Here is a 60,948-nt window from a genome sequence, read left to right on the forward strand (position 1 = left end):
CGCGCCAGTACGCTACAACGCTAGCGTGAACACATCAAACTTCTTTAATTATTCAAAAACCATAAACTCTAGGTAAAAACAAATTTCCTTTTCTTGTTCCTTGTTAAATTTGAAATAGAATCATATATAGTTATCTAGATTTAATGATATTATTTTTTAATAGGAAAAAATTTTAAGCCCGACAAAGTAAGCCCTACAAAATAAGCCCGACTTTCTGTTTTTTACGGTAAATTCAAAAAGTAGAAGCCTAATATAAAAATATACCCCATTTTCGTGATCAGCGATCAATTTCGAATCGGAATAATTTATTTTTAAAGAAATCTAGGATTTGAAGAAAATTGGAAAACTGAGAAGGCTATAGCCTTCTTACTTTTTCAATTTTGGCAAAATTTTTTATTTCGCTTTAAATACATGGTTTCGATGCAGATTTGAACGGGCATCACGAATATGGGGGTTGTTTTCTCGTGGGACTCGTAGTTTTTGAATAAAACGTAAAAAATGGTAAAAGTTGGGTTAAAAAATAAGCCCGGGCTTATATTGTCGGGCTTAAAATTTTTTCCTATTAAAAAATAATAGCATTAAATCTAGATAACTATAGATGATTCTGATTCAAAATTAACGAAGGAACACGAAACTAAAATTTTTTTTTACGTAGAGTTTATAGTTTTGGAGGAATCTAAAATATAAAATTAGTGTGTGTGCGAACCGAAACCATTGCTAGCGCGCCAGTCGGCTACAGCTGTAGCGTGACGCAAACTTCTTTGATTATTCAAAAACCATAAACTCTACGTAGAAACAAATTTCATTTTTGTGTTCCTTGTTAAATTTTTAGTCAGAATCATATCTAGATTTAATGATATTATTGTTTAATAGGAAAAAACTTTAAGCCCGACAATATAAGCCCGATAAAATAAGCCCGACTTTCTGTTTTTTTACGGTTAATTCAAAAAGTTGAAGTCTAATATAAAAGTAAACCCCTTTTTCGTGATCAGCGATCAATTTCCAAACGGAATAATGTATTTTTAATGAAATCTAGGATTTGACGAAAATTGAAAAAGTGAGAAGGCTATAGCCTTCTCATTTTGACGAAAATCATCAAAAAGCGACATCTCTCAGAATTAAATAACAATCACACAATAGTTTCAAAATCGAACGCTTATTCTAACTGGCATGTTAGTTTTGCCTTTACCTATGAAGTTTTTGAATTATGCGCAATCAAAGTTATTATAGCGCAACTACTTTAATATTTTAGATTACTCAAAAGCCACAAATTTCGCGCCAAATCAAATATCGTTTTCGTTATTCTCGTTAAATTTTGAATCTAAATCGTATATGTTATTGATTATTGTGTTTTAAAAATTTTTAAAGGAAAAGTCGGGCTTGTTTTGTCGGGTTTATTTTGTTGGGCTTAAAAATTTTCCCTATTAAAAAATAATATCATTAAATCTAGATAACTATACATGCTTCTGATTCAAAATTAACCAAGGAACGCGAAAATGGAACTTGTTTTCCCGTAGAGTTTATAGCCTTTGAATGATCTAAAATATAATATTAGTGTGTGTGGGAATCGAAACCATTACTAGCGCGCCAGTACGCTACAGCGCTAGCGTGAACACATCAAACTTCTTTGATACTCAAAAACCATAAACTCTACGTAAAAAAAAATTTTATTTTCTTGTTCCTTGTTAATTTTTGAATTAGAATCATATATAGTTATCTAGATTTACTCACAAAGCAATGCAACATAATGCACAACAAAGCAAAGCACAGCTAAACAAATAAGTTAAGCTAACAAAGCAGAATATCGCTCTAAAACAAGTTTTTTTAAATAGGAAAGATCATTGCGTCTCCAACCATTTCTTTTAGATGATGTAGATAATGCTTTTTATTGTCTACATGCATACAATATACCGTAGCATACTGGCGCAACTGCTGAATCACAAATGATTTTGGGCACTTTATTGCCTTTTCCTTATTTTCTGTGCTGATTCCATGCCCTATACACTGCCCTTTATATGTTTAATCAGTTACAGTGTGAATTTTGTTTCAATTTATTATTTGCTCGTCCGTTTTTCTTTTATGCGGTTTTTGCATTGGCACTAGAAGTTTGCTAAGGCCTTTAACTAAATAGTCGCCATCTTGCTGCCATCTAGTGACAAAGAAAACATGTAAACCGTAATTCTTTCTTCAATTACTTGTCAATTTGTAACTGATTTTCCCTAAATCATAGAAACGCAACATCCTTCTCTATCAGTATCTTCTAAAGAACTGTATATCTTCTGAGAACAAAATGACTTTGGAACCAGCAATATCTTAACCTACTTATCGAGATTGGAAGATTAATTGCCGTAAAATTCGCTGAAAGATAGTTGTTACGTTTCTTTTCATTCAAATGCAAGTCACTTCGCCGCAAAAACAAAAGAAAATGATTCTTTTGATAGCCGTCCTAGCAATACTCGTTAGAAAGGGCTAAACCAATCCACAATTAAATCAATTCTAGTGATTGACCTGGTTGGATTTTCACGTACCTTCCTGGCACAGTCCTTATAACCGTTAACCTATAGTCTGGTAATTCGGGGAACCTTTGCGATTCTTGCTCCGATGACCAATAGCTAATTTAACGATAAAGTTTAATCCACTTCTATTCTCTGACTAAAATGTAAATAAAATGAGTGTTGTAGGGTACATACACAGCACACGCACAAGCAAAGGAAAGCAAAAGTACAAAACTACATCAGGTACTACAGTAAGAAAAAACACTAAAAAAAATTACAGTACCGAAAGCAAAAAGGCGGAATAACAAAGAACATAAAGTAAAGAAATAAGGATAAGGACGAAAATAAAACAGGGAATAATATTCGAAGGCACCGTCAACGGTTGTTGTTGCTTTCTATTGATATGTAAAACTACAAATAACGATTCTTTTGTATTATAATATTATTTGGTAAATTTTGAAGTTATTTTTTTTTTCAATTAAAGAGATAAAGCCCACAAATTTCCCCTAAAATGTGACACGTAGAAAACGTTTAAGAATTTTTAAAAAACACAACCAAAGGATCCCTGGTACCTTTTTTTTTTTTGCTGTAAAAGTGTGTTGATGTTGCATCTGTTTTAATTTTCTAAATTAAATGATGGACGTTGTTTGGATGCACACAAAAATTAATTAAAATAAAACACAGCTACCTGGTGAAGTAGAAAAAAAAAGCATTTAGTAAAAACCTGTCATTAGCTGTGGAATGAATTGAAATAAAACTCAGGCGCTGGGCTTCGATTAAGTCCGACGGATAGTTTCGCAAAAACATAGCGAGAATACGGGATGCGACACACGAATACTATGGTCTAAGAAAAAAAAAACGAAGGAGTGACTGGGGGGCAAAGCGTGTGCATATGTATGTGTGTGTGTACGGCACTTGGGAAACGTGCAGTATACGACAAAAGTTGGCTGACCTAAAAGTCGTAATCCCAGCCGCTCATATCGTCAGGCGGCGAAACGTCCATGTCAGGGGGGTATTCATCAAAATTGGAGGTGTCTATTGTACTGCGGATCTGTGGGATGATTGGAGGAGCCTTTGTGCGTGTACGCAGACCCTCCCAGTTGAAACCATCAAACCATCTAGAAGCAGAAAAAACAAAAAAACAAGCGTGATTGGATAGGCAGACTAAGCAATCATTTTGACATTGAGTTTCCATCACGTACTTGTGCTTTTCAATGTCACGTTCACCCTTTTGGTATCCCAATCGTTCGGCTGGATTATCACTACAAGAGAAATACATTTAGATGAAAGAAGTATAGTACCCTGTGGAGCCGGTGTTACAATCCTGGCAGAATGGGACTTTAGTGAGAGTTATTGAATTAACATACCGACAGAGTTTTTTAATGAGCGCAGCTGCGTTGCGTTTGATGTTGCGTGGAAAGTCGACAGCGTCAATGCCTTTAATGATGAGGTTGTAGGTTTTCATAGGATCTGAACCACTGAATGGAGGCGTGCCCGATAAAAACTCGAATATCAACACTCCCAGAGACCAATAGTCAGCGCTGATATCATGTCCTTTGTTCAAAATTACTTCAGGAGCTACGTATTCAGGAGTACCGCAAAATGTCCATGTTTTCCGTCCGGCCTGGTCCGTCAGAGATAAAGATTGCATTATTGAATGCTAACAAAATAATAGAAATGAAACGCGTTGTCATTATCTGACAGACGCGGGTAAAGGGCGAACCGGCAATCTTTTGGCGAAACCGAAATCAACCAGTTTGACGTAGCCATGCTTATCGAGCAACAGGTTTTCGGGTTTTAGATCACGATAAATGATGCTGCGGCTATGAAGATAGTCAAAGGCCTCGATGACGCACGCCGTGTAGAAGCGGGTGGTCATTTCGTCGAAGAACCCGCGATCGCGTAAGATAGTCCACAGTTCTCCGCCAAGACATACCTCCATGAGCATATACAAATACTTACGATCTTTGAAAGTTTTATACAATTTGATGATGAAATCGCAATTAGTTTCCTCCATAATTTGTTTCTCCGAAAGAATGTGTTGCTGCTGCCGTGTCTCTACAATCTAGACAATATTGGGAGCAGAAATGGATAGGTAAAGATTCGATACTACGATTCGTGTGATTATTATGATTCTTCTTTACCTGACTTTTCTTCAATTGCTTCAGCGCGTACGATTGAGACATGTCGTCACTGACGTGAACTAGTTCAACTCGACCAAATCCTCCTACTCCGAGTGTGGCTACGAGGCGAAGGTCACTCAATTTAACATGGGCAAAGGCGTCGTAAATCCTGCTATTTAAGGAAAAAAAAAACATAGTAAGAAACGTGATCTAAGTAATTAATTTGATCCAAACAGATCAACATCTCCCAAAAACCTACTTGCGACTGATATTTGCATTGTCGATGTATTTAGTTCGGACCTCTTCCAGTCCATTGATGAACTGATTAAACGAATCTCGGTCAATCACCAAACAGCTCACGCCATCGGAATCGTCTGCAATGATATTGGCCGTTCGTACATCTTCGCTGCAAAGCCCAAATAAAAGTAAATCGGGAAATCACAAGAAATAAAAGTATGATTAGTAACAACGAATGTAGCTCAGAGTATAATACTACTATTACCCTTGAAGGGCCTTTTCACCGAAGAAATCTCCTCGTTTCAGCGAACGAATGTATAGCTCCTGGGATGTGGCGCGATCCTTAATGGTGACTTTAACCTAAAGCAAATAAAAACAAGCAAGTTAAACGGTACCAAAAAGGCTTCTTAGTTAGCACACTCACTTGTCCTTTGCGGATAATGAAAAAAGTGTCACCTGGCGCTCCTTGGCGAATGATGTAGACTCCTTGCTTGTAGGAACACTTTTAAAAACAAAAAACACAGAAGAACTATAAAGAGCTAGCTTATAATATAAATGCGTTAATAAGAAAGAAAAAAAAACATTTGACGCAGACTTCCCGTGACATAGCACACTCGACATAGCATAGTAAACATAGCTTCACTCTACTAAAGCAGAATACTTGTCGAGCCAATAAAAGCAAGAGAGCTAAAATAACGGTCTTTTTTATATGGAATTTTAAAAAAATCTAACTATATTGAATGGATCTATAAGTGTAAATGAATTAAGATACTGTATGATTGAATACCTCTTCAAGTGTGTCGGCGATCTTGAGGAGCTTATCTTCTTGAAGGTTTTTAAATGTTGGCACACTGTAGAGGGAAGATCCCAAATAAAGAATTCGAAATTATCTTGTGCACAAGAAATTAAATTTACTATATTTCTAAAGTGCAACGTATGATTCCTAGGAAAGGATAATCAAGCCCTGACACGAGACATGACAAATAAAAATCGTGAAATTCGGAAAAAGGGGTGTAACAAAGGACTGAACAAATTGTAGGTTCATTTCCAACCTTTTTCATCATCACAAAATTTCATAAGGACAGCAAGAAGTTTAATAAAAATTATAAAAGGAAAAGAAAAAAAGATTGTGCTGAAGCATTCGCATTTATACCTTTTAAGGAAAGCGGTATATTCGTCTTGGCGAATCAGGCCACTTCGCATCATGATAGACTGGAAAACGTGACGTTCGATTGCCCACAGCTTGCTGTCATTGGCCGCTTAAGTATGTGATAAAAAGAGAAATGAGAAACGTTTAAATAGTTGAATGACGTAATGGGAAAAAAAAATAAGGTGAACTGAGTTATCGTTAACTATCCGAGGTGATAGTACGAAAAGGAATTTGCAGAATATTTTTCTCGTACCTTTAATAGTAGCGGTTCTTTTGCAGTTATAGAGGATGGCTAACTCGCCCATGACTTTTCCCAGTTCCATTGTGCTGAGATATTTTCCTTCTCTCGACGCCTCCACTTTACCCTCTGTGAATGATTCAACAAGGTAATTAAAAAAAAAAAAAAAAAAGATGGTAATTAAGATAAAATTCTTGTGTTTTTTTTGCTTATGCAGTTTTTGTTTTTTTTAAGTTAAAGATAGTTATGCAGAGACTCGCAGCCTGTGCACAGAAGAGAATATGGATTCATGAAAATTCTAAAACAGCAAACCGAGGAAATGTGCATGCAAATATTTTGTTTTTCCTCCTTTTCAACATCTTACCAATCCACGGATCAAGTTTGGCCAAAGGATTTTTCGTTGATGCATTTGTTTGTTTTATTACGCACCTTCTAAGACGTACATGATGGAGCCGATGTCGCCCTCTTTAATTATGATGCTACCACGTTGATAATTCACCGGGTACATGCAATCGATGATCTCATTTATTTGATTAATATCCAAATTCTTGAGGAAATCATTGCTCAGTATCGCCGCTTTTATCAATTCTCGCGATCTACGAAAAGAGGTATTGTACGTTAAATACCATTCGAAAACTTAGGTGAAAACAAACATGAGAAAAGAGTTTCTACTGCAGACTCTTGCCTTTCACACTAATTTTGAAGCATGACGGGACTGATACCCAGCAGAATTCTGAACCACTACGAAATAATGCTGTCCAACTATCTCAGTAAATTCTTTTCGAGCCACAATGTAAAACAAGAAACAATGACGGCCAATAGTTGCTACTTGAATGATGATATACCTAGGCCCTTTGGGGTGATCCTTAAATTTTCGGTAATTGATGTCTTGTGTTGTCTGCAAGCTCTGTGGTTCGGCAGATATACCTTGAGCTCTGACCTTCCTGGGCTCACGAGTCCGCGTGACCGATGTTAAGCTTGTGGGCTGGCCACCAAATGGAAGTACACTTTGGAACTTATCTAGGTGGGACCGTAGCTGCTGAATTTCTTCCTCTCTTTGCTGAAGCTGACTTTTCTTTAATTGCAGGTATGAATTAAGGTTTCTTATCTCCTCATCCTGTTTAAGTAAGGAGTACTGCAGCTCTTCTGTTGCTTCTGCCATAGCTATATAGGTACTAGTTTGTGCCCGTGGCAGGGTATTTCTCCTGTGTTGCTTGTATCGTGTAGGTGTTGCTGTCTTCATTTTTTGTTTTTTTATTTAAGGCCGCTCAACTATTGAATGCTATATACTTCTCTCAACACCATGTGTGGCAATCTCTAGAGAAATATAAAAATAAGGATATAAATATAGCTAAAAATATTAACTGTTACTTTCAACTGCATGTATCTGACACTATAGCTGTGGAAGAGATTTCTTTGTTTTATAGACAGATATGCACATATGAACATACACATACATTCAGACATGCATGTATACACACAATAGACATAGATAAACAAATAGTTACCACTTCAGTTAGCGAATAAGCGGCTTTTCAGGAATACGTCACACCAAAATGGGCAGTCGACATTAACTACACCTAATGGGTCAGTATGTAATTTTCAGAGAAGATATTGATCAGGCTAGAAAATAGCAAATCTTATTGAGAAATATCGCCTGAATTTTGAAGCATACACGGGAATACAATTACAAATTCATCTGAAAAATAAAATTGCTTTCGTACATCTACAGGTGCTACTGAACCAGTTACAACACACGACAAGGTCAGGAAAACGAATACGCCTACCGCTAAAACGCAAAACAAGGTCATGGGACTCACCGTTATGCTTTCTGCACACACAATTACGCAAACTACCTCTTCTTATTTCAGACGAACTGAAGACCCATCTATTGTGATTTAGGAGAATGTCAAACCTACAATCTCTCGGTACTTTTCTTCCCATTTGAAATAAACAGATAATGATATAATGCTGTAATTTGAATTATTATTGATAAGTACTCAAAATTATATCAAATAGTTATTATATTTCTTTTACGCAGGGAGTAAGTATGGAGTACAATACTGAGAATTCCTTCGAATGAGTAATTAATAGATTTTATTTCATTACAGGACAAAATTAGACCTAAGTTATGTTTGTAAAAATTCTAAAAGGGTTTGTATTTCAACAAAACGTTAAGCAGATTTGAAAAAAAAAAATATTTGTTTGTTAATTCCATTTGTCTTCTAGTTTGACTACTAGATGGCAGCTGGCTCCAAAAATGGTTCGTATTCCCCTCTAGTGCTCAAGTTTTCTACTAGGTGCCGCTCTTAAACTTAATGGAAAAGGAGGCATAAATTCAAATTTTTCACTGACGCATCTTTAAGGCACTTTTTAACTAGACTGAAGAACTAAAATAACTAATTAATTTCTTCAAAACACGAGGTATACTTTCCCAAAGAAACAAATTATAGAGCGCCTAACTTTAACCATTGTCAGGAGGACGTTTTCAAGAATATGGAAGACAGTAAGGGAGAATCGACTAAGACGACGTACCAGTATAGGCTGTTTTATTTGCAATGGGTATTGTGCTAGACGGGATGTTAGCCTCACTCTTAAGAGCCGACGTCATAACCAAACGAACGCTATTCATGGGAAAATGAAAAGCACAATGCAATTCATTGGAGCTCTAGTAGCGAAACTTGAAAATGGGAGGGAACAGGTTGCTGTGAGCTTTTAAAGTGAATGGATTCCCGTCGTACACGAATATATACAAGACCTGTAACAGAAAAAGGTGGACTTGAATTTCGTGTCAATGTATGGGTTTGCTCGATATCAAAATCAAGCGATGCGAGTAAGTTAGGTTGTCGTGTAAGGGAGAAAGAGCTCGAAGAAGAAAAGAGAAAAAAGAAAAACACCATCACTCGAAGATGATGGAGAACCTGAGAAACATTCCGACAGAAGTTGCCGGACGGGGACAGATAAGACTTCACGGTGGCGGCTCGGCTATTTCATCACAAAGAGACTCGGAATCTTTTTTCTATCGTCTTTTGGTCGTCTTTTCATTTCTTCTTCGTTACTGGTCACAACAGGTGAAAGAAAAAAGATGAGAGATGGGAATCATCACGGACAGCAGGGTCTCCCTTGGTTACAGTGGCGCATTGACAGTGTCTCGTCTACGCTCCGACTCCCCTCTCCATTTTTTTGAAACCTGCTTCTTCACATTTCAATTTCTTAGAAATAAACAATTGGCCCACCCTGCTTTTCATCTGGAGAACAAGAGCTTGATGGTACACCCCTCTTTCTATGATCAAATGCGTGGAGACGCATGCACCGTCAACGCGTATTGGCTCTTTGTTTCCCGTTTTCCACATGTATACGCCATGCTCTGCATTGTTCCTCATTGTCTTTTACATTTCTTTTTTTTCTTTATCCACCTTTCGCCATGCGGAATGGGAGGAACAACATCTCCGTTCAGTTCGTAGAGCAACACATCCGCACGTTACAAACACGCTGCTTCTAAACACTGCACTTTTCTTAATGAACGTTTTTTGTTTTATACAGTACGTTAAACCACGAAAGTACATACAATACAACATTGAGACTTGAATAAAAAATGAGTAGGTCTAGCCTTCTGATGAAATGTTAGATTGGTCCTCTTTGTTGTGCGTTCCCATTTGGGATGACTATAGCGTGAATCATTCGAAAGAATGACAAAAAAAAAATGTGTCTCCCGTTCACCGACCGCATCGTTCGTGAAAAGCTAGTCCGTATAAGCACCGTCTTTTGTGAACCCTGCTGATGATTTCTCTAACGGAAGACGACAAACAAACAAGTCATCCTACGCCAATCCTAATGCGACCTATCAAAAGATCTTACACAGTGCTTACGCTGAAGCATTCTTTCAGTCTATACGATGAATGAACAGGTAAATATAAACGTAGAAATTTGCATATTTAGCGGAACATAGGGTCTGCGACCCGTTATCACGCCCTATTCATTTTTCATTCCTCCCGCTCAGCCAACTGTGTGCCTTTTTTTTTTTTTTTTTTTTTTTTTTTTCTCTTTTCCTTTTTCTTCCTTCATTTTTTTATTTCCAAATTGTTATTTATTGAGTTTTCCCTGCATGCCAATGGTGAACGCTGTGCTGGCAAATCTATCGTGATCACCTACGCAATTTTTATTGGAATGATATAAAACTGCAAGCCGATGTTTACGTGCGGTACTTGGCTCGTATAACTTCCAGAAATGTCCATGTACATCACACACACACATTTGGATATCCCTTACGCGGAAAAGCTGGCCATACGAGCTCTTACTTCAATCGCAAACGAAAGATGGGTAGCCGGTCATGCAGCGGTCCCCCTGTCGCGAAGGCTAGCTCTTTTTGGCTTACACGAGGGACGGCGCTGAGTTAAACACAAACCATCCTGAGTTTCTAGATGGTTAAAGGCTCTATAGTCTTATACGAACACATCCTTTACTGGTTGGTGTCTAGGGTTCCCTGATATGAGCGGACGATTATGGACCTCGAACGTATAGGTGTATATTTTTGTTTTGTTTTGAGGAAGACCCATGCATACCCCCCCCCCCCCCCCCCCTCGTCCAAAAATGAAAAAGAAGAAAAAAAAAAGCTGGGAAAGCCAAAGTTGATGGAAGATGTGGCGGGTTGCTTTGTCGGCGGTTGCCGACAACACGCGAACTTCATCACAGGATTAGTCCAATAGACTCCAGAAAAAAAAAAAAAAAAAAAAAAAAACGACACAGAGTTGAAGTTGTTTTAGGTCTTCGAGAGTGCCTTTCCTGGACGAACGCGATGTAACCAGCCTGTATAGCCATACATGTTTTTGTATGTTTTAATTTTTAGTTCACATGTACAGGCTAAATGTGGTATAAATTTCCGCAGTTTCCACGCCCCGTTGTGCAGTGAATCTTGGCAAGCGATGGTTAATTCAGTTATTAAAACGCGGAGTGTAACGCATCGTCTCTTCAATCAGGCGAAAATTCAAAACGACAGCAGGTATTCCATTGGCTGAATATGGGCACACCGAAAATGCAAGTTGGGTTTTCTTTTTTTTTTTTTTTTTTTTTTCTTTTTAGCACCTGCTTGCAACTTAAGACCTTCAATAACGCAGATCTGAAAACACCCTTTAGATCATACAGAAAATTTTTTCCTCTTCATTTTTAAAAGCATCGTCTGTTTTTTAAGTCTGCAATCTCATCGTGATGAAAAATGTTACAGACGTGTAGCTATATAGATGTGTTCCGGGAAGCAATTCTGGACGCAAATTTAATGCGCATATGTTTTAAGCGGATGGACAGAAACGAGACAGCTGGCGACAAAATGAAGAGAGGTAGGAAAAAATAAAAATAAAAAAAAAATAGGACGAAAAAATTCAATCGACAGAAGTGCTGCTCCTGCTGGTGCCCTATTTGTAAGATGGTTTGAAGTGGATGAGCAAAGCACTCGACGGCGTTGAGTTCTCTTTATACATACATACATGTATAGGGTAAAGCTTTTTTTTTTTTTTTTTTTTTTTTGAAGCCAATAGTTCCCCAATTAGCCGGCTGGGGATTTTCTCTATGTCGGATGTAGATGCCACATTGATCATATGGTATATCCTATACATATCCATTCTTATATTCCTATATTTATTCTATAAGGCCTATTCAGTGAAAAATACGCGCTCGCTGTGTTGTCGCTTATCATTTAGGTCAAAGGATAGATATATATATACGTTTTGTGTGTTTCTTTTTAATCCGTTTGACAGCAGCAATGACGAGTCTGAATCTGCCATATAGGCCTACACTGGACACACACACACACACACACACCCCATTTTTGTCTCTTTCCGGTTGAGGGGGAGGATGATCACTCTTCACTTCTTTTTGCTAATGTGTATACACTAACCAATTCTTTCAATATAGGCGAAATGTCACAGACTTCGTATCTGCCGAGCACATAGAACACATCAACTTGTATATTCGAGTGCTTCTTTTTTTTTTCTTTTTCTCTTCTCTTTTAGGTAGATGTATAGAGTCGGCTAGCCTGTCAAACGATAAAAGGCACTGCGACTCGTACTGTTTTTCGAAAATGAAAAGAGAACATAGAGAAAGACTATGGCGCCCCGGATATCTAGCCCTTTAAGCTGCTTTTCTAATTTTTCTTATATACAGTGTCCTCTTCTTTTCTTTATCCATCCATAGGTAGACTATATAGATATGAATAGATTCGCCGCCAGTGTGTGTGTCTGTGTAATTGTTCAATAGGAAGTGCAGTTGGAGTGTACGTATCCATAGCCTGGCATATATGCGGATATCAAAAAAAGGGGGATATGACAGTTGGTTTCACCCCCGCAGTTCCTCCGACGTCCAGTCAGTCCACCGCTGTCATTGTTCCTCATTGTTTTCTGCTTTCTATTCAATTTGTTCTTATTGTTATCCGTTTTTTATTTTTTTTTTTTTTTCCTAGTGCTTTATTTATTTATTTCTGATTTGTTTTATTTTGCCACGTCTCTCTCTCTCTCTCTCTACTCTCCTCTGACTGTTTGTTTGCTGTTGTAGTTTTTTTTTTCTTTTCTTTAGTGGCTGAAAATACCGTCTGGAATCAAAGACGTTCGTTAGACGCCACGTCAATACAGACATCACCAAACATTTTTGAGACAACCCTTTTTTCTCCCAATCTCAGATAGTTGACATGATGCGATAACAATAGACGTTTAAAATCAAAGGGGGAAAAGCTACATGAGACATTGTTTGCGATAGATTGTATACTCTTCTCGTTTTTCTGGGGAAGGGGGGGGGGGATGTTTCAAGAGCGCCATCCAATAGGCATAACGCGTTCGCGCACATACTCGGTAGTTTTATACGTAGGTTTGACAGACTGGACATCAGACGGTTTGCAAAAAAAAAGATTGCAATTATCAGATTATACGACCTTTGCTATTGTGCACCCTTTTTTTTTTTTTTTTTTCTTTCTTGCAGTACCGCGGCAGCAGCGATCTCAGCAGTAGGTCCCGCGGCCAGCACCTTTTGTTTTCCAACCGTTTGGAATCCCCCATTTAATATTTTTTCTTTTTTTTTTTCTGTCATGTCCTGAAAAATATCGATGAGTCGATGAGTGACGTTGCCTATACGGAATTATGGATCGCTTTTTATTGTTTTCGACGTTGTACCAGTATAATTCCAATTTAAAAAATCGAGTCAGCTGGCGATATCGAAGTCCGATAGGGAAAAAAGTCCGTGTCCAGTTGGCATTCGTCTTGAAATGCTAGAAAATCGATGAATACCCATGCGCTTCAAGTATAACTCGTCGTCGTGCATCGCGCGCTTGAGATGCTACTTCATTATTCGATTTGCATGGTGAAATAATAATGATAATAAAAACAAAAATAAACAAATAAAGGAAACCCACCAATCCGCCGGTATAACAGAAAAACAACAACAACAACAACAACAACGAACGAACGAGAAAACCATACAAAATAAGATAAAAAATACAAAAAAAAATATTTAAAAATAAAAATATGAAGACCTCCTGTCAAGGCGACAAAGATCTCGTCCTCTCGTCTCGGGAGCTATCGCTCGGTGCCATCGCAGAAGCTCTCTCTCGTCTCTCTCTACAGTCGGTGGCAGATTTCAACAACACCTCGAGGGTCGCGCTTGACAATTCTCTTTTTTCTTCGGGAAACAACAGATCACTGTTTCACTTCTCTCTTCTTCTTTAAAAAGAAAAATATATATATATTTTTGTTCTCTTGTTTTTTTTTGTTTGTTTTTTTTTCTTACCTTTTTTTTTGTTTTTTTTTTCCTTCTTCGGCTTTTTCACTCACTTTATTCCTACCTGATACAAGAGACATTGACGGCTGGTTTCTCCTGTTTCTCTTTAAAAAGAAAAAAAAAAAAAAATGATGGACAGCTGAAAACTGAAGAAGTAAACCATCTGGGTATAGGTTTCGAAAAGCTCGGCTAATTTTTTTTTTTTTTTTCAAAACCATTCAAAGCTACCAAACTTCAGAAGAAAAAAAAAACACGCAAAAAAAAATAAGAGAAAAACAAAAAATACCTGGGAAATGTGATAGGTATATAATGCACAAGTCCCGCAAACTCTATGGACGTTCTATAAAACATTAAGTTCGCACTGTGATATGCGAACCATCTAAACACATTGAAGGTGATGCACCGTAAGGACGGAGAGGGGATCGGTGGAGCAGATGAGCCACACGAGGCGCATTCCATGCGGATCATGCGGCGTATATTCAAGATAGTTTTATAATGCACCAACGCCCGATGAGTTTGAGCCGTACCAGCTCCGCTCCGACAGTTCGTGTCAATGAAGAGCGCATCATCTCCTTTTTTCTTTTTTTTTTCTTTCCTTCTTCGTTCTCTCTCTCCCCTCCCCCTTTTATTTATTTTTTTTTTTCAATAAGGATGTTATCCATCGACTAGTGCATTATATACGTAAAGGTCCAAGGCAGTGCCATCGTTTGTGTGTGTGGCCGTATATGTATATATGCAGGATATATATATACATACATATTCAATCGAATCCAATCAGCCGTGTTAGATTGGAGTAACAAAAACCTTGATATGAGCCCCCCACGCTGGGGCTTTTTATTCCGAATTGAATGGATAATATCGATGCTATATAGGTAGGTGATTGTCATCCAACCATCAGCTGTCATCGGGCTGTTGAAAACGGGACGAACGTGTATATGTTAGTCCTTTGCTCTTGATGAAAAAGAGGGACGCAAGAGAGAACATGAAAAAAAAAAAAAAAGACGCAACGGATGTTTGGATCGTACACACCTATGAAACCGTGCTCCATCCTCTATCTGCTTTTGTATTATCATAATTCTTTTTTTTTTTTTTTTCATTTGAATTTTGAAAAAAAGAAATTGAAGGGGGGGGGGGTTTATTGGATGAAGGTGGGATGACGCTTGAGGTAAATAAAACGTGTGTATATAAAAGAAGAGGGGGCAGATATACACAACAGGATGCGGTTTGATAAAGGGGAGGATCTTATTCTACGTGACTTGCGAGGCGGACTAAACGTTTCAAACGTGCGGTCTCTTGTATTTATTACGTATATATACGTATATACCTTCTTTTTTTTTTTTTTTATATATATAAACCCATATCAATATCTGTGTATCGACTAGATAGTCCGTGGCTTTATATCATCAATGTTCCCCAGCGACCGGCCGTAGAAATGGTTCACCAAAGCGTGAAGCGGAATAGAGACCTTATATCAAATATAACACGCAGCGCGGACGGCGAGGAGGAGGCATCACAAGAGACTGAGTAATATAACGATATTGAAAAAGAAAAAGAAAAAGAGAATTGATGGTGCGCCATTTATTTTTCTTCTTTTTGATTGGGACATCTTCTTTTTTTCGACTCTCGTTCCATTGTCCTCCTCTGCCCATACGATCACCTGACATTAGAGGAAAACACCCACAAGGCGCTCTCGAAGCCAATAGGAAAAAAGGCGGAGAGATCATTCGAATTGTGGACAAGGCTAAACGTGACTCGCATTGATTCCCTTTTGATTGGAATATCGTAGGCCTATAACGCATGAATTGAAAACGTTCTCATTTTACGATTCCGCGTCGATAGCCAACGTCGGGCTAGCTATAATGCGCATCGAAAATCGAGTTCCAATCAAGGCAAACCTGTTTGAAAAAAAAACAACAAAAAAAAACAACAAAAAAAAACAAAAAAAATAATAAAACAAGAAAAAGACTTTTGCGGTGATACGGTCTCCGTATATAATCCCTTCTCCTCTCATTTTATTCTTTTTGTTTAAATCCTCTGGCGTCTCCTTTCTTTCTTCGCCATAATCTGTTAATGTGTCTCAGGTATTCGAACACGCGGTGGAAAAAAAAAAAAAGAAGAATTATTATAATAGAAAAAAAAGAGGACAATACTCACAGACTCTTATGAGATTGAAAGAGAGTGGGAATTAGCATTGGCGGCAGGTCCATTAGTTTGCTGGATCGTATTTATATAGACACCCCCCCCCCTTCGGTATATAGTGCGCTCTATGTCATACAGAATCCCGCCTCCGCTAAAATCCATTTCTTTTTATTTTTTTTTTTTTTTTTTTTTGCCATTGTCATCTTCTTTTACAGGAGGCCGTGGTTACCTGTTGTTTCCTATATACTCATCGTGGACGTGTTGTTTTATTTTTTTCCGCACACAGACCGTGTTGCTCTCACCCCCCCCATGTCCATAAAGCCGATGGATACATCACGTTATTGTGATGCGTATAGGCAAAAGAAGTCCAGAGACGGTTCGTCCCTTTTTGGGCTAGAAGCTTAATTGGTCGTGTCGTAAATGTATGCACAGCTCCCTTATCGTCATTGCCATCCTTTGTTGATTATGCGCGAAAAAAAAAAAAAAAAAAAAAAAAAGATGCGTTCGTGTTTGTATATAATCCCTGAAGCGGCAGTGCAATAAGAATGCGTCTGTGATGCGCGAAAGATGTGCAATTAACCGATCTGGTTCTATTCGACTTGATTAATATCAGCAAAACGCAAATCAAAAAGAGATCAATTAAAATCATTATAACGTTGTTCGACACTCTGTGCATTCCTGGTCAGTTGGCTTTTTTTTTTTTTTTTTTTTTTTTTTTTTTGTTTTTCAAAAATTATGATCAGCCCCGGAGGCAGGAACTCTGTTGAAGACATCAAAAAGAAGCAGAAGAGAAGTAAAGTGTGTTTTTCATATAAATATAGAACACTATATGCGTATGTGAGGAAAAAAAAAAAGGACAGAAAAGAAGGATAGAAGAAGAAGAAGAAGAAGAAGAAGAAGAAGAAGAAGAAGAAGAAAAAAACAAAACAACCTAGCTGCCGGGTTTCAAAAGACAAGCATTGCGTGATCGTTCAGCTGTGAAACACCAAAAGCAAAGAAAGAAGTCGTCGCTGCTGCGGTTCTCCGATCACCAGACCCGATAAAAAGTTAGAAGCCTATTTTTATTCCTTTTTTTTTCTCTCTCTCTCTCTCTCTCTCTCTCTCTTCATCTTTTGTTTTTTTCCTCTTTCCAAATTTTTTTTTTTTTTTTTTTTCTTTCTTACTCACATCAAAAAACTTTTTTTTTTTTTTTTTTTTAACTTCTTTCTTTGTGTGTTCATTAAGAATGGAAAAAAAAAAGTGCGTTGACATACATGCACTCGTGAACTTTTAATATAGACGCAGGATAAAAAAAAACAAAACAAAAAAAAAAAGAAGTTGGTGGGAAGAAATCAGGGGAACCATAAGGAGAAAGTAGAAATTTTTTGTTTTAAAAGTCTCTTGTGTCTTGTGCTCATCATTTCGGCACAAATAAAAAAAAAGGTTGATGAAGAGTCGGGTGGGAAACTCACTTTGAGGATCTTAGAGTTCATCATTCTAATTGGTCTGTGTGATGCGTCCAGGGAGGCTGAAGGTTGTGAGATGAAAAATAGGGAGCATGTTGGCTGTGAAAAAAAAAAAAAAAAAAAAAAAGAAAAAGAAATATACTCAGTCACCTCCTCATTTGAAAGATGGAGGATGAGAAGATGAATAAAAAGGAAAGAAGAAACCGCAGGATGAAAGGTTCAGGAAGTAATTATATTAATTGGCAAGTTGACGTTATTTTTTTTTTTTTTTTTTCTATAAAAGAAATGAAACCCGTTCGCTTTTTTTTTTTGTGGGGGGGGGGGGGGGGAGTGTCTCATTAAACGAACCGACGGATTATCTACTTTTATGTACCGATAAAAAAAAGGAGTATATACCTGCCATGTCGACTCGAATTTGCCAAACGATGAGGCATTCTTTTTTTTTTTTTTTAATATATTTGGGCTAAAAATAAATGTCCGACGATGTGGCAATGATTGTAGCCCAAGACAATCTCGTGAATTGTAAGATGATGAAACCCCAGCAATAAAGCGCGTATTGAACAGGGTTATACGCAAACATTCGTTTTCCACTTGCATGTTTGGCTTAAAAAAAACAAAAAGACACCTTTACGGCTGAGAGCTTTTCTAAAGCAGATCGCCTTCGTTAGATAAATCAATGGCAAATCTCCCCCTTTTACTTTTGCGTCCTTCACCAGGCTCACATCACGTTCGACCTTCCGCTATAGGATAACAGACGGTGTTTTGTGGCATTTAGATGGTGAAAAATGTCCTGTACGTATACATAGGAATAAAGCCACAATGTTTTGTTTAGATACGCATATAATTAGGTATACATCGTTGACAAAATAATAAAAAGTCCATTTCACACAACTGGTGCCGTGTGTGTGTGTGTGTGTGTGTGTGTGTGTGTGTGTGTGTGTGTGTAGGAGACAAGTGGTATATAATCAGCGAGCGTCATTGATGGATTGTTGCGCATTTTTCTATAGTTTTGGGGGCTTCTTCATTTGCGTTTCTTGCCCTCGCCTCAAAACAGGACAGGCGACAAGTAATGAATAACCGAACGCTCGAATAGTCAGGGGAGACGGGAGGAGGGAACCGTCATCGCCTGCGTTCTGCATATTTCACGCACGAAATGATAGTTGAACCAGTCACAGCCATCAGGACCGCGACGGTAGCTGTTGTGCCTCAAGGAGCAGCAGTGCACATAGACTCGTTGGGGAGAAGGCTTGTCTGACCGGTCATTTATCAAGCCAAACTCTTGCGTATTTTGTGTGTGTGTGTGTGTGTGTTTTCTTTTTTATTTCCTTGTTGAACAAAAATCCCTTTCAAGAGAAAAAAAAAAAAAGGCAGTTGGCCTCGCTTCATTCGGGGATATTCTAAACGACGTTCACACACACACACACACACACACCGAATCGAATTGATTTTGAAATTGAGTTTGTTGTGGGGCTATTTGTCATCGGTATATTACCGGTCCGACACACACACACACACACACACACACACACAGAGACGCGGGAGAGCGAAATCGTGAGTTAATGTCATTTGATACCGCCAGACTGCGCTTGAGGACCTGACGCAATCGAAAACAATAGTCCCCCTTCCCCCTCACCACCCCCTCCCCCCCCAAAAAAAAAGGATGAGAGGGTGGATGAGAGTTGCGTGAGTGGGTGGGGTATTATTTGTTTCTGCTAGCAGGAACGATGCTGCTTGTGCACTGGCGCTGCAAATCGACCAGTCATTGGCTGCGTTCGGCATACTGATGGGCGGGACCATTTCTCCATTTCCTTATCTTTCTCTCTCTCTCTCTCTCTCTCTCTCTCTCTCTCTCTCTTCCTTTCTCCACAAACTGGCCTCCCTCTCTCCTTTCAGCTTATAGACGTGTTTGAACAAGAGAGTAGGGAGGTGGAGGCAGGGGGGGGAACACAAGAACGCGCATCCGCCCGTCTCCATCCCCCTATAGATGTACACGTTTTGTGCCATCAAGGTATCTATCCAGGACTCTTGGAACGAGATGGAAAGGGGGCACGAGAATAGAGAGAGAGAGAGAGAGAGGCCGGAGTCTTGACGGGAAGGGGGAGGAGTGTCTAGATAGAGGAGGGAGTCCCCTTCAGAGTTGCGCGCCAAAGGGCCACGCTCGGCAGACCGTGTGGAACGTGTCCAGTCAGCTATTCAGCCGTGGACCGATATCCCAGGCATATCCCCTCTTAGAGCCGAGTTTCAGTGTCGCCGCCGTGGAGCGAGCAGCCGAGTGCTTAATGAGCGCAGACAAGCGTTGATCATCGCTGTTGAACGCTTTTCTTTTCATTCCGTCCGATTGTCTACCCCACTGAAGCGTCGCGTTTTTAGCCGCGGACACACCGTTCGTCCCGCTCTCCCTCACCTTCCTTTTTTTTTTTTTTTTTTTTTTTTAGCTTCTTCGTTTTTCGCCGTCGTGACAATCGCTAAAAGAGATCCGCTCGTTCTGCTATTCCGATTCGGCTTTTGTACGGTTTTAATTTGCCCGTGCGTTTTTTTTTTTTTTTAATGCGGATCCTTCAGTTCGATGGGTGACCCTCTGTGATCGTTTCGTTCGCCGGCCTATGCGCTTTTTGTGTCGTTCTCGTATAGACGAAACTCATCCGCCGCTTGAACGCAAAAGTTCATCATCCATTTCGAACGCATCGCATTGGAAGAATCGATCAAACGAAGGAGGACTGCATTTTTTTTTTCTTTTTGTGTGTATCAAATTGAGAACTTGAATGTGACATGATCGTTTGATCTGCTATTGCAACACCAGTGAAAACGGAGGAACTGTTTCCCTTCCTTTCTTTTTTTTGTTTTTGTTTTATTTCACTTAAATTGTTTCTTGTGCGAGAACCCAAGTTATTGAAAGGAACACCCGACGAAAAACAGACTGTGCGTGGCCGGGCAAAAGAGAGTGAGCGGAAGAAAGTGATTTGTTACCGTTTGGTGTATAAAGCATCACGGTTGATTGGCGCAGTGATTGACTATTTGTCACCCGGACGATTAGAGTCCACACGCAGAGACAAGCGCGTGCGCGTGCAAAACGCGTCATCGCACCATCACGCTTCAACAGCTGGTGACAAACATCCCGAAATCAGCATCTGCTGTTGAAAGACTCCAAAACCAAATTTATCTACTGGACCGCGGGGGGGAGCCTTTAATTCATCCCCCGTCTCCAATCTTCATTTCAATTGTTTCATTTTTATTTTTGTCATCAAGTAAGAAACAGCTCTTGTCTAATTTCACGACATTTACTTAGACTTAAATGATTGATAAGAACAAAATGAACGGCCTATTATTATTTCTATATTGGCTGCCGTGTTAGTATAATCTTTTTATTTTTATTTTTTTTTTCTAAAAGAGGGTCTGTCTTATCGATATAATAGAGACGTTAAAGAACATATATGCTGGCATAGAATCATTTCAATGGAGTGAATAAATCCCGTGTAAATGGCGACGGTTGACGCAATTAGTCACGGCTTTTAATGGCCTTTTTGTACGCGTACACGGCAGGCCGTTTTTTATGAAAGGGAAACGGAAGAGGGGGGGGAGAGATAGAGGATAAAGAATTGGCCAACTAGATGTACTCAAAAAAAAAAAAAAAAAGAAACGATACGATCTGCGGCAGGCAAAAAGAAGAAAGAAAAGCATTGGGGTAGAGTGTACATTTTAGTATCAATTAGACACGCAGGAAAGCAAGAGGCGCAAATGTAGTGCCTGCACACGAATAAAGATTAACTGTTTTTTTTTATGGGGAGGGGGATATTGCAAGGCCTTGCAAAAATGTTACGTGTTTTTGCGCTGTTTGTGATTATGATTTTAAGAAGCGAAGAAATTGAATGGTGAGGTAGGAAATGGAATATTCAATTGGATTTTAAATGTCCCGCCGCAAAAGGAGTGACACGTGGCCTGTCAATTGAGTTCGACTATATGTTTTATGATGCAATCACAGAGACGTCAGAGTCATATATCGTACGTACTTAACATTGGTAGGGAATGGAGGGGGGGGGATATGAAATAATTCACGTTAATTACGGCTCGGCAATTACGTTGACAAATCACTCGTTCAATCACCGATTGCCGACGTTATAAAAATACTTCAAAGTTCGATGGTGAATTTGAGATCTGATTGCGTAAGAGTTTATACGGCTTTAATAGAATAGTGATAATCATTTGTTTGCGGTAGGCCTAGCTGTAGCGCTTAATATAAAGGCCTAGTGCAGGTGAAGTTGTTGATTCTTCGTTGCTACACGTTGCCCTGCGTTTTATTGTTAGGAAATGATTCGTATGATTGGAGAATTGAATAGCGTCTAATGTCGAAATGTTTTTTCTACTCATCACAGGTCGTACCCCCCCAAAGCCTCCAAAATTCAAGCCTTCAGCGAAGCCAGCATGCCGCACAAAGGTAATTTCTATTTAACTATCCCGATTTTTCTTTGGACTTTTGTCCTATTTCTAAGTCACGCAACATTCAGCCTTGGATTTATTAGCCATTATAGACCTATTCATTTAAGAACCTCTTGTTTCGATAATCTACAATTCGTATTTGATTTCGTTCACCAAGTTTATAATGGGTACAATCAAAATTGCCTTCAAATCGCCGCAATCAAATTCCAAACGTAAAGCAAAGGGGGAGAATAAAACAAAACAAAAAATCAGTTACACACACACACAAGAAAGAGTTTATAAACAAAAGCAGTTTATATAGAAGCCCTCCTCGACGTATATACGTATATATATATATATACACATACACACAACATCTAAAGCAATCGTCGACTTAGAGCTGTGGGAATTTCTGAGGATTTCGTATCGAGCGCCGGGCGCGCGGGACATTAGTTTCCATGGCGACGGCGACTTATCCACTCAAGACCTGTCAAACTACTGCGGAAGAATAAAAAAAAGGGGGGAAACAAACGAAAAAAAAAAAATGCATTTCCGTACGTAGAGTACAAACAGAAAAAAAAAAAAAAACTCAACATACAGATCCAAAATAGAAAGAGGAGGCAAAGACTTTATAAATGTATATACATCCCAACGATTTCGTTTGTTTTGTTGTATGTGTGCTGCTTATTTCTGTTCACTCTCGTTCAATTTTTTTGGGGAAGGGTTTGTTATAAGTCAGTCGCAGAGGGAGGCAAAGGATTAAAAGGGCCGGGCCGAAACAAATCGAAACGCTTTTCGTTTTTGTCTTCTCCCCTCTCTTCGGTTCTTAAGTAACTGTGTATAACTCTCTTTAATGTTACAGTGTAAAATCAAACCCTTCATCTACTGCGGGCATTAGTCTATCGCTTATTTTATGTATTCATATGTGTACGTTAGAGGCTATCAGCTTCCTTCCGTTTTTGTTTTGTTTTCCTGTTGCATATTGGCCGTTCTAAATGATTCAGAGATAATTAAGAGAAGAGCGGGAATGGTGGGTTGTCACGTGGGAGGGTAAAGATTAAAAAAAATGATGAAAAATATATGCGGACATGTCTGGGCTCGAACGAACTACAAATTGCGATTTCCGGGGTACGTGAAATTTGCATGGCGGTTGGGAATGGGGATTAGCGGGGGTGGGGTGAGCGACCGAGACAACATTCTTAAATCTTATGTTTTTCAGCAAAGTGCAGCTCATATGTTCAGTGTAAAAATCAAGTTTTCACGACGGTTTAAGTCTTCCGTCACGTACCGCCGACCGTGTAATCAACGCGGACACGTTTCAAAAACCACCCAACTCCCCCGTAACACGAGGCAAAATATCGTTTGTTTAACTATCAACTTGATTAAGATGTAATACTTAATAGGCCTCGCATTTACACCCGGCGCGTGTGCGGTCCATTCTTCTTTGCGTCTGTCAATCGAAAAGAGCCGATTAACGCAATCAATAGGGCAAAATGAGGGGCGTAACGGATAGGTAGACGCGTTCGGACAATAGAACTGGGCGAGTGGACACAAGTGGGAGACATTAAGAGCCATCTAATCAAGACCGGGAAGAGAAGAAAAAAAAAAGTGTGTTAAAAACAAACATAGAGGGCACGTGATACGGATAGGACCGATATTAAAAGCGTCTAGATCTGGGCAGTGTAAAAAAAAAGGGAGATGGATGAAAGAGATGATTGTGTAGTATCCAACTAGAAGCATAAAAATAAAAAAAATAAGCGACGCCTGAGCATCCGCATCGCAACCGCAGCTAAAAAACATGTAACGTTAGCAAGTGGCTCATCGAATTGATGCGCGTTTCCAAGCAAAGGCTAGGAGAGCGTCGGTTCAATAACAATTGAAAGACGCACGTCGTGTAGCAACCGCCATCATCATCGATAGAGGGGAAATGAAAAAAACAGATATGAACTAAAAGAAGAAGAAGAAGAGTCTATCTTGTGTGGTACGGTGATATGAGATACGTTGATACCTGATGTGTTACGTACAAATAGGTGAAACACCGTGTGGAATCAACCGCAAATGGTGGACTCGGTTCAAAGTCGTGCGTCATTTCATTGGGCACCTCCGCGCAACCGGCGATGACCACACAGAAAGATGACAAGCAAAAAACCCAGAAATTGAGGGTTATGTTAGACGTAATGGTTTTCTTTTTTTTTTTTAAGCCTTTATTGGATGTGGCTTTCCGGCAGTATTCGTAATTTAATGTTTAACAGAAAAAAGGGCTGTTTATACTTTTTTGATTGGCGTGGCTGGTTGCGTTTCAGTTTCTATCGGGTTTTGGTATTGAATTACATATCTTGTGATTTGATTGATGTGTTGATGACAATTAAGCAGCAGAAGATGTGCTTTACGATTGTGGGAATGGCTTGCTTTCGTGGGCACACATGCGAATTTGTGGAAACGCGTTGAAACGACGAGCAGGCCTATGAGTTTACGAGAGATGATTAGAGTTACAATCTTGTTATTCCGTCGGTGATTCTTCATGACTGATAATTGGAAATAATAGATAATATAATTTAGCTGGCAATTTCCAAAATAGATTGAAACCATTCAAATGATCTGTTTGAGTTTTATTCGATTCGAGAATGTTCCAAGTGTTTTCCCGCCAGTTTTGAGCGATCTTCATCATTTGCATAGTATTCTCACTTTTTAGTTTTTGCTTACCCTTCCTTGAAATAGAACATCGTCGTTCTTGGACCTTGTTTTCGTATTTTGACTTAATTTCGAAACCAATTCCCTCGAGAAACATACACACGTTTTGTTTCCCACTTTTTCTGCGTTTCCCTCTCCAAGATGTGGGCGTTTTAGTTTGTTTTCTTACCCTGCCTCTTTCCCCCAATATGACTCATCTTAAGGGCTATATTATTCGAAAATGCGTCAGTGCTTATTCCAAAATCGTGGGGCATGTAGCTGTTCAAAATTTGGTCCAATTCTACACGTTAATCAGGTATACAATTTAATGTAGTAAATTTTTAAGTAACTATTTTTAACTGTATTACTTTCGAAATACCAAAAGACGGCAACGTAAACGAAAAGCAAAAGCTTGTCGAAACGAGGCAAAATGGCGTAAGATAATCGTATGCAAATTGAAGTTTGTTCTCCTTGAAAATTAATTTAGCAAGTGTAAAGACAACGCGAATCAATCCTCTGTAAAAGCAAATTTTTAATTTATTCACTTTCTAATAGATGGTATTGCTACGTAACACGATACGTCGTGGGTGTTGTGAAATCGTTGGTTGATTGGATACGCGTTCATGCATGCTGTGTTTGCTAATGTTTCAACGCAAAGAGAAAATGATGTGCCCGGTGTAATGATGAGTGCTCGGCGCTAGCTGATTTTTGTTTCCACCATTCAGGGCATAGCGGGGTGAACCAGCTGGGGGGCGTCTACGTCAACGGGCGACCGCTGCCGGATTCGACCCGCCAAAAGATCGTGGAGCTGGCCCACTCCGGTGCCCGACCGTGCGACATCTCGCGCATCCTTCAGGTCTCCAACGGATGCGTCTCCAAGATACTCGGAAGGTAAGTATCCGTAAGAAATTGCTATATCATGCAGATTGATGCACGTCTAAATAGCCGATAAAACAATCCGTTTACGCCGACGAAACGTGTTGGCAAGTAAAATTTCGTTTTAAGGTTTTGCTTCGTCACAGCTCGATAGGCCTAATGAGTTCTTTGAGGAGTTCAAAGCTCCAAAGTTGGAGGTGTGGATTGCCTCTAAAGCTATGGATGATAAATAGGCCTTTGTTCTTTGATGGTGACATCTTAAAATTTCCTGAGTAAATTGGTGTGCGGCTTTTAATTTTTCCGTCGCTTTTTTCTGTGTAATTCAGATATTTTCCAAGTTTAAAAATCTTGCAGCTAATGGTTTAATTGCAGAAAAATTAACATTTGTATACCGTTTCTTGTTCAATCCAGAGGCCATAAAACTATTAGATATTGCACCTTTGAAATAATTTCGCCTTTGATATGGCGTCACGTGTGAAATCTATTTTCTTTCCATAATCTTGCAATAGGCCTGCATTAAAGCTAGGCTCTACATGTTAAAACTAATCTCGGAATTATATTGTGCTGATGTGATGGCGATTATTTCAGATACTTAATGTTGATTTGAATTGACGCAGGTATTACGAGACGGGGTCAATCAAGCCTCGTGCCATTGGCGGCTCAAAACCGCGAGTGGCCACATCGTGCGTCGTCACCAAGATCGCCGACTACAAGCGCGAATGCCCATCCATTTTCGCCTGGGAGATCCGCGATCGCCTCCTGTCCGAGGGCGTCTGCAACAACGACACCATCCCCAGCGTAAGTCCGTTCACATTCTCGTTTAATGTCATTTTACATCGCGTTTTTCTTAACAAGATGACGCTCGTATTCGCTCAAGTTTATCAGTAGCTATCGATGAGTTGACGGATGTAGGACAGCAGGCTGGGTTATTGTACGAGGATGATTTCATTACTCATTACACGGATCGTGATTGTGACTGCTGTGATGAGTCGAACCAGCATCCCCGATGACCGTAGCCACAGAGAAAACGCAACGGGGGATGCTTTAAATTGGGGGGGGGGGAGGGTTTGATTCGATTGCGCTAATCTGATAGCCCTCTCAGCTGTGTACAAGAGTGGGGGAGGTTTACACGAAAGGACTGATTTTGAGTATTATGTTTTAAGATCTAAAGGATTCATTTTTTTTGTTCGAGAGGAAAGTGAGTGTGGTGGTGCATTTGCCTCTTCATAAAACTAGAGGATAATGCAGTGCGTAAAGGTGGTGTTTTTATCGAGGCCGGTGAATTTTTACATGAGTTGGTGGCGTAGTGTTTGAAAGGGATGCATAGAGAACACGTCGAGAAGGAGGTCGAGAGATTTTCGTTTGTAGAGAAGGGGGAGGATTGAGGGTGGAGTGATGATGATGGGCGCCAGCTGCGGCACCACAACCTGTCCGCCTTCATTAACTCCGGACCACTGCGCACACGCTGCCCATTGCTGGGGGCGCACGCACAGTTCACTCCATCCATTCTCTCAGCACCGTATTGCTTTCCCCATTTTGCCCCGTGTTTTTTCTTTTTTCATAAAAAAAAGGAATGGTGCAATCCAGACTGTAGGGTGTAGAGTGCAAAGCTCGCACTCTTTTTTTTTTTTTTTAATTCAATATCTTTTTGTGGTCGTGTACTTTCATTTGTATGTCTCTTTTCAATCGGCAGATATCTCTCGCCATTGAGCAACAAACAGCCGGCGCCGGTGTTTGTTGTGGGTTTTCATCGAACACTCCACCCTCTTCCATTATTTAGATTATGGGACTGTCCTATTATGTTGTACAAAAGCTCTGTATAGCTTCTTGTTCCATCACTCGGATGTTCTTCATCCGCGCGCTATTCTATTATGAGGCATATATAATTTTTTTTCGAGTGTAGGCTTCTGGGTTGAGCGTACCTCGTAGGTTGGCAAGGTCTTTTTTCTTTCTTTCGTAAGCCGTAATAGAGTTTGGATTTTATTGGTGATCCCTGAGCTGGCTTTTTTATTTTTAGACATTCGTGTTGCCATCAATAGTTTTCTGTATTGACTCTCCACCATGTTGCAAAGCGAAACAAACGTGGAAAGCTTTGCCGTTGGAAATACTTTGACTTTTTATATTTTGGATTAAATAAAGGAACCACAAAAGAGAAGATTAAAGTGCCACGAAAAAGATCAGTTTTAGGCCTGTACAGTCAACTCAGAGCATGGGGCAGGATTCTGTGTTTTTCACTTACGTAGGCTGAAGGGGGAAGAAAAGAAAACCCGATTTTTCTATTTTCATTATCTGCGCCGTCGGTTACAAATCCGATTTTTCGAATTTTCCATACGGAGAAATCGAAGGTCTCTAAAAGTTAAATTTGTATTACAGCTACTGCTTGTCATTCCATTCTAAACTGTTCAATGTTTCCACCAAAACAATCGTCTTTAAAATGAAGATTGTCGAGGGATAGTTTCACGTTTTTTCTCTTGGTAAACGGCCAAAGTAAAGGTGGAATGAGAAGTGGTAGATAGTCTGCTCAACTGCTCGGCATAGTTTAGTATGTTTGTGTGTATTTTTTTTTTTTTTTTTTTTTTTTTCACTAGAAAAACAAAAATGCCTCGCTTCTTGTTTCATGAAATGATTGACACCTGAACAGGCAGGAGCAGCAGCCATTGCTGAAGGCAAGTCAACTTCTTTAAAAGGCGATCGTTCGACAGCCCCCCTCAAAAAAAAAAACAAAAAAACATTCACTGCGCTCCCGAACTGTCAGTTAAGTGTCTAGCGTGAGGCACGAAATAAAAGGTATTGTTTGTCAGTACTAGAAATGGAAGAAGAAAAGATAACTGGAATCGAAAAATATGTGGGAAGAATAGGGCTAAACAGCGTGCTACGTGGCCACGTTGGTAACGAGAAAAACGATTGGAAGGCATTGGCGGCAATTTTGAAAAGCTTTATTAATTTTTTTTTCTGATTCTACTCTATTCATAATAGGGGTTTAAACTCTTTAGATATATTTTTTTTTCAGCCGACGCTGGAACGCAAACTCATTTTTATTGCCCCACCGACTATTGTTACACCTCGCCCCAACCAATTAGGGATTACGAATGCGCACGTAACACGGGTGAAGGGTGTTGAGCACGTGTTTGCATTCCCATCGCATCGATGATCAACACCCTCCAAAGAAAAGGAAGAAAAAGATGGCCAGAACGTGAAAGAGAATCTCTTTTCTTACATAGTTTAACGGAATCACAATCTTTCCAAGTGTCGTATCAGGAATGAGAAAAGGGAAGTGCCGCCACCTCGTCCTAATTAAATGAAGGAATAGGCATACAGGTAGAAGACTCGAAAGGTTGTCTGTAATATGCGCTAGCCTTTGCGTATCTTGATTTCGAACGAAGAAAAATTCTGACTTAACGAGCACGGCTCGCGACATTGGAAAGATCTTGGAAGACAACAAACGTGCGGGCTTCACACAGTCGGCGTTTGTGCACTCTGTTATGCCCGGCTTTGGTAGTTTTTTGTCCCCTCCTTTTTGTTTTTTTTCTTTCTTTATTTTGGGGAACTAAAAATGCATGATGGAAGAGGCGACCCAACAAAACAGCCACGATTTGGAAACGAGAGTGGGGGGGGGGGGGGGGGAACGAGGATTAGGCATCTCATGCATCGGTGACTGTGGACAATCAGCATTGATGACGTGCCTCGCCTTTTTATTTTTTTATATATTTTTTATTTTCTTTCTATTGGAGAGATTTCGGTTTCATAGTCACACACACACACGCAGAACATAACAAATCCAACATACGTACAGGAGGATAGCCTTTTCGAATACGCAATTTGGGATGTTGGCTGCCAATTGTGCGTGTGGCCGGACTGGCAGCTTTTTTTTTTTTTTGCCCTTGTGTGAGGTTTCCTCTTGTCACAGATTTCCTTTTTTTCTTGAAAAAAAAAAGGACTCCGACTGCTGGATGGCTTGTCATCGTCCTGTTTTTCTTATGTCTCGTCGTGTTTTCGCTCAAAAGTTCGCTGCTGTTGTGCACGCTGTCCCGCTCTTAAGCTTTGCGATAGTTAAAGGCGACGCTACTGCCATGGGATTGTTTGAGTATGTGCCCGTTGGCACGCGGTGGTGACAAGCAATCCTGCTTCTCTTGTGTGTAAGGAAAGAAAGAGCGACAGAGAATATGGTTAGCAAACGGGTTTGACGAGCGTATCTTTGGATCGCACTGAAAGGCGATGCCTATAGCGATACAAGGTCTGAAAATGCACAACATTTTACGTGAAACTGAACGAAATGATTTCGATTGTTGTGCGTGCTCGTGTTTATTGCGGACGCGCGTTGGCGAGTTGGATAGACTCTGGAAGATGTTGATTTGATCGATTGTTTTCTACTGTGTGTGTGTGTCGTGACGTAGATCCTTTATTTTTCTCTTGTTTTAATTGCAATTGTAACTGGGTTAGCGTTGGTGATGTAATCTTAGTGTGTCTGTCTGACTTTGTGGCGATCGCCAATCAGGTCTCGTCGATCAATCGCGTGCTGCGGAACTTGGCGGCGCAGAAGGAACAGCAATCGGCGGCCGCGGCCAGCGAGTCCGTCTACGACAAATTGCGCATGTTCAACGGGCAGGCCGGTGGATGGGCGTGGTATCCGGGTGCTCCGCCTCCGACTCACCCGGCGCTAGCCCTGCCTCACGGTCACGTTCCGGCTACTCCGCTACCCGGCGGTGGCCATCACCTGATTCGAGATGATCCGCACAAAAGAGGTCAGTTTTATCTGTTTCTATTTTTTTTTCCTTCATTTTTCTATTACGTAATGTAGTTGTTTTTTTTTTGTTTTTTTGGAGAAATTCTCAGCTACCGACTTGCTTGTGCGCTCTCTCGATATTTACGGTTCTTTGTTAATTATGCAAAAAGGGTCAAAACTAGCGCGTCAGTCAACCGCGACAATGACTGACAGATTGGTCTGCTCTTGTATGTTCAGCAACGGGGCAGTCAGTCTACTCTTTTTCTCTCTCTTTGTTGTGTGTATGTGTGTGTGTGTATGTGCGGTTGCGTGTGTGTGTATATGCGTGAGGTCGCATGCGTTTGTTCTTCCAACGCAGTGGGCAACTAAAGCCGGTTCTTTTCTCCATGACGTCGCTCGATATAACCGATTCACTGAGGCATACAACCCTCTCCTGCCATCGCCTGACAACAAAAAAAGAGAGGAAAAAAAAACAACATTGCATTACCCATATAAAAAAAATATTAATGTATAACACGTATAGGTATAGGGTTAGATGGTAAACATTGGTCGCGACTTGTGCCCTACGACGTCGACTCCATCAGTTATCCGACCGTATATACTTTTTTTTTTACCGAGAAAGAGCCATCACACATCGTCGATGTACGTAATGTAGTACAGAATAAATCGCAGCAATCCTTTTTTTTTTGTGTGTGTGTGTGTGTTTGTGTATAGGGTGTGCGTAACGATCATTATTTGATGTTGCCCAGTCTGGCGTTATGAGAGCTTCATTTGCATCGAGCGTGGATAATTCTTGTATAATGTAGGGGGAAAAAAAAGCATAATCTATAGGGATTGTATGCTGCAAAAAAGAGAAATGTTTTGTGTGTGTGGTGCGTGAGTCTTCGAAGTACATTTGTTATTCAAAACACTTAGGCTGGGAGAAGAACAAATATCATTGGGTTATTTTCTTCTCGAGACCCTTGTTTAATGAGTAGATGTAAGGGTTATCATCAACAGGAAGCAACTGCAGTCATTCGGCATTGAATGAAGTTTGAACATACGTGGTGGGGCTTTTACCTGTACGCGAACGCTTGTGCGTTTCCCCAGTAGGGCTGATGTTTGCTGGAATTGCCTTTAAGAGGTGCAAACGGTTGTCTATTTGTCCGCAACGAATGACTGCGAATCGTGATTGAATTTGAGTTTACTTTTTTTTCTGTTTCATTCTCTATTTTATTTTTTTCTCTATATACTTATAGTTCTCCCCTTCGTTTTTGTCGCTGCTGCTTGTCTTTTTTTTTTTTTTTTTTTTCCCGAGTATTGTGAACTTCGTTAGCAGTTATGGAGCTGACGACTGATCTGGAAAATCTTGTTAGTTGATAAGAGATCTGTTGTATTGGGGTACTGTGGGGTTGGCGGACGGACCTATCAAAATGAAAAAGAAAAAAAAAAAAAAAAAAAGGAGCCGGCGATAAAAAGGGGGGAGACTATAGAGACGTGGACTTGTCTTTTATTGATACATATATATATATCGAACCCAAGAGCAAACAATATCACCCCTCATCAAGCCCGGCTCACGTTAGCATATAACAACACAAGCAGCACAAACACGCACACACACATACACACACAGAGAGAGAGAGGGTAGCCAAAAAAAGACTTCATGGACAAATAGAGATACATAAAAAGGAAATCCAAATAAAATCAAGTCGTCTCGTTTCCCCCGTCTACCATCGACTGCGATATTCTTACTTTATTTGATTGATGATTGCCATCGGTCTTGATTGAATCGCCATTCAGACCGATATGCGTCTCTATCTCCCGATGCCATGCAAAAAGTCGAGAGGCAAAGAACAGTAAATAGTGATTTGTCAATCTATTTCTTTTTTTTTTTTTTTTTTTATTCCTTCATCATTTTCGTGATTGAGTTGAGCGTTAGACTCCCGTTTGAATTGGACAGCAGATGAAGGCGATCGATCTAGAAAAGAAAAAAAAAATATTGAATTTCTATCTTTGTTTTTTTCCACGTGGTTTTGCAGATTGCAACGATGGCAACATCTCCGACGGCAACTCGGACTTGCACAATTCGTCGGGCGACGAGGACCCGCAGATGCGGCTGCGTCTCAAGAGGAAGCTCCAGCGCAATCGCACCTCCTTCACCAACGAGCAGATTGAAAGTCTCGAGAAAGGTGGGCCATTCCTCTTGTTCTACGTAGCTGGCCTTTGTTCAAACCAGCAACTATGTTTGCATATAGAATTATAACAATCTCTTATTAAACGCCACGTTTTAATCATTTCTTTTGTGGCTTCACGTTTGAATTCAGAATTTGAACGGACTCACTATCCAGATGTTTTCGCTCGTGAACGACTCGCTGAAAAAATTGGTCTACCTGAGGCACGTATTCAGGTGAGAGACGTTGTTTTAGTTTTTCCTTTTTTCATCCCCTACAAAAATTGAATACGGAAAGTGACTGTTTTTAATGCACGCGGCAATGTGGTACGATGCTTATCATTATAGACAAATGGGAAAACCATTTGTCACAAACGGGTGGCACGCTCGCTTTTATTAGACGTTTACCAGTTGCTGTATTGCCAGTAACACTATCCCACCCATTTCTACGCATCTATTCATCCATTTGGCTCCGCCGACCGATGATATCGATCTCAGCGGACCGTTTCCGCTGAAACAGATGCGTCTGTAGTAGCCAACTCCCTCATTTTTTTTTTTTTCTCTTTCAACTCAAAACCCAACATTGTCTCGTCGGGCGAAATGAATTAGAATTGTGTGTTCAGTTTCCTTGTTTAATGCGATGCTAACGTGTGTTTGCCACGTAGGTATGGTTTAGCAATCGACGGGCCAAGTGGCGGCGAGAAGAGAAATTGCGCAACCAGCGCCGAGGTCCCGAATCGACGAATGGCAGTGGCAGTAGCGCAGGTGGCGTTGGCTCGTCTTCGTCGGCGGCGGCTGCAGCAGCGGCTGCCGCCGCGGCTACTGGCCGTCTCAACAGCATCAACTCGGGCCTAAACAGCATGTACCCGAGCCTGGCTCAACCTTTGGCTTCCATGGCTGAACCCTACAGGTAAAGAAAAAAAAAAAAAAAAAAAAAGAATAGCCGCATACCTTAAGACTTAAAAATATTCACATAAGTGGATAGTTGGCCATAAGCGGCTCAGTTAAAGATTTTGAGAGATTTGAACGTATCGCCAGACAGAGAAAATGAGGACAAAACTAAGGGCCCATACTCTGGTAGATCGTGTAGAAAGGAGAAACAACTTGTTTGGAAGGAATATCGAATTACTTTGAGCTTGGCATTCCGTAGAGAATGATTGTAATCTTTTGATTACGCTGGACTAACAAGGATTGTTTTGTTTTTTTCTGTCTGCTGAAAATTGTTAGACGAAAGAAAGAAAAGTAAAAAACAAACTAGTTTTGGTTTTAATTCCAACAGTTCCATGGCGACTTCGCTCAGCAGCATGGGCGGTATGGGAGGCAGTTGCGGACTTCAACAGCGCGATCCCGCCACGGCGGCCGCCTATCCGTCTTACATGTTCGCCCATCACGGAGCCGATCCTCTCAGCTCGCTTCAGTCGTCCTACAATCAACACCAGAGAGCCGCGGCTGCGGCGGCAGCTTGCAGCGCCGCTCAGGCCTCGTCGGTCGCCGCTTCGGCCCATAGTTACGCGGCCGCTACCAGCGCTCACGCTCAAACAGGTTAGAAATTTTCGGGACTTTTTTTTCTTATCACGTTTGGCATTTTGGGTCGATCGGTTGCAATCATCGAATAGTTAACATTAAAAAAAAAACAAAAAAACGTAACGCGTGTCGTCTCACATCAGATACTATGTATCGTTTAGGTGTTATTTCCGCCGGCGTCTCAGTTCCGCTGCAAATACCCAGCCATCAGGGATCCGACATTGCGGCCAACTACTGGCACCGTCTCCAGTAATCTTCGCTGTCGGACATCATTGCACCGACTATCGGGAAAAATTTTAAAGAATCTCTTCAGAAGGAGAAGTAATGAAATAAGAATGTGTATGGTATAATGATATTCTAAACAAAAAAGAAAAATAGTTGTGGATTGCAGAAGAGGCAAGAATGACCCGTTGCGTTCTCTTTGTTAATGTTTTCTTGGAAGAGTTTGCGTGCCCTTTTATTTTTCATTTTTCTAATCGTTTTGTTCGCCCAATTATTATTTTTTTTCTATTGATATTATTCGCGCATTTGGCAATGTTGTGCGAGCTAGAAAATAAGCTTGGCTCGTTCACACGTGTATTTCGAAAACTAGGGTGTTCGATTTTTCGCAGCGTTTCTGATGCACGCGCCGAGCTCGACGCGTATCTAGACTCTTGTAGGAACGATATCATTTGATGAATGAAAGATAACCCAAACTTTGTTTTTTAAAGAAAATGTTCTTGCTTACTGTCGTTTATAATTTTTTTTTTTTTTTTGGTGCGTGTGCTTATCGTTCCGTTGTTATTCTCGGCCGCCGGTCTCGCGTTCGTTACACTGTAGAAGGTGTTGTGTAACGAGGTATGACAGAGAGATAGACTTTCCTCCAGTGGTTGTGTCCAGGATGAATTTTTTTCGTTATGTTCGTGCGTATCTTTTTTTTTTTTTTTATATTATTATTTCTCGGGTTCCCATTTTTCCTAAAAATAGACCTAATATACATATAACACAGTACATAAACCTATACAGCCATAACGCTACCATTCATATTATAAATAGAGGCCGCATCTGGGCAGCGTTTCTCCGTTTGCCTGTGCGATTTTTGAACTCTTTGTTTTTGACATTCTATTATTCTATTATTATCAATCGATCCATTAAATGATAAGTTCATTTTCCCTTTATTTGGATGTCCATTGATCATTGGATTGATCCGTCTGATTGTCTATTCAATATCTCATTTCTATCTCATCGACCCAAATCCGCGTGATTTCGTTTCTCTATTCGCCTGTGTGTCTGTGTACATTTGGTCGAATGCCAACATGTATTTATATGGTCGTATAATTTAGTTTTCCCCTCTTTTTTTTTTTAATTAAAAAAATCTTTGGGAGACAGTGTAAAACTACCTAATTATCATGCTGGCTATCGATTGAATAGCGTGTCAGGTATGACACATCGAATACGTTTCTTCCCCTTTCGATACGATACGTTTCTCGAGAAAAACAAAACAAAACTATAAAACGTAGGTAGTGAAATCGGCCAAATAAAAGTCGATGTTTATTTTGATGCGTTGAATCAAATGGTTTTCGCCTAACGTTCATCCGATTTCATCGAAATTCTTTTCGGTTTCTCTGCTAGCCCCGTGGACTATTTGTTTTTACAACATATACATCAGTTTTTCTTTCCAAATGCCATTTTATATTTTTTTGCATTTTGTTTTCCGTTGTTCTTTTCCATCTCTGCCCAGAAAGCCGGCTCGTTGTGTTTACAAGTTTGCTCTTCAACATTTCCTATTCGACACTTTTCATACATCACTTCCTTCCTTCTCTATCCCATTCCACTTTGTCTTTGTTGTCTCTCGGTGTGTCAATACAATTTATATGGCTTGAAAACAAAAAAAAAAAAAAACCATGATTTTTTTGGGGGGTTTTAAACTATTCATTCAACGGCTGCTTTTATAATACAAAAGATATGAGCGAAATGTACAGTACATCTTCCGTCAATCGAATTTGTTCACTTACAGGCACATGGGCCAGCAAAAAGAAATAGGACCATCATTCAAATCTACGAAAACTATAATGCACCACAAAAAAAAGGGGGAAGGCAACTTTTGCGTCGAGGCGTTTTACAATGCGAAACGATTTCCCCACAAACGGGGGAGGAATAGTGAAATACGTAGACGAACTGTGGCACATTTGACAAGTGACTGACTTTCAACTGGGGGTGAGAAACGAGGTAGGTGGATGAGTGCCGGGCAACGTTATAAAAGGCAACATGGTACTAACCACAAAGACGGTGGGGGGGAGGGGGGAATGTAGGGAAAGAGACACGAGACTATGCAGTGCCGTAATGAGGACTAGGGTCGTCGGCGGAATTCATAACCAGCGGAGTGTACTCTGATCTTGTGGATGTCCCTCCTAGCCGGGTCCATCTTAATGGGCGCCAAATATCGGCAGGCGGTGAAAACGGTGGCCGTCTACGTTCACGTAGGTACTGGAAAGTGGCGCCGCTGATAGTCAAACCGATCCATGCTAGGGTCAAGATCATATCTGTGGCAAAGAGCAATTCAACAAGGTCGAGAATGGAACTATTGATGTTTCGATGACACACGAGATATCGATTGATACAAATAAAAGAGGCTGTGCCGTACCATTATCCTGATAGGGCGGATCGAGAACGGCGCGTCCGAATCCATTCACCGTGGCGCGACGAACAACGTTGATCACAATGTACTTCAAGCTGCTACCGATGTAGTGATCGATTGGCACTATCACAGCATAGCTGCCTATCACAGCGCAGCTCACGATATTACCCTATGTTTCAATTGAACAGTAATGTTATTACCCAAGCCAAGTGGAGCATGGCCCATTCCGTGAGAAAAGGTAGAGCGGGAGTCTTACCAGCCGTGTAAACGTCACAAAAACGACGGGCAATACCAGCCAACAGCAACAGAAAGCCGACCAGAAATTGAAGTCGTTTGTGAGGAATTCGAAGCTGATGGGCAGATAGAAGAGAATGGAAGACATCAAGAAGCCCAGCATGAGCACCACGGGCAGGACCGAGAGAGCTGGAATGCCCCAAAACCACCAGACGAACCACCAGAGTAGGCCACCGAGAAGGCCCATCACCGAAGTACCAGCAGCCATTCCTGGACAGCCGAACATTAGCAGTGTCAATGCGATTGAAATTGTTAGAGAAATCACGTCGATACCTGTGACGTCTGGATCAAAATGATTAATCAACAGAATGTAGGAAACGGACGAAAACGTTAAGAATCCGGCCAGAATCATTTCGAATTGAAAGTAGCGATGGCCAGCGAACGCGATTAACAAACCAATAAAGATGCTCAGGGCGCACAGTACCTTGGCGTACGTTGAATCTGAACAACACGGCAGAGAAAACCTTAGTTTATGTCTCCCCAAAATGGAAACTATCATAGAAAAAAAATTGAAAGCAAGAAAACGTTCGACATACTCAATGTTTGGCAATCGCCCTCTACACTCAGATCACACCCGTATGTGAAGGACGGGATGTAGGCAGCTGTTGGGGCGTAACGACTAGCATCCCCCATGTATGTCACAGTGACGGCAAAGGCCTGGCCCACGCCTGGATACAAACTGAACGGTGAACGCGTTGTTGGCGTAAAACCAAAGGAACGAATCTGATAGCGAACCGAAACAAAACAAAAATGTTTGAAAATGACAAGAATTGAAACTGTGAAATGCATGCAGACTAACCTCCCTTCCGAATTCATGGGCGCCGTTGACTGTTCTTAATAGACGTATGGCATCAAAAAAAGATTCCTCGGTAAAATCCCGCTGGCTGAGGTAGTAATGAAAGACTTCGTAGTGCAAAGACTCTGATTCACAGGGGAAGACTCCCTGATTGGAAGGCAATGCAGCCAGTTCGTGATCAACATCCACCATGCTATGGTTGTATGACACCCTTAGCCAAGGAGACACTGGCATTTCAAATTCAAGGTTACATCCACCAGGAATTGGAGCTGGAAATTCAACGAAAACAAAACAACATATTGGCTCAATGGTCTTAATCATTAACACATGCATACTGTGTGATAACTCAAGAGACTTGGTCACCAGCAACTACAGGACAACCATCATGCTCAACAGTAAACAAGTGTGGAACTACTCACCCCTGCGGTCATAGTAGATGATGAATGTCAAAACTGTGATATTTACAGGCAGTGTGTTGATAAGGTACGCCATAACACCAGAGTTACTTGTAGTTGTATCAACCAAGATACCAATTGACGAGCCAACGACATGATTTCCAATTTCAAACTTTCTTGATTGGGACATGGAGATTCTGTGCACCTGAGAGTGGGCTTGGATCACAGCAAAAGCCACAGTTTTTGGGATATTGGTCGACCGGATCCTAACGGTTGAGTTCGCTTCTAGATTAACGATCCTTTCGTCCACAGAATCATTGGATCGAAACTGAAGAACAATGTCATCTAGCAAAAATAAATCGGGGGGCGGTATGAGTTAATAGTAGGCCAACTGCGGCAGAATCTTTAAAGCACATTCTTTCCCAATCAAAATGTTAGTAAAAAAAATTAACGCCTCATACTTGGTTGAAGAAATGGATCCTGATTTGAGATGTCATTTTCAATGGCTGAAGAAAAATAAAAAGAGAAGGAGAGAAAGAGAAACAGATGTAAATTAGACATCTCGTTCACTTCCTCTGGCTCTCTTCTATTTGGTAGTCGTCCACTACTCGTCTTCGCCGCACAAGACTGTCAACACACACCCATAGTCCGGAGGGGAAACAACAAACAAGTGAGTCACGTATTGCGCCAGCGATGGCGGCTGCCTGATCGATGACGTTTCTCAAACCCAAGAATTGTTGTGATGTTTTCCTTTGCTTTTAGTGGTCTACTCAATTTTTGGTGCTCATACCGGTAATTCGTCGCTGTTTTTCAGCGTGTGGGCCATGGGAAAGGACCAGGAATTTCTCGAAGCTGCACGAAACGGAAATGTTGTCGCGGTTGAGAAGCTGCTCAATTCCAAAGCTAAAAGGGGCGGGCCCCTTGCGAGGTAAACACAAGTAGATAACCTACAAGCTTATTGAAACTACCATAATTCTACTGCATAAATTCAGTTGCATATCACTATTTGCCTAATCTTATTTCTGGCTCTGTACTTTCTAGTTTAAGAAGGGGTCCCGGATCCAATGTCCAAGATTCATCGGGATACTCAGCACTCCACCATGCCTCACTCAATGGCCATCGGTAAGCTATTTCTCTAACAAAAAAGCTATGTATTGTGAAAACAAAATATATATAGTGAAATTTCTGTTTATATAGGGAGATTGTTGTGCTGCTTCTGGAGCATGAAGCCTCACCTAACATTGTGGACGGCAAGGGATCATCACCACTTCATCTAGCTGCTTGGGCTGGTCATGCTGATATTGTTCGCCTCTTGCTGACCAGTGGTGTCCGTGTTACCCAGATCAACCTGAAGGTCAGCCTATTTCTGATCATCCTTCCATCTAATATCTTTGTGTGCATCTCGAGCCAGGCTGTAACCCAAGGCAACATAGCCATTTGTTTAATCATCAGTAGATATGACTATTTCAATCTTTATTAAGGTTAGGGCTTAAACAGCTCAATGATGAAACCCTCCTTTAAAATATGGCTCAAGTGATTTGTAAGAGGACAGCTGCATTTGTCTAGGCTAATGGGATGATCTTGACGTGCTTTAAGAGCAAAGAGCTTTTGGTAAAATATCGATCGTTAGGCACCAGAGCGAGCGCACGCTCATTGATTCTATCGATCGGCCAGTCGCTGTTTAGCCTCAGTTGCTACACTAGCAAAGGGGTGGTCTTACTTAGGACTTTATTTTATTCATGTCTCGGATTTCCAATCTGGCATGTAGAACAAGGACAATGAAACAGCTCTACACTGCGCTGCCCAGTACGGCCATACGGGCGTCGTGAGCCTTCTGCTCAAGTACGGAGCTGATCCTAGCCATCGGAATGTCCGCGATGAAACGGCCCTTGATCTGGCGGCCCAGTACGGCCGGCTGGAGGCGGTCGAGCTCTTACTGCAAACACATCCGGAATTGATTGAAATGTATAAAAACCAATCAAGACTAGAAGAAGCTGGAAAGATGTCCGGTAAGCCCAAGACATCGCCTCTCCACGCGGCCAGCCGCAACGGTCATCGCGCCGTAGTGGACGCCCTTCTGGCCGCCGGATTTCCCGTCTCGTTGTTGACTCAAACCGGGACGGCCTTACATGAAGCCGCTTTATGCGGAAAGGTGGACGTGGTGCGACGGTTGCTGGACGCTGGTATCAACGTTTCACTTAAGGATTCAAAAGGTTTTAGCGCTCTTCGTATTGTCCAGGATTTACCGACGTTAGTTGTCCAAGAAATCACGAATCTTATACAAAGTAAGTCACCCATTTCGTCCGACGGCCTGCGTATAATATTTTTCTAACTGCTTATCCGATGTGGTGCAGATGGTGCCCTGTCGTCCGAGCTAAGTGATGGCGACTTAGTCAGCTGTTCCCCAGGCAATGGCATGCCGTTTCGATTCCCAACGTCATCGTTTTCGCCAGGATCGCCCTACGAGAACGTGTCCCTATCCTCATCCGGTCGAGGGGACAATTACGAGCGGGAGTCACGAATTTCAGCCTCATCTTGCGCCTCTACAGGAGCTGATTCTTTCATCACGCTCCCTCGCCGTCGTCATAAAATATCTTCATCATCTTTCCATTCTCAGTAAATAGTCCCTTTTTTTTTTTTTTTTTTTTTTATCTCCCCTGTTATTATTCAACCCGCCCCAATCCACCAGCTGATGAATGTTATCGTTTTGAACAGGAAATCCGAGGGTAGCAATAGCGTCTACGAGATTCCACCTCCGCCGCGATCCTTGCCTTGGCTCCAGCAGCAGCAAGGCAACAGTCACGGCATCGATGGCGCTAGAGAAAAGCGGAGCTCTTCGCAGTCGGACCTACTCGATGACGACGCTTTCATTGCGAACGACGATAGCTTATCGCGTTCGTACGACGAACGATCACTTGACTTTCTCTCGCTCTCCGATAACCAATCTACGGCACCAGATGACGCCATCGATCGCAGCACTTTCAAACGGTCGAGTCACGCGCGCCACAGCGCTGACCAATACTTAACGATGACCGCACAGCCCACCACCAAGGTTTCCGTAAGTTCTTTTTCTTTTTATTGGTCGCTTTACTTTTGATTTTTATCGAATGAGGAAAAAAAAATTCTGACGGTCGTGGTTGAAAGGGCTGAAATGTCAGGTTGGGTTACGAGAATGAAATTAGCGATGTTTCCTTTTTTTTTTGGATTGATACAATCGCAAACCACTGGCCGGATGAGGAACGTATTTTGCGGGGAAAGTTTGATGGCTGATTCGTGAATTCCCTTTCTTGGTTTTTTTACTACGATTATTGCAGCCGAATCCACCGCAAAAGCCCCCGAGGAAACTCCAGGGCATATCGGTCCATTACGAGTCGTTGCCGCGATCTGCTGCCCGTCAAAAACAGCGACAGACGTTGTACTATAGCGTCGACATGAAGAATCCGAGTGCAATTTTTGCCCCAGTGCAAGCCAAAAGAAATCCGACGATTGCCTCCACGTCCGGCTACGAGTTGGTGTATTTGGCACGTACGGGGTCGCGTGCCGATGCGTCTGACGCCGTTCCAGGGTCGCGATTTCGAGTTGAGAGTACAAGCACATACGTAGCAATGGCCGGAAGGGAGCCTTCGGCTTATGAGAATGTTGTATTGCATCATTCGGGCGTCAGCGTGGATGATGACTCGATCTACGACATCCCTCGCGAGCTGGGCGGCTCCAAAGCTTACGAGAACGTCAGCTTTAATCGGGCAGATCAAACTACCACGTCACTGGCGGCCATGTCTGGTTCATCTTCGCCGAATTCGACCACTCCCGAAAGCCCGTCCCGATTGCCCAATATGCCACCAACGCCCGATCATCCGCCTCCGCCAGCCCACTTGGCAGAGCAGAGCATCCATCTAAGGATAAGGCCACTTAGTGAAGTAAGTACCTCGTTTTAAGTTTTCGAGCGGACGCAATCTGACTCCTCATATTTACCGTTTTTTTTTCATTTATTATTTTTTTTTAAGGAATTCAAACGTAAATCTCGGGATATGGAAACAGAAACGGAAGAAGAAATTTTTTTGACTTTCTCCAACGAATGCGATGCGGCGGGCAGTAGCAGCAATGGAGGCTCCGTGTCCGTCTCGCTCTCTTTGTCGGAAAAAAGCCTGTCAGCCGACAATATGGAGGAGGTAGTCACAAGTGATCAGCCATACGAAGGTAGGCTCAATGTCGATACAGCCCTTAATTAGAGCGATGATAAAAATCAAACAAAAAAAAGAGACACGAAAGCGAAAACAGAATTGAAAAAAAAAAAACATGGGGAAACCAACCATCACCAGTCCTCGATTCGCCTTTGCCTTATCTTTTGATGCTACTGTTTTTTTTTTTGAGACAGAAATTTCATTTTGTTTGTTTCCTTTATATTTCTATTAACCGTGCTTGAAAGTCAAATTTTCAAAACATCTAAATGTAATTACTCGTTGTCTTGTTGAATGTTTTAAGTTGATTGCTTCATATTTTCCAATCAGATTCTCCTTTTTTTTCTCAAATATTTTTTTAAAAATCATTTTTAATTTTACCCCCTTAATATTCTGCTTTGTGCGTTATTTTCGTGTTATATTTTTCTCCCCTTTTTTTTTGGTTTATAATAAAACTCCAAACCTTCCGAACATATTAATGAATCTCGCTTGGAGCTGGACAATTGGCGTGCCTTTGATTAGGTTGCTAGTATACCCTTCATTCTGTTTGATTTATTTTATTCTCCCCCTTGCAATGTCTATTTTGGATTTGTTTGATTTGATTATTGCTGGCTTCCTTTCATTACGGACTGACGATTGACAATCATTTGCATGGCTACGCCCTTCCATTCTCCTGCTCTATTTATCCGTTATCGTTTTTTTTTACGGTTTCCCTCTTCAAATTCCTCACGGTGGTTGGTATTATGTCGTGTTCGTCTGTTTTTTTTTTTCGTATTTGTTTTATCGTGACGTCAGGGTCGGCTTGTTCCGTGTTACAAACAATCGAGTCCTGAAAGACAACAGAGTCAAAACGATAAGAATCAAAAGTGAACGAGGCTATTTCACCACATTTTCCTTGAAGAATGTGAAAATGAGGGCACGTTCAGTGGTGCGTTATGCTTTATTTATTTATTTTGTTTTACCTATTCCCCCGCTTGGATACGGGCCAATAGAAAAAGACCAGCATTCAGCTAACGTCACAACGCAATTACTGATATTCGTTGGCGTCGTGACCCGAATTTGTATGAACAGAAATATGAACTTTAGCCGATCGTCAGTTGCATGATCTTGGCATCGAGCCGGGCTCAGTTTCACGTGGGCCCCCGATCTCTGATTTCCATAACGCACCGAAAGGTGACCGGAGAGACGTGTGCCGTGACGAAATCCCGACCGAATTACAAGTCGTAAGAGAAAAGGGAAAAAAAAGAGCGGGAGGGGAAGCGAATGAAAAGGAAGTGGTATCCTAGAATGGCAGCAATCAGCTGCTGTGTAAGGCAGCCATGTCTTTTTGACTGACTCACGGCCAAGGCATTCTACGCACTGCTTGCGCTTTTCTCTCATGTCAGTTCTGCTCGATTTGTTTCCTCACGCGGGTCTCGTAGCCCCAACCTCAACATTATCGTGAGAAACTGAGAATTTATGTATATTTTTTTTTTGTTTATGTCGGTTACGTTTCTTGTTGATTTTCGTGATTTGTGTGCCGTCAGTGCCAGCCCCCGTTTGCAAGCCCCAACATTTTCAGTGTTTTTTCTCGCGCCTCGTTTCAATTTGCGGCCCGCGTTTTCAACCCACTGATCGCGCTCCCATGGTTGTACAACAACAATTCCCAAACTTCCGTATCCATTGTGTATTCAATTCATCAGTTTTCACTTTTCTTGTTACATTTTACGTCAAAAGTCAGCGATGATAGCCTTATCGCTCTCGTGAGACCGTGAGCTAGAGAAGATAATATGGTCTAAAGTATCAGACGAAACGAAAAATGAGATCCCGTATGACTAAAGACGCTGGCGTGTGAAACATGGTATTAACGCTATTTCAAACCGTTCAATTGCGTATCTTATCTCGGTCTACCCCGTCCAAAAGCGTTCGTACTTGAATGTCAGTACGTGCGCTCGACTTGGATGTTTAGGCAGATCGGTCTTAAAATTCTGTGTTTGTCAAACGAAACGCGGTGCCTTTGCATTTGAGTGTAATCTCACCACGGAACTATCAGTTGTTCAGGTTACTTGTTGGCCGTGAATAGTTTATTTAACAAACAAACAAAAGTGAAAGAGACAAACGTCAACCATCGAAAATACAGGACTGTTACGAGGATCGGCACCCGGCATCAAGTCTTACATGGATCGACCCACTTCTTTAGCAACTCATGGCCCCGCTTCTACGTCGTCAGCTGATCGCAGTAGCGATGCAACATCCGTCATCAGCGAAGGGTGAGTTATTTTTATTCTGCTACATATCTTTTTCGGATAACATTTTTGGCACGACGCCATCAGTTGCAAGCAATCAAATAAGTCTCGTTTGTGTTTGCGTGATTTACAGGGCGAGCGGTGGGAACCGACAGAACCGAACCAGCTTGTCAGTTTTGAGCCCGTTCAACGAGGAAGAAGAATGGACCAAAATCGTGGAGATGCTCAACTCTTGCAACAGCGGCTTGCAATCCGTCAGCGATGGGTTGGCAGGTGATGACTCACATCTGCTTGGCGCCGTGCAGCGCGAATTTCAAAATAAACTCGGTGAGTTTCGCATCTATTTCTAGTTGAATTGTTAGCAATAGATGGGACGTTAGAGTCGAACTGCCATCGCCGTTCGTTACGCGTTTTACCCAACCGAACGATAGACTTAATGGCTTTTATGTGTCACACAATTAAAGATGGAAAAACAGTGGACGCATGAGGAAACATAGATACGAAAGTTTCTATGGACTTTTAAAAGAAACTAGCTGTAAAAATCCCTTCTTTCTAAGCGTAATAGCCGCTGCTAATAACCTCTTCTTAATTCGGTTAGAAGGAAAAGAGCGAGAACAATTTTCACAGACTCGCTCCAGTCGTTTCGTGCCGTACTTTTCGAGGAAGTGAAAGCCGACTCTGTTTTTGCATTGTTTCCTAAACATTTTTTTTTTTTTTTTCCTATTGAAAAAAAAAATAGAATGCGATCCCAAAGAGAAAAGCATGCAGCAGACAATCATAATTGACTAGCCCGAATCGATTTTCTATTTTGTTTGGTTTCGTTGCTCTCTTTTTCTTTTTTTTTTTTTTTTTTTTTTTTTGGCGAGGTCGAACATATCGAGACCTTTCAAGCACAGTCATTGAATTTTTTACGTCACGTATACATGACACTGTTTGTACGTATAACTAAGGAGGTAAGAGGATATAATCCGTCTTTTTTTTTTTAAACGGGGCGAAAGAAAATGCCAGTCGGCCAGATCGTCTTTTGCTGTTGGTTCCGTCAGTGTTGCCTTGTTTGATTTCCTTTCCCGTGAATGCCGAGTGGAAGCAGCTGGTAATTTCCTGTGTGTGTGTGTGAGCCAACGTCTAAATGGCGTGACGGACGTTAGCCAGTATTGGATCTTTACGTTTGGATATGAAGGCAAGAAGGGATAATCGACCGCAGCTCACGCTCCGCTGCCGCACTAGCAGCACAGCGGCATTCTTACTGGCTACTCCTTTCATATTTTCTTATGTATTTTTTTTTTCCCCTTCAGTGCTAAACTATTTGGCTCGTAGTACGCTACTGGGTACAGCATATCTTTGTTGTTGAACGAAAAAAAAAAAAAAAAAAAAAAAATAAGGGATACCCAATTTTTCTTTCTCTTTACTTGCCTGGTTGTCATCCCGGCTAAACGTAAGAGAAAACGCGTCGCAAACGAGAAAATCACCGCAAACCGAAAGTTTGTTGTTATTTTGTACAATAAAGGAGAGAGAGAGGAGGTAATAGTATCGCGTGCCCTGACCGCTTTCACGGTGACTGAACGTTGCCTCTCTCTCTCTCTCTCCAAGTGTGTAGAGTCGAAACGTGGTCGCCAATGCAAGAAATTTTGGCATACGATTGTTCACCGAAGAGGCGTCTAACACCTCGGTGCAAGTGCTCCCGTCGAACTACATCGCTCAGTTTCGGTTAGAGTTCAAAATGCATCGGTTCTTTGCCTTTTGCCAACTAACCTGTTTAGTTCAATTCGTGATTTTTATTTTGGCTTTCATAGCTGAGTGTTATTATAATTTGTTCATTGTGTGTCAGATGCCATGGGTGGAGCGCCGGTGGAAGCCAAGAACGAGGACGTGATCGAAGTGCCGCCGATCGGCAATCACGGCCACGATAACGTAGCAGACTGGCTGCTGTCGCTCGGATTTCAACATTATCTCGGCCTGTTCATTGCCAATGGATTTGACGACATTGACTTCCTGGTCCGAATTTTTCTTCCCCATCTTTTTTGTTTTCATATTCAAAAATGTCAATCAAAAATTCAAGTTGGAATTTTTACTGAAACGAAAACAGGGCGATGGCATTGTTGATGACTCCAGCTTGTTGGATATTGGCGTGTTGGATTCAGAACACCGGAGGCAGTTGGTGAAGGCATCGATGTTGTTGAAAACGCCGCTGCACAAGATGGATTCGGCGGGCTGGCCGGAGACGGTCGACCAATGGCTGCATCTGCTTCGCTTGGACCACTACAGCGAACAGTTCCGCAAGAACCGCTACGACGACATGGAGCGAGTCGGCCGCATCTGGGAAGTCGAGCTGACGACCGTCGTCGAGATCAAGTTGGTCGGCCACGTTCGACGCATCCTCGCCTCCCTGGGCAACAGAGTGCAACCGCATCCGGCCAAGGTGTGCAACGGTTCCGTTGCTGCTCCCGCTCATAGTAAACCACTTGAAAGCCAGGATGATTTAACAGCTATGTCTTCCGATCTTAAATTTATCGTAAGTTGATTACTAGATTTTCTTTAATCCTAATTTTGCCTTGAGTTAAAGTAATGGTCCAACGGGGATATGTTTAGTCGACTAGTCTTGCCCGGCTGGAGGATGAAATCAGCCAGAAGATGATTGAAACAATGGGTGCTCCGCTAGTACAATCCTGTGTTAACGAAGTCGGCAACAAGAACGCGAACAACACGCTGGGCAGAAGGAAATCGCGGCCGGCTCCACAACCTCCGCTGGATGCGAAACATGCCCGCCAACCGGTGGAACGTTTGCTAGGTGAACTAACCATCCGTAACCCTACAGATTTGGTCGTCGGCATAACCAAGACGGTGGCCACCAAGTGGCGACACGAACCTCAAAATCTCTTACGACCGGGTGTCTGTTACAAAGCCCAGGTGAGTAGTGCCCCACTCTACAATTAATTTTCAATTAGGAAGAATGTCAGTGGGACGGTGTAACGAGGTTTAATCTTTCGTGACCAGTACTTGGGCTCGACGTTGCTAAGGCACGTCCGTGGAACCGAATCGACCAAACGATCCATCCAGAAGCTGAAGAAGAAGAAAGCGGAAGAAGGTGGCAGACGGACGACCAGTATTGTTTTGGCCATTTCCATCAATGGCGTCCAGTTTCTCGACCCGCATAATCAGGTATTGTATACATTTAACCAACGGCTATGATGTGTGTGTGTGTGTGTGTAGGTAAAGACAATGTGAGTGGATTCAATTGTCGTACCGATGCCCGTTTTCCCACGACCGCACGCACCGCTGGTCGATGCGGCGCGCGCCATTGCATTTGGACCACCAACGATTTGATTTTTGTTTCGTTGCGCCGATTTGAATTTCACGCCTATCGTTTCCGCCCGATAGGAGACCATCTGCAAGCACGAGATCCGCAACATCAACTGGGCCTGCCAGGACGCCGACGACCTGACCCATTTCGCCTACATCACCAAGGATCACGAATCGACGCAGGATCATTTCTGCCACGTTTTCCAGGTCCACTCGATGGTGAGTGTCTATTGTGTTTTGTTTTTTGTTTTTGTTTTTTTTTTTCCAGCTAGTTGACGTGTTTGACCTTGTTCAACGTTTAAGGATTTGGCGACTGAAGTCATCTTAACGTTAGGCCAAGCGTTCGAAGTGGCCTATCAACTTGTTCTCCGCCAAGAAGTCTGCAGTCCTTGCAAGGAGGATTCTAGTCAACCAACTGTTCCAGCGCTGTTGAATTCACCAGTTCAACGTTCTCCCTCTCCGTTAGTCGTACCAGTATTATCGAATTCGAGCGCCACGACGGCCGTGACGATACCCCCAGCCGTTAAAGTGACAACGGCAGTAGCACAGCCTCCAACAGTTACTCCTATTGCGACATCCACTGCAGCTACCAATAACAAACCGGCTGGAGTGGGACGGTATGTTGTAGATCCGAATCGAAAAATCGGGCCGAAACCTACTGTTTTGCCACCGAAACCCAAACTGGGGACGGCGTTGCTTCACCAACGACCTGGCACTCAGGGTATCAGTCACGCACGCTCTCATTCGAGCGTGGACTGTATGCCCGTAGCGTCTGGTGCCGCCAGCGCCATGATCGAAACTCGGCTGCAATCTGAATCCAACCTGGCCAGCCTTCAGGCCAGCAATAGGCCGACGAATGCCACGATGATCTCGCATCCTTCGTCAACTTCGGTGTCATCAATCGGATCGGGACGAGCCCCTCTGGCCGCCAAAGATGAGCTTTAAATTAGAAAAAGAAAGAAAGCAGAAGAAAAACATGAGATTGCTTCTTATACTCTTTGAATGTGAGCCCCTCAAGCTTTTTTTATATCTTGATTTGCTCTTTAACTATTTCAAACATCCTTTTTCTTCGCTACTAGGTCAGCTATACCATGTTCTTCTTTATTCATTCGAGTCACGGCTTGATTTCGTTGTCGGGTACACATTCGACCCGCTTTGGTCTCGCTCCCCTTTTATATTTCCTGATACGCGTCTAAATATGAAAGTCATGAACGTATAGGGAATGGATGTACCCATATTCCGCAATAGAAGCCTATAGTATTAGATTGTGCCTGACTGGGTTTCTGTAAGGTCCCCTAAAAGACAAGAGGACGATGGAATTGTTCATGCAGCAGCTTCTTTTTTTTTTATTTGCGCTCATGTTTCAAATTTGCAAAATGGCTATACCAACGATTCACTGTTTCTCGTTGGAATTCGTGCGGAAGAGGAAAAAAAAATGAAACATTTTCTCCGAGTGTTTTGTTGAACTTAAATTGTGTGCTAGATAAATCGTTACAGCCCTCGTTATTGGCCAAAATGTTTTCGACACGAACAGCTTATTGATATAGTGAAAAGTATTTGTTTCTGAAAGCAAAATGTACGTGAGTATTACATCCACATAACCGTCTACAATATTTAGAGATCTCTCTTCCATTTTTTAATAAATTTCTGGAACGCCATCGCCACCTGTTTGAATGTGAACGGATTCTATTCAAATTGCATTTGGAAGATCTCGTTTGATGAATTGAAAACCATGCAGATTTACTTGTCTGATTTGGGATTGGTCTTGTACGGATATGAGTTTCTGCTGTTTGCTGAGGGTGGCGATAGTTCAAGTCACGGGAACAATTTGAAACGTTGCTGTTGGCTCTCGATCAAAATCATTAGAACTAAACATTAAGAGATGACGTGTGTTGCTGTGGCACCTCGATTTGTGTCTCTTGTACAGTTTCTAGGCTCTAATTTTGTACATGGCTGTGTGATGTGTGTTTTGCTATGCGCCAATGGCTCGAAAAAAAAAAAACTAAATGGAGTTTACAAATGCCGTTTCGGGCTGCGCATCTCCAGATGTCCGATTACAATTTTCTTGTGCGATGTAGACCCTTGAATTCCTGCCTATTCCTCGGCAATTATTTATATTTCTCTGCAGTATTCCCTTCTCTGGTCATGGGCTACGTGTATTGACCATGATGTACACCACCTTGACTAATGATTTTTGTAACGGATCGTTGTTAAGGCCCTCTCTCTCGTGCTGCTGTCTTTTTGTTTCTCTCTTTTCCTCTTTTATTTGATGGAACCAGTCTATTACAAACTAATTGTGCAATCGGAGAAATCAAGACTCCACGTCATCGATCATTACACCCTTTAAAACGAATGATCTCTTTGTGTTCAATCGATTTAATAAATGCAACACGCACGCATAAAAAAGAATTGGAGATTAGAATAAGAAAATGGCCATTTTCCAACACTTCTCGGTCGTTTTCGTCGGTGCCAAATGGAAAGCATCCATCAGCCTTCATTTGCACTCGACGAGTCGGCAGCAGCTCATCTGCATATAGATCAAATTAGATTTCAGTTAGATGCATAGCGAAAAAGAAGAAGGGTGGAGTGTTGAGAACACTTTCCCATTTGTGAACGACTGTGAGTACGAAAAGAGGAGAGCTCAAAAAAGAAAAAAAGAAATCAAATCAATCAAAGAGGGAACGACTAGCAAAGAAAGAGTCTTTCGTCATCCTATATAGTTGGTACAACTGTGTTGTTGACTGTTTGAACGAAAAAGCTTGTATATATATACACACGCAAATACTCAAAACGCGTCTCGTTTCCCTTTCGTTTTTTTTTTCCTATCGACGTAAAAAGCAGTCAAGTGCGCTCATCCGGAAGTCAGAGTCGCTGGGTATGAGATGTGGAGAGACTGTATGCCCTCATGTTCCAGTACTTGCTCAACGACGCCCTCCGAAATCCCCCCCTATCCTCTCTCATCGCTCCCTCACATTGAGCTCTTTATTCCCTGGCTCTTAGTTAGCCAAATTCTGCGCCACCCCAAAAATGTTCAAAGTTTGCTCTCATCTAACAATAACACACTATTGTTTGCCAATTAACTAAACGCGTTTTGTCATGTACGTATGCAAAAATCGTTGTGCCAAGGCGAACGCATTGCATCTCTGCCGCATTCGCAGTAGTCCTTTTCCTTTAAGAACAGGCCGATGTCCTTCCTGCGATGTTGTCAATCTATCGCCATGTTTAACTGTGTGATCAAATGTTAATTTCTGATCATGGCGCGTGTCGTACAGACGGCACGTCGCAAGCTGTTGCAGCAATTAACTTGCGTGCACAGCAAAATAAAGGAAGTGAGTTCATCTGAGTGAAAGAGCTTTTCGATTAGAATGATTGCATAATGCATATAGACACGGAACGCTAAAGAGACGGCATCATGCTCGTTCGACTCAAACACGTGGCTTAGGAGGTAACCAGAAGGTACAATATCCCTATCAAGTTATCAACGATTCCCCATAACACACAGACGTCTACTTGAATATGATATATGTCCCCATGGTGGACCTATACTTCTTCGACCGAGAGCTTTTTCATAGCTTCATGACGGCGATGGAACTCTGTGTAGGATGAAAAGACATACACACACACACAAAAAAAATAGGTAGAAATAAATAAAATAATAAAAAGTGGTCGGGGGGGGGGGGGGAGGGGGGAATGTGAGGTGCACACAACCCACGCAATCTGCACAGCATTGAGAAAGACAAGTGCCGTGTGCGCGCACCCCCCCATCTCCTAACGAGTCTCTCTTCAAATATTTGAGGTTTTCTCTCGACGGCCATCTCTCCTTCTCATCTCTTTACATGTTTATAGAGACCAGCTATTCGTCTCTTTGCTCTCCTTCTTTCTTGTCTAACGATTCGAGGGCGAAATAAATCCGACGGACGGAACAGAGAGGAACGAGAAGATTGTCATTCTCATTTCTCTGTTTATGTGCATTGAGTATACATATACATGCGAGACACAAATGTATCAGAATAAGATGTCACGATCCCGGAGGGGGCGTCAAAGAGCATACAGAAAATAGAAAGCACAAAAGACGTGGGCCACCCGCAGCGGTTTGGCCACCCTATATGGAAGACTATACGCCCGAAGTATCAAAAGACGGATTGACAGCAGAGAAAAAGAAAAGGAAGCAAACGAAGAGAAGAAAAAAAGAATAACGTGCTTTTTAAAATAGAAATAAAAAGAGGGAAAAGGAAGATGGGAGCCGGATAAGTTTGTAGGAATACAAACAAAATTCCACATCGAAGCAGTGGGCATTGCCTGTCATCTAAAAAACACTGTGATGACGTGAGGTTAGTTCGTTCGTCCGGAATATTATTTTTTTTAGGGGATCTGATCATGGACTTTTTTTTATGGGGTTATCTTTGTTGTATATTCGGCGGCTGTGCATTGAACAAACGGCCTGTTTCTCATTTTTAACCACGGGGCTGGCTACGGTTGAACGAGCCGCCACGCAGACCCAACGATCTTAACACTGTCTGACCGAAAGGATGTTCTGTAGTCTATACATCGGTGACTTGCAGGATGAATGACATGGCGACAGAAAAGACGAGAGCCTTGTGTCCTTAAGTGCATATAATGCAGTTTTCGATTTCCCAGAAAAATGAAATGCGCGTGCCGAGGCTGAGGAATGAAATTGAAAAAGAATTCATTGGAGATGGTTGCCACATTGAGATGTGCACGCTCTGTTAGAGTTTCAGTATGTTGTGAAAGTTAAAAATTTTGATGTTATAAATAATTATCAGAATAGTTAAATTATAAAACTGATGAATGTGTATAAATAAATTAAATTGACGCGCAATAGTCTCGTCTGAAATTGAATAAGAACAATATACCTAAAAGATGGGCTATGTTTTATTTTATTAGCGGCTTCGGGCCGCAGTTAGTCGATGTAGGAAAACATTAGTTGCATTAACTATATCATTTTCGAAAGTTATAGGAATGTCCAGTTTTCCGTCTAGGTTAATGACATTAACTCAGCGTGAAAGGTGCCTACTGTATTGCGTGCACCGTGAAAGTCCATCCAAGTTGACGGGTGTCAGTTCAATTACGATTCTGGCTAATTGGCATTTCACTCTCTAAATTTTATTCTGCAGACAAGCGTAATCGTTGGCTGTGCAAGGGGAAATCAAGCTGGACCACCCGGCACCACACCTATTCCTGTTACTGGATATCACTCACTTTGATCTGGCTGTTTCTCGGGTTACCTTCGATGCCAATGCAGATAGATTTTTACCACAACAAAAAAAACACAAAGATAATGGGGGGAATTTCATTAATATATTAAGAAAAAAAAATGGAATATAAATCAGGTTTACCCTGGTTATACAGTCATAATTATAATGAAATAATACGACAGAACGCTGAAAGTGCAACTGCTGCTAGTGGATTGTTAGACAGATGACATGGCTGAAGAGGCTTCTGTCCACTCTTAGCTTCAGCCGAGCAGACAGGTGCAAAGCATCTAATTGGCTCATACGGGATTGGTTAGGCCCTCCACGATTCGCACAGGCCAAGCCTGAAGGAGCGAGCGCGTCGATGTCAACGGAAGAGAAACGATAGAGAGGGGGGGACGTAACTTTCTGCTAGCCCGAGCAGATACCTTATATACTCAGTTTTCATCCGGAGGAAACATAGTGGAAGAAGAGCGGGGCACAACCTAGAGAGAGAGAGAGAGAGAGTGTGTGTAAAGTGTGCATCTGTGTGTTTCATCACGGATCACGGCTGGGAGATTGCTCACCGCTTCGTGTAATTTTGCATTTAGCCGCAACGCCGATTCTCTATTCATCCGATCCATCCGTCGGGACCTGTCGTTCAGATTCCCGCAAAAGCGTGGTAATAGAACCCCCCCCCCCCCGCCTCTCCACCTCTTCACTCCCGCCCTTTTATATGGAATCCACCCACCAGAGCCGTTCGATACGATACATATAACGCGGAAACTGCTGGTGTTCTTATATATCCTCCTATTGCTACGATCGAGGTGGGCTGACTGACTACTGCCTGGAAACTGATTGTGCCAGTCAACTGAACTCGACCAGAATGCGGCACAGTATAAAGGAAAGTGGAAGGTCCGACCAATATGCCAGTCCTCGCTTTTTCTTCAGACACCTTTCACTCGGCTTCGAATTATTGTGTCCTTTTATGGTCGACATTGTTCCAGAAATTTCAATGTTTCTCGACGGATGTTAGTCATCAACGTAGTGCGATAAAACGAGAGGTCGTCCAAACTCGTCGTTACCTGCGGATGGCGTTAGTTTTTCGTGTGTTCTTACTCTATTAGGTCGTAGATAGAGTTAGGGAATGTTTAAGTTAATGCTAGTTATTCCGCAAAAGACTTTGCGTTATTATCTGTGCTGTCAAATGGAAAGGAAGATGCCTGCTGGAAGTACGAGATAGAAGAAAACGAAGAAGAAGAAAAACCGGATGGAATTCAGACTCCGCCCTGAAGGGTTTCTTTCCATGACTGGAAAAAAAGAACCAATATACTAGCGAGGATCCTCCTCCGCCATTCTCTTCACTCTCCTCCCTAGTTATCCAGCTTCGATTGCATCCCGCCTTCGGGCCGCCACCCCCTTATCATCCGAGCTCCACCTCTGCCATTTCCTTCTTCCCCCACAATTCCGGGGATCCTTGATATCTTATTTTTTTCTTCCTTCCAGAAACGAAGAGAGAAAAACATGGAGTCTTAAGTATACAAGCTGTTGGATCCAAAAATAAAAAAATAAAAAGCAGAAAGAGTTGGCTGCCTTCCACTTGACGTCTAGTTCTTGTTACTATGGTAGAGAGGATATTTTCAGTATCGATTATGAACTCGACAATCACTTCCAACAGCCCATTAAGGCATATCCATCACAGACGTCTACCTTCAATTGTTTTCTTTTAGTTCCAGGATTGTCAGACGCGTTTTGAGGGTTAAAGAGAGTGGAAGCTTGATTTCCTTCGCATCCGCAAAACGCCATTAAATGGAAGAAGAGAACAAACTCGATAGGTGGTGGCCCTGCTTTATGAGCCGTGAGCAAATGCTACAAAGATAACTGTTTTGGCCTTTGCCCACTCGTCCTGACAAAATGAAGGGTACATATTTGTGGGGCACCACACTAACCCGTTGCGTAATACAACACTGACCGCCATCGCCCACCCCATGAGCTCTGCCCTTTTTTTTTTCTTCTTTATGATACATAGAATATAGTGACCCTTGTAAAAGGGGGGAAAGATATATAGAGCAAAAGCTGATACATAAGAGCTATACGCAAGGAGTGGGGGAGTGATTCGGAGATTTAGTGAGAGACGAGAAAGATTCCGGGACTTGGGTCAACCGAGCGTGAAAACGAGACCGGTCCTCATCAGAAGCAGGAAAGGGCTTTTATCATAGCATCGCGATTAGTTGAGATTATATGCCTCTGTTTTCCTACCCTGGCACTTTGAAGACGAGAGTTCCGCTTGTGTCCAGGACAGCTTTGGAATTATCTTCTTTTTATACTCGAACACGCTAAACAATTGTAGAAATACACAACATTCATCAAGGCGAATTAAATGAGGACGTAGCAGATAGTGGAAATGCGTGGGATTCCATGTGTACGAGCAAGCGAATGTACGCAAATGAATAGAGCCACGTATCAATTTGTCGATAGTGCGATGACGATGCACGAACGACGATCAAGACATCGGTAAATTTTTTTTTTTTTTTGATGACGAGTTCTTGCAGACAACGTAAAACGACGTCACCGGATGGCCCCCTCGAAAAAAAAAGAAGGAACTATGGCATCCGTCACGAAGCTTTTGCCTTAACATACAGCTGTGCATGATGGCTTGACATGCGTAGCTAATGGCTTTTGCGCTCCACTGGCCAAGATCAGTAGGCGCATTCTCAACGTCGATGAACTCATCACTGTTGGAGCAGGAACAGCAGCAGCCATAGAGCACAGGATATCAAAAAGAAAATCGAGAGTGCAGCCGTGAGGGGAGAACTTTAGCAATCCCTCCTTGAATCGAGCCATTGATATGTCTAGATGTATAGATATATTGGGGAAAAAGGGGAGTGATGGCTGTGCACGATTGAAAAGAAGAAAAAAAGGAACTGCTAACAAATCTAATCAGTAGATAAAGATTTATGTAGGGACTGGGAAAAAAAAGAGAGAGCAAGGGGAGTTGCATGCCAAATATAGGACTACATTAACATTACATCATTCCTTGTTTGTTTTTTTTTGCAAAGGCAAATCAATGCAGGGTAGAGTTGTAATATTGACGTTCAGCCTACGTAAAGGGTAAAGGAGTATGCCGTAAAAGAAAGATGTGGGTTACTATCGGGCTATTTTGCTTAACGGTTAGTCATATAGTTTGCAGTTATAAAGTTTGCACACTTAATTTTCAGTGCTTATATCGAGAGTTAAGCCTTCGCTCATATTGGCCATTACGGCTTAACTATCTAGCAATCATTTCATAAGGAATGGCCAAACATTTCAGTGAGGAAACATCCGGATCAAATATCGGCAAGTGAAACCGATGGTTTTCATCGTCTTCTTCATCTATTCGGCTCTACTTTTACAAATGAACGGGCAGCGAAGTTGTGGGAAAGGTAAAGGTGTCGGACAGATGGCCGACGGACCCTCCGCAGACACGGTGTAATCGCTACGGAAGAAAGAGGGTCGGAGCTGTTGTGTATACCACAGTGAAAGGAGGCAAAAAGGGGGAGAGTATATCTATCCAGTGTATTTATAAATACATCTACGTGTTATGGGCGAAAGGAGATTTTGATTTTTATGCTGTTCTCCTTGTTGTTGTTTTGATTCCTGCAAATCGCGCGCCCCCATAAAGAAACGAATATAACATCATCCCTATTCATCGCAGCTCGGCACACCCTATTCAATCATCAATGCCGAGAGATTATGACAGCTGATAGGCAAAGTTGGCCCTTTTTTAATGTTTGCCTCAAAAAAGTGCATCGTAGCTAACAAGACCACCGAATGTGTTCATCCGCACAGTTCTTTTTCCGAATTATTTTGGATTTATTTGAGAACTCCAACGTGATTGCGTACCGTAGGAACAAAAGTTTTTGTCCACCCTCTGCGATCAAGTACACACGGCCGGTTGATTTTGCAAAACTATAGACGCATCTAGTTAGCGCTAGAGGAGGTTGAGCGTTGGCATTCATCGCGGGCGGGACGAGTTGGCACAATTTTAAACGCTCAAAAAGTTAACTTGATGGTAGCCCAGCAGCTTTGTCTTTCGCTTTCTATGTGTACATGCTTGGTGAACCGTGTCCATTCTCTTTACTTCCTTAAAAATCAACTTTTCCCCTTCGCTTTCTGTGAAACGGTCAAAAGTCAACGCGATTTTCAGCGGGAACTAGTGCGAATTTTCACTTGTCCTCAAACAAATCCAACCAACTCGTCTGACGATGGTTCGCCATTTTTTTTTTTTTAAATCTCAATCAAACTTTATATTAGTGAAAGTTGGAAATACCCTCTAGCAAAGGGGAATATATTTAACTTAATTATGTTATGTTAAATGTTATGTTTAAAATTTAAAAATAAATTATATTATGTTTAAATTAATTATGTAGACGTATGCGCGTACGTGGTAGAGGTGTACGTCGTATATAGATCACGTCATGTAAATATGTCTTCCTATTTTTCATATCGTAACGATGCAATCCAGACCGAGAAGCGGACAAGAATGATGGCCAAAAATTGTCATGCAGATGAGGCAGGAGCGTAGAACACGAAAATGACTTGGCATGGCACAAAAAAGAGAGGGATGCCAGAATAGATTTTGGAGCTCGGTGTTACCAACCCCCTCCGGTCGCTGTGCGGAACACATAGAAAAGAGAAATGTAAAATATCAAACAGATTTTGTATGAATAGGAAGATTCTTCGGAGAAAGAAAATAATAAAAGGGAAGAATACGTTTTGAAAGAAGAAAAGAAGAACGAGATAATACAAAAAAAAAGGAAAAAATAGCTTTACATGTAAAAAGAAGAAAAGGGAAAATAAGGAGAAAGAAAGAAGAAGAAAAAAAACAATTTTGCATCGAGTCGCGAGGCCTTATATACATGCAGCACACCCAGCTGATCCTCTAAAGTCTATAGCATTCCGCCTGGTTGACCGGAATGCGATTTCTGCCGCATAGGCGAACCTCGCAGAGCTCGGCCAGCGCGGCACCAACCCCACAGTCTTCCTTTGCTTTTCTCCTCTTTGCTTTTTTCTTCTCCCTTATGTATCTACGTCGAAGAGAGAAAGGGAGAGGGCACAGTCTTCTTTCCGTTGGGGGAATGGAAGGCGCATCTATACAGAGCACAGACTGACGCCGTTATTTCCCGTCTGTTGAACAGCCAAGCCCTAAATGTGTAGAACTCACTTCCATTGCGTCTTATAACTCCATCCATTTAATGTGAAAATCGGCTTTTTTTCTTTCTAAATATCTTTATTTGGATGTCTGTTTCTCAGTTGGAGATCAAACGAAAGACCATTCGTCGCTGTTACGATCACAAGAATAATAATGTGGCCATCATCTAGTGAGCTTGCATCATCTATACCTTTTTTTTTAAAGGTTAAAACGAAAGACAAGATCTATCGAGAAGAAAAGTCAATATTGCACAAGTTCCAGCCATCCTGTTGTAAATCGAATGGCACTACATGAACCCTAAACTGTATAGCTATTAAAGATTGTAGCAGCAGGCGCAAGTCAAGTATCACGTTCATTGCGTTTCAAGTACTGAATCAACTATCGTTAGCCTTTCCTATTTGACGAATGGAATAAAAAGTCCAGTAAAAAGTAAAACCAACAGCTGGGATGGTTGCCTCTGGCATTCCGTTCATGGCCAATATGTGAACGCAATTGAGTTATAACTACATCAAGGCTCACTCGAAAATGGGAAGAGGCAAAGTTGTAATGATTTGAGTCTTCATCTTCATTCAATTTTTTTTTTTACGGCCGCAGTGTTACGTCAGAAACTTCAATCGATGTTACAAAAGGCTGCTGGATATTCGGTATTTCTTTTTTCCTCTTCGAGTGTCGCATAGGGAGCGTGGGATGATGACGAGCACACAATTTCCACTTTTTTTTTTTGGCTCTCCCCTGCACTATGTCTCCTTTTACCGTGCTGATGCTGCTGCTGACTTTCGAGTTCAAAAGGAAAAAAAACCACGTGACCAATTGATTCCGAATCGCTGGATTCGCTTTGGCCGTCTTGCTAAACCCGCTTCGCCCATCCTAATGACTTTACCACGCAATCTTCAGCGTCGCTCATGCATCCGGTGAGTTAAGTTTCTTTTTTTTTTGCCCGTCTCTAATCGATTCCCTTTTTCTCAATTCTTGAACGAAATTCTTCCACAATTTCATTTGTCCCCCCCCCCCCCCTTTTTTTTTCAAACATTACGAAATTTTAAAACTAGCGCGTGCTTGACGTGGACGTGCAATCAGCAATTCGTTTATAACCGCATAAACAATTTTCCGTGTCCAGTATAAAAAAGATAGTTGACTATCGCACTATTCTTTAACGGCGATAGGCAAAGGAAAAAGCTTTTCCAATGTGGTCGATTGAAATCAACGGAGGCGTGAAACGCGATGGACGCGTTCATTTGAATCACGGATGTCGTTGACTTTGAAGGGAAGGGGGAACATGTCTTCCACTTCAAATGATCGGGAGTTTGATTTTTTCTGTTTATTTTTTGTCCTTTCGGCAGAAGCACAAAGAAAATACGTGTTACGTAGTTATCGACCCTCTTGCGCTTGAGATTCTAATGTTATATAGTGAGCGGACCTTATCGGATGCAGGATTTCTTTCGACTTCCGAGTATTATAGCAAAAGGAAGCGCGTGTCTTTCGTGTTCGATATGACGCCATGCGACCGCTGTAATATAGATATTTATATATATATATATATATATATACCGGAGGGTTAGAAAAGAAAGGAAGAGTTGGGGGGGGGGGGGGGTGGGGGCTCTGAAGGGGGTCGAGATTGCAAGTGTTGCCGCACGCGTTCGGTCGCGTGGCCGGTTGCCTCCTCAGTCAAACTGTGTGTATCCATTTGTGACATTAAGAGGAGAGTATAACAACAGAAGCAATACAAACAAAAAAAAAAAAGAAATCCCGTTGTTATGTGTCTAGTGATATGAAAGTCTCACGCAGTTCTATCACATTTTCTGTCACCCAGCGCCGGATAAAAGTAACAAAGGGGTCGTCCCATATTCGCTTCCTTCTTTTTTTAAATCATCACAGTTCAATGAGTCGAACCTTAATTTTTTTTTTTTTTTACAAACAACTGAAAGAGATTGCAATTGCAAGATTTGAATTCCTCCCCTTTCTTTTTAATCTCTTTGAAATCTATCCAGATCGATTAACTTTGAGTGACAACGGGCTGGCCCGTCAAGTCAACTGACCCAGCGGAAGAAACTACGCTGGGGCGTTCTGGCTCGTTGGCTAACTAAACGATTGGGCCATTTTTTCGGAGGAGGAAGTTAGGGGAAAGATTGAGGGGTTCGGTCGATTTCTGCGGTGCGATAGCGGTTGACCTGTTAATGGCAGATCGTCTTCCGGTGTCCGTTTTCTCTCCCTCGCCGATCGGAAACAGGGCGGCGGACCAGGGGGCTCGCCATTGTGGATCGGGCGGTTAAAACGCCGCCTTTCGGGCGCAATTGAATGAGAGTTGGAGATATCAATAACAGTATAGTACTTATAGACTCAGCAACCGATGAGATACTCATTTCTTTTTTCCTTACTGTACACAAAGACATTTTCTGTTAGCTCCTGGAAAAAAAAGATGAAAAGGCCCGGTTGCAACAACATACGTTGAATGAGAGGGATACTGTAGATAAATAAAACTGTGCAATGTGGAGATAGTGAATAGATAAAAGAAAACGAACGTAGCTCAATATGATATTGTGTCATGGAGTCAATATGTGACGGAGTTTCGAAGAATCGCCATGGGCTTCGACATCCGCATAAAACGAATGAAAACTCAAAATACAAGCAAGAACGTTCGATCAGTGCCGCTTTTGAGTCACGTGACTGATGCGCAGCTTATAGTCTCTCGCCCTTCCGGCGGAGTTCCTTCTCCCTTTTTTTTTTTTTTCTTTGCTTGTTTTACTCTCTTTTTTTTATATTTTTGATGCTCTTTACTCTTACTGTATCAATTTTTTTTTCTCCTAGCGCATCATCGCTTGC

At 41.7% G+C, this 60,948-nt stretch overlaps 4 protein-coding genes across 6 annotated transcripts; 2 read left to right on the top strand and 2 right to left on the bottom strand.

Moving 5' to 3' along the window:
- Window positions 1-2,625: 2,625 nt before the first annotated feature.
- On the bottom strand, window positions 2,626-7,983 carry LOC130703984 (cGMP-dependent protein kinase, isozyme 2 forms cD4/T1/T3A/T3B-like). Of its 3 annotated transcripts, none has more exons than XM_057525450.2 (15): window positions 7,752-7,977; window positions 7,089-7,560; window positions 6,673-6,839; window positions 6,259-6,372; window positions 6,009-6,114; window positions 5,643-5,706; window positions 5,280-5,357; window positions 5,121-5,215; window positions 4,878-5,024; window positions 4,640-4,790; window positions 4,219-4,560; window positions 3,863-4,119; window positions 3,698-3,757; window positions 3,448-3,613; window positions 2,626-3,339 (listed from the first exon to the last, which is right to left on the bottom strand). In XM_057525450.2, the coding sequence occupies exons 2-14, from the start codon at window positions 7,484-7,486 to the stop codon at window positions 3,448-3,450; spliced, it is 2,145 nt and encodes a 714-aa protein (XP_057381433.1). In that variant the 5' UTR covers window positions 7,487-7,560; window positions 7,752-7,977; the 3' UTR covers window positions 2,626-3,339. The 3 variants fall into 3 exon arrangements, with proteins under 3 accessions (XP_057381433.1, XP_057381432.1, XP_057381435.1); XM_057525449.2 differs by lacking the exon at window positions 2,626-3,339 and having other exon boundaries at window positions 3,365-3,613; window positions 7,752-7,900; window positions 7,968-7,983; XM_057525452.2 differs by lacking the exon at window positions 2,626-3,339 and having other exon boundaries at window positions 3,365-3,613; window positions 4,640-4,787.
- A 12,823-nt stretch (window positions 7,984-20,806) lies between these two features.
- On the top strand, window positions 20,807-34,333 carry LOC130703988 (paired box protein Pax-6-like). The gene is made up of 10 exons (XM_059496580.1): window positions 20,807-20,830; window positions 21,956-22,017; window positions 25,394-25,559; window positions 26,162-26,342; window positions 30,040-30,286; window positions 32,286-32,435; window positions 32,571-32,653; window positions 33,082-33,326; window positions 33,696-33,958; window positions 34,084-34,333. Exons 2-10 carry the CDS (start codon window positions 22,005-22,007, stop codon window positions 34,191-34,193), a joined length of 1,458 nt encoding a protein of 485 aa, XP_059352563.1. The 5' UTR covers window positions 20,807-20,830; window positions 21,956-22,004; the 3' UTR covers window positions 34,194-34,333.
- A 1,545-nt stretch (window positions 34,334-35,878) lies between these two features.
- On the bottom strand, window positions 35,879-38,693 carry LOC130703986 (transmembrane 7 superfamily member 3-like). Its single transcript, XM_057525455.2, has 8 exons — window positions 38,504-38,693; window positions 38,067-38,387; window positions 37,651-37,916; window positions 37,388-37,574; window positions 37,125-37,292; window positions 36,814-37,061; window positions 36,564-36,726; window positions 35,879-36,462 (listed from the first exon to the last, which is right to left on the bottom strand). The coding sequence occupies exons 1-8, from the start codon at window positions 38,601-38,603 to the stop codon at window positions 36,248-36,250; spliced, it is 1,668 nt and encodes a 555-aa protein (XP_057381438.1). The 5' UTR covers window positions 38,604-38,693; the 3' UTR covers window positions 35,879-36,247.
- Window position 38,694: 1 nt separating this feature from the next.
- Window positions 38,695-50,098, top strand: LOC130703983 (ankyrin repeat and SAM domain-containing protein 1A-like). The gene is made up of 17 exons (XM_057525447.2): window positions 38,695-38,712; window positions 38,805-38,970; window positions 39,084-39,164; window positions 39,240-39,396; window positions 39,811-40,327; window positions 40,397-40,658; window positions 40,758-41,100; window positions 41,357-41,959; window positions 42,047-42,239; window positions 44,340-44,469; window positions 44,579-44,772; window positions 46,274-46,440; window positions 46,532-46,957; window positions 47,035-47,352; window positions 47,440-47,604; window positions 47,824-47,964; window positions 48,049-50,098. Coding segments are annotated over exons 1-17 (4,506 nt in total). The 5' UTR covers window positions 38,695-38,711; the 3' UTR covers window positions 48,691-50,098.
- Window positions 50,099-60,948: the final 10,850 nt, after the last annotated feature.

The sequence above is a fragment of the Daphnia carinata genome, chromosome 8, assembly GCF_022539665.2.
Source record: "Daphnia carinata strain CSIRO-1 chromosome 8, CSIRO_AGI_Dcar_HiC_V3, whole genome shotgun sequence".
Taxonomy (NCBI): Eukaryota; Metazoa; Arthropoda; class Branchiopoda; order Diplostraca; family Daphniidae; genus Daphnia; species Daphnia carinata.

Bases quoted from the DNA above. Each gene is read 5' to 3' on its own strand.
- LOC130703984 (XM_057525450.2), bottom strand. From the start codon at position 7,486: ATGAAGACAGCAACACCTACACGATACAAGCAACACAGGAGAAATACC. The intron at 5,025-5,120 runs GTAATAGTAGTA...TGGGCTTTGCAG, and splicing joins GGTGAAAAGGCCCTTCAAGG to CGAAGATGTACGAACGGCCA. The intron at 3,614-3,697 runs GTACGTGATGGA...TTCTGCTTCTAG, and splicing joins CGTGACATTGAAAAGCACAA to ATGGTTTGATGGTTTCAACT.
- LOC130703988 (XM_059496580.1), top strand. The intron at 30,287-32,285 runs GTCAGTTTTATC...GTGGTTTTGCAG, and splicing joins AGATGATCCGCACAAAAGAG to ATTGCAACGATGGCAACATC. The intron at 33,327-33,695 runs GTAAAGAAAAAA...TAATTCCAACAG, and splicing joins TCCATGGCTGAACCCTACAG to TTCCATGGCGACTTCGCTCA.
- LOC130703986 (XM_057525455.2), bottom strand. From the start codon at position 38,603: ATGTCTAATTTACATCTGTTTCTCTTTCTCTCCTTCTCTTTTTATTTT. The intron at 38,388-38,503 runs GTATGAGGCGTT...TATTTTTGCTAG, and splicing joins GGATCCATTTCTTCAACCAA to ATGACATTGTTCTTCAGTTT. The intron at 37,293-37,387 runs GTATGTCGAACG...CGTGTTGTTCAG, and splicing joins GGGCGATTGCCAAACATTGA to ATTCAACGTACGCCAAGGTA.
- LOC130703983 (XM_057525447.2), top strand. The intron at 39,397-39,810 runs GTCAGCCTATTT...TCTGGCATGTAG, and splicing joins TTACCCAGATCAACCTGAAG to AACAAGGACAATGAAACAGC. The intron at 40,328-40,396 runs GTAAGTCACCCA...GATGTGGTGCAG, and splicing joins AATCACGAATCTTATACAAA to ATGGTGCCCTGTCGTCCGAG.